The 72089-nt window shown below is 32.7% G+C and overlaps 3 protein-coding genes and 1 long non-coding RNA gene across 9 annotated transcripts in view; 2 read left to right on the top strand and 2 right to left on the bottom strand.

Moving 5' to 3' along the window:
* The window catches only part of LOC145053125 (serine carboxypeptidase-like 18), a 10940-nt gene extending 1507 nt beyond the window's left edge, over positions 1 to 9433 (top strand). For 2 of the 3 annotated variants that reach the window (XM_079001116.1, XM_079001117.1), the window contains exons 4-15: positions 405 to 481; positions 597 to 719; positions 888 to 990; positions 1085 to 1122; positions 1255 to 1356; positions 1440 to 1526; positions 1629 to 1784; positions 2170 to 2241; positions 2317 to 2468; positions 8496 to 8609; positions 8711 to 8765; positions 9209 to 9433. In XM_079001116.1, coding sequence (XP_078857242.1) covers positions 405 to 481; positions 597 to 719; positions 888 to 990; positions 1085 to 1122; positions 1255 to 1356; positions 1440 to 1526; positions 1629 to 1784; positions 2170 to 2241; positions 2317 to 2468; positions 8496 to 8609; positions 8711 to 8765; positions 9209 to 9292 — 1163 coding nt within the window. In that variant the 3' untranslated portion in view covers positions 9293 to 9433. Of the gene's footprint in view, positions 1 to 404; positions 482 to 596; positions 720 to 887; positions 991 to 1084; positions 1123 to 1254; positions 1357 to 1439; positions 1527 to 1628; positions 1785 to 2169; positions 2242 to 2316; positions 2469 to 4767; positions 5224 to 8495; positions 8610 to 8710; positions 8766 to 9208 lie in introns of those variants that run through there. The other variant, XM_079001118.1, reaches the window with a different exon arrangement.
* A 19076-nt stretch (positions 9434 to 28509) lies between these two features.
* Positions 28510 to 44247, top strand: LOC145053124 (serine carboxypeptidase-like 10). Of its 3 annotated transcripts, none has more exons than XM_079001114.1 (15): positions 28510 to 28645; positions 28991 to 29161; positions 29575 to 29720; positions 30239 to 30315; positions 30430 to 30552; positions 30708 to 30810; positions 30948 to 30985; positions 31085 to 31186; positions 31266 to 31352; positions 31455 to 31601; positions 42690 to 42761; positions 42834 to 42982; positions 43410 to 43523; positions 43621 to 43675; positions 44070 to 44247. In XM_079001114.1, exons 1-15 carry the CDS (start codon positions 28527 to 28529, stop codon positions 44151 to 44153), a joined length of 1587 nt encoding a protein of 528 aa, XP_078857240.1. In that variant the 5' UTR covers positions 28510 to 28526; the 3' UTR covers positions 44154 to 44247. The 3 variants fall into 3 exon arrangements, with proteins under 3 accessions (XP_078857240.1, XP_078857239.1, XP_078857241.1); XM_079001113.1 differs by having other exon boundaries at positions 28988 to 29161; XM_079001115.1 differs by lacking the exon at positions 43410 to 43523 and having other exon boundaries at positions 28988 to 29161.
* Positions 44248 to 49319: 5072 nt separating this feature from the next.
* Positions 49320 to 51613, bottom strand: LOC145053123 (uncharacterized). Of its 2 annotated transcripts, XR_013684354.1 has the most exons (4): positions 51336 to 51611; positions 50601 to 51098; positions 50031 to 50469; positions 49320 to 49513 (listed from the first exon to the last, which is right to left on the bottom strand). It is a non-coding gene; the product is annotated as an uncharacterized LOC145053123 (long non-coding RNA). The 2 variants fall into 2 exon arrangements; XR_013684353.1 differs by having other exon boundaries at positions 50031 to 51098; positions 51336 to 51613.
* An 18595-nt stretch (positions 51614 to 70208) lies between these two features.
* LOC145053122 (uncharacterized) overlaps positions 70209 to 72089 on the bottom strand; it is a 4306-nt gene continuing 2425 nt past the window's right edge. Inside the window, exons 5-10 of the mRNA XM_079001112.1 lie at positions 71773 to 71895; positions 71308 to 71670; positions 71125 to 71235; positions 70885 to 70983; positions 70556 to 70813; positions 70209 to 70453 (exon numbers count right to left, since the gene is read on the bottom strand). Coding sequence (XP_078857238.1) covers positions 70325 to 70453; positions 70556 to 70813; positions 70885 to 70983; positions 71125 to 71235; positions 71308 to 71670; positions 71773 to 71895 — 1083 coding nt within the window. The 3' untranslated portion in view covers positions 70209 to 70324. The remainder of the gene's footprint in view (positions 70454 to 70555; positions 70814 to 70884; positions 70984 to 71124; positions 71236 to 71307; positions 71671 to 71772; positions 71896 to 72089) is intronic.

The raw sequence follows: 72089 nt of genomic DNA, 5'->3' as shown, positions 1-72089 counted from the left end.
ATGAAAACTCCACCGGTTCCAACCAAATGTGTTTTCTAAAATTTTCATTGAAAACTGAAAATGAAAACTTAACTCTACTTTCTGAAAACATTTTCTTAGAAAATGAAAACAGTTTTCCACAACCAAACGCACCCTTAATTGTCTCTTTTGTTTCTTATGTGTAATGGGAGATAAAGAGAGAAAAGAAAACCGTATAAATTGATAATCACCGTCCTTCATATGCATGTCCATAAGTATAAAATAGTTTCCAAGATTTTATCTAAAAGTTCAGGGAAATTGGTGAATCATTGTAACCTTTTGTTGACCTAATATGTCAAAATCATAAATGATTAAGACAATACATGTGTATTTCCATCATAAATTTATAAAGACTTTACTAAACCTGTTGCTGATATTCTACACAGGCCCATTCACTATAAACTATGCAAATTCCACTTTGGAGAAGCCAATGCTCGAGATAAACCCTCACAGTTGGACAAAGGTGTCCTTTTACTTGTTGATTTTCATTTTAAATTTTCCAATCTGTTTAGTGTTAAGAAGCTAATAAGTCCATGTTTCTTGATAATATATATAATGAAATAAGTGTTACATTTTAGGCAGCCAGCATAATATTTCTTGATCAACCTGCTGGGTCTGGATTCTCCTATGCAAAAACTCCTGAAGCTTATATAACAAATGATACATTATCAACATTGCAGACTTACCAATTTCTTAGAAAGGTAAAGTGGTTATATATACTCCTGATGAAATTAAAGGTTTATTTTTACATATTTTAAAGCATATTCACATGTTTAATTCGTGTCCTTGAAAACAGATTGCAATCTATCTGTTTTAGATACAAACTAAGATCATTAAAGCTTGTTTTCTATGTCTATTCAAATTAACAGTGGCTTGTGGATCATCCTACATTTCTCAACAATCCTTTGTATCTTGGTTCTGATTCCTACAATGGTATAGTGCTTCCAATGATTGTTCAGGAAATATATAACGGTATATTTAAATCTTACAAATTTACAATCATCTTGTTTAGTCTGCTAATCTTCTTTTGACTAAATAAAGTCTTTCTTGTTTCCCTCTTTTGTAGGTAATGAAGTTGGAGAAGGGCCACATATTAACATCAAAGTACAAATTGATCAATTGAAGTTATTGTTTTAATTTTTTATTTACAATTCTAAAATGAACAATGTTTGTGCATGAGTTTGATTTGGAAAAGATTTACCTAATGTTTCTTTTATTATGTTTTCAAACTTATAGGGGTACCTGCTTGGTAATCCTCTAACAGACACAAGTGGTGACTATAATTCAAGAATCCCATTTGCTCATCGTATGGGACTCTTATCAGATGCAATCTACAAGGCAAAAAAAAAACTACACTTGAGTTGTCGACTAATACAAAATTGCAATATGCCTAGGAATTAATTAAGTTTATATTTTTGCAGTCAACTGAAGAAAATTGCTATGGAGAGCACTTGAATGTAGATCCCAACAATAGTCTCTGCATACATGATCTTCAAGTAGTAGATAAGGTGCTTGACTTAGACTTCAACTTGGATTACTAGCTAATAATGGCTACTTCATAATCTGTATATATTCTGTTTAATTGTCGCTTTCTTATTTTCGATCTGCAGTGCCTTGAAAGAATCCGCAAGCCGCACATTTTAGAGCCTTTTTGTGACACTTTCAACGCCTTAAAATCTGATCTCTTCAGAAGGGTCTTAAGATCTCTTGAGAAAACCCCTAATGATATGTGGTCGTTACCTCAACTTCAGATACAAGGCTGTCGTGTATTACTCACTATCTTAAGTTCTAATTTTACCCTGTAGTAAATTAAGGTGTCATTGAGTTATCAGGCACTTCAATTCTGAAAAACATAATAGTTATTGTGACATACTAAAATTAAAATATCTTACAGAGTTATCCTGACAAATAGTACATTTTCAGTTTGTTTAGGAAAAAGCTCATGTTACACTAACAAGTCAAATATGTGTGAGTGATCTAAACAAATCGTGATTTAAATGGCGTTTTTTAGATTTAGGAGAAAATGTTTTTTCTTAGAATGAGAGCCAAATATGCATTTTTTTCAGGTATTATGGCTTTACATATGAGATATTTACAAGTATCAATGGTTCACTCTTTATAATTTTTATCTTTTATCTATACATGTGACAGGCAGACAACTATTTGTATTCTTATACATGGGCTAATAGTAGAAACGTGCGAAAAGCTCTTCACATTCATGAGGTTTGTATTTCACAACGAGTTCTATTATTTCATGTTCATCTCGATTATGTAGGATAACATTCTCATGACCACCAGGAGTTTAATGAAATCGAGTGGGTGCGATGCAATTATTCCTTACAATTTGATTTTGGTAAGGAAGTCTTATCATACACGCACAATGTCCTAAGTACGATCACCTATCATCAACACTTTGCTAATCATAAAAATTGCCGAGCTCTTGTATACAGGTGTTACCCTTCATCCATCTCTTTCTCCCAAAATATTATATCAATTCTATTTTTCCTTAAACTAGATTCCCCTTGACCACAAAGGGTGTACATAGTACAGTTGGGTCCCTGGTGATACACTTACAAAAAGGTCTATGGTTTGAGTCTGTTAGACATAATATTCTCCTTTACGCCTTGTTCTCGAGTTCTACTTAAGGAGGGAAATGGGAGGATATGGAGGGAAAGTGAGGGGTATCGAAGGAAAATCGTGTTCCCGAGTTTCATTAATGGAAGGAAAGTGAAGGGAGGGGAAGGATTTTGGAGTCATATTTTCCTTCCAAATTGGGCGGATTTGGGAAGAAAGTGAGGGGAAGGAAAATTTCAAGTTTTATTTTCTTTTTCCTCCTAACTCGGGAACACGAAAACATAAATTTTTCCTCTCATTTCTTTTCATTTCCTTCGAACTTGGGAACACGGTATAATGAATATTTTCCTTCCCCTCCTTTCTTTCGGTCAAAATTTTCCTTCCCTTTCCTTTGATGAATTTACAAAAAAACTGGGGAACAAGGCGTTAGTATATTGTTTTATATATTTTCTATGATCTTTATCTTTATAAGCTCACTTATGTATACCTAGCCCAGTTATGTACATGTATCGAGTATATATACGATTTAATGAAAGGCATTGACTTTTATGGGAAAACATAATTTGTAATATGGTATCAGGCCTTTCTACGTGCCAACCCTAGCCGATCCCTTATCACAGAGTATCTCTTCTTCTTCTTCTTCTTCTTCTTCTTCTTCTTCTTCTTCTTCTTCTTCTTCTTCTTCTGGTCCTCTGTGCTTCTCTATTCCATGCCTCCTAAAAAAGTCTCTTCTATCCCCCCCTCTTGTCCCACCGACAAGATATATAGAATTACCAACATAAAATCTTATGTGCCTCTCATTCTTTACATTTATCGACTCAACTATGACGCTTTGAAGGAACTTTTTCAGACTCACTGTCGTGGCTATGAGGTGTTCGATCACCTTGAACCTCCTGACCCTATACCCGACGACCCATCATGGCCTCAAGAAGATAATGTGGTTAAACAATGGTTGTATGCCACTCTATCCCAGCCTGTTCTTCAATCGATCATCAAACCAGGTTGTACTGCTGCCGCCGACACATGGGGTGCCCTACAGGATCTCTTTCACGAAAATAAGGAATTTCAAGCAATTGAATTGGAGGATGAACTTTGAAATATCACTCTTGGCAACTCCACCATTCTTGAATACCGTACCAAGATCAAGGCCATTGCCGATCTCCTTTCTAATATCGGATCTCTTGTGCCCCCGGGATCTCTCGTCATGTATGCTCTCAATTGGATGCCTTCTACTTATGTTCACATCATCCTTACGATCCGGTATTCCCTCATTTTTCGAGATGCGTTCTATGCTATCTCTTGAGGAACGCTCCATGTTAAAAGAACAAAAACGTGGTCTTCAAACATCTAACTGCGAAACTTCCTCTTCCCCTACCGTTCTTGCTACCGAGCACCAATCCCCATCCACAAACTCCTCCAATAACATATCTCGTAGCAGCAATGGCTCCCGCAACGGTGGTAGAAAGAATCGTGGCAGTGGAAGAGGAGGTCGCAATGGTAGAGGGGGTCGTGGTCGCTCATCTGGTCCTAAAGGCGGCATTGGTAATTTTTTTGGGGCTGGGGATCATTGATTCCTTGGCCTGTCTACTACCCACTTCAACGTGGCTTGCTTCCGACTCCACGATCTTCGGCCCACTGGCCAGCAGCCCAATGGACTAATCAATCGAGCTCTCATGCGCCTTCCACTCAACCTCCTTGGAATCAGCCTTCTCAGGCCCAGCAACAAGCTCTATTCTATAATGGACAACCCACTACCAATTTTTCTGGCTGGCCCAATTCTGCCTATGCTTCATCGGATCAAGCTACCCTTTTACCACATGCTTTCTCCACTATGAATCTTCATGATCCGGGAACCGCGGACCGGTACATGGACATCGGTGCCACCGCTCACCTTAACGCCGACCCAGGTATTCCCAAGTCCTTTAGCAATAAATGTAATAATTCTAATTTCTCAGTTTTAGTCGGTAATGGATCTAGCATTCCCATCACACAAACGGGTAACACAACTCTTGGTTATAATCCGTTTCGAACGCTTCATTTAAAAAATGTTCTTATTACCCCCCCCCCCCCCCTCCCCCCCCCCCCCAAATTATCAAAAATCTTGTTTCTGTGCGTAAGTTCACTCGTGATAATAAATGTTCTATTGAGTTTGATGAATTTGATTTTTCTGTGAAGGACTTTTTAACGAAACAAATTCTTCTACGATGCGATAGCACCGGTAATCTCTATCCTGTTACAAGTCCAATTCCCCAAGCTATTGTTAGTGTCAAGTCTTCCACATGTCATCAACATCTCGATCATCCCGTCAAACAAGTGTTCAAGCATTTAGTATCAAATAAAGTCATTTCTTGTAATAAAAAAGATTCTCATTTACTTTGGCATGCTTGTCAACTTGGCAAGCATGTCCGTTTGTCTTTTTCTTTGTCTAAAACTAAAGCTTTATTTCCCTTACAAGTTGTTCATTCTGATGTTTGGACTTCCTTGTTGGAAAGTCATAGTGGTATTAAATATTATGTCATTTTTCTAGATCAATTTTCTCATTTTTTGTGGGTGTATCCCCTATGTAACAAATCTGATGTTTTCTCCAAGTTTGTCATATTTCGTGCTTATATCAAAAATCAATTTCACACAGATATCCAAACTTTTCACTGTGACAATGGAAAAGAATTTGACAACTCCCAGTTTCATAATCTTTGCACCACTCATGGCATTCATATGCGTTTCTCTTGCCCGTACACTTCTCAACAAAACGGTAAATCTGAACGCATGCTTCGGACCATAAATAAAACCATTCACACACTTCTTTTTCAAGCTCACTTACCTCCCACCTATTGGGTTGAAGCTCTCCATATGGCTACTCACCTCCTAAATATTCTTCCCTCCACCACCTTTAAGAATGACTCCCCATACTACAAACTCTTTCAAAAATATCCCACTTATACTCACCTTCGTGTCTTCGGGTGTCTTTGCTATCATCACCTTAACAATACCAACAAGTTTCAACCTTGTTCTATTCCTTGTATTTTTCTTGGTTACCCCTCGATTCATAAAGGATATCGCTGCCTTAATCTTGAAACAAACCAAATCATCATTTCCCGTCACGTAACTTTTGACGAAACCGTATTTCCCTTTGGTTCAATGACTCCAAATGATTCTCCTAACTATGATTTCTTACATATTGAGGAGACACGCAACATGTTTAATCACCCTTCTCATAGAGCTCAACCCCTCAATTCTCAACCCACACCCTCTCATTACACTGGCCCTCATTCTTTTGGTCCAGATCCTGCCACTCAACAACCCAACTCGACTGTTGTTACTCCTGTTTCTTTTCTTCTACTACTGGTACCTCTTCTTCGGATGTGTCTGGTCCTCCTCGTGTGCCGGTTCACCCTATCACTACAAGCACTCATCCTATGGTCACTCGTAAACGCCACGGTATTGTCAAACCCATTGATAAACTTAATCTTCATGTCGAGTCATCTTCCTCCCCTGTCCTACGTTCTTATTCTGTAGCGTTTCAAGATCCTAACTGGTTAAATGCTATGAAAGAAGAATCTAATGCATTTATTTCTAACGGGACTTGGGAGCTTGTGACTCGGCCCCCCGATGCTAATGTGGTTAATTGTATTTGGTTGTTTAAACATAAACATAATGCAGATATGTCTCTAGCTCGCTATAAGGCGCGTCTCGTGGAAAATAGTCGTAGTCAACAACCCGGTATTAACTGTGATGCGACTTTTAGTCCGGTTGTTAAACCGGCTACAATACGCACCGTTCTCAGCTTGGCAATTTCTCATCATTGGCCGGTTCATCAGCTAGATGTGAAGAATGCTTTTCTTCACAGGAATCTTCAGGAGACTGTCTACATGCATCAGCCCCCGGGTTTCGAGACTTGTCCGCTCCTACTCATGTTTTTCTATTAAAGAAGTCCTTATATGGACTGAAACAGGAACCCCGTGCTTGGTACCACCGTTTCGCTCAGTTCATCACCGGTCGTGGTTTTACTAACAGTAGATCCGATACTTCTCATTTTTATTTACAGACAGGGTAACCAGATCGCGTATTTGCTCCTTTATGTGGATGATATTGTCTTAACTGCCTCATCCGCTGCTCTTCTTCTACAAATCATTGATTCTCTTCGTTCAGAATTCTCAATGACTGATTTGGGTCCTCTAAACTATTTTCTGGGTGTTGCTGTTACACGTGACAGACATGGCATGTTTCTATCTCAACAGAAGTATGCCACGTAGATTCTTGATTGTGTCGGTATGCGTCATTTCAAACCCGCATGAACCCCAGCAGAATCCTCTGCCAAGTTTGATGGTACGGGTCCTCTTGTCTTTGATCCCACTTTATACCGCAGTCTCGATGGTGCACTTCAGTATATGACCTTTACCAGACCAGACATTACTTATGTTGTTCAGCAGGTCTGTCTCTATATGCATGATCCTCGGGAGCCTCATTTCACGGCTCTTAAGCGTATTCTCCGGTATCTAGATGTGACTTTGGATCATCGTCTCCAACTATACATATCTCCGTCGCATGGTCTTATTGCCTACTCTAATGCTGATTGGGTTGGCTGTCCTTCTACTCGTCACTCTACTTCTAGATATTGTGTGTTTTTAGGTCAGAATCTTCTTTCATGGTCATCTAAAAGACAGGGTACGATCTCTCGTTCTAGTGTTGAAGCAGAGTATCGGAGTGTTGCAAATTCTGTTGCTGAGACATGTTGGTTACGCAACCTGCTATGTGAGCTCCTTTATCCTCCTCTATCTACCACCCTGGTATACTGTGATAACGTTAGTGTGGTTTACTTGTCCTCCAACCCAGTTCAACATCAACGCACCAAACATATAGAGATTGATATCCATTTTGTTCGTGACCAGGTTGCTTTAGGACAGATATGTGTCCTTCATGTCCTCTCGTCTTCTCAGTATGCTGACATTTTTACTAAAGGTCTGCCATCCACATTGTTTCTTGATTTTAGATCTAATCTGAACGTCCGTTCTTGATGTCCCATTCAGACTACGGGGGGATGTTAGACGTAATATTCTCCTTTAGTATATTGTTTTATATATTTTCTATGGTCTTTATGTTTATAAGCCCACTTATGTATACCTACCCAATTATGTACATGTATCGAGCATAGTTGTCAATAGCGACCATAGCGGTCGCTATAGCAAATAGCATGGCGAGGCGGTCATCAACCGCTATGGACTAAATAGCGACAGAAAGCGGGGTTTTTAGCGATAGGGTTATTTTTTTTATTATTTTTTTAAAAAAAAGCTGGAATAAACGTATTAGGGTTAACGGCTTGACGCTAACTAAAATCAAGTCTCGTTTGCCACTTCGCTTCCCACCTCTACGCTCTGGACTTGCTCTGCCTTCGAATCCATGTCTAAAAAACTAATATAGTTAAGTTATTTAGCTAGTTTAATGGTTTGTTTGCTTATTTATTGGTTATAATAGCTATAATAGTTAAATAATAAATATTTTTTAATATTTTTATACCTATCGCTAAATACGAAATAGCGGTCGCTATTTACCGCTATTCGCTACATAGCTTATAGGTGGCCGACGCTATTTGCCGCTATTCGCTATCGATAACTATGGTATCGAGTATATATACGATTTAATGAAAGGCATTGACTTTTATGGGAAAACATAATTTGTAATAGAGTCTAACAACCACAGTGTAGGTGTTTCAATTCTAATGTGGATTGAGCTTCTTGTTGGCACGGGACCCATATGCCAGCCACCTATAGTAGGCTCTTGTTTACCTGATTTACATCTCACATGATGTTATTGCATAGTGGTGTGGGTGGGCTCAAGATTGTTGTCAACATTAATTAATATGTAGAGAAATTTTCAAGCGCATAAACATCCTTTACATTTTACAGTGGAGATCATGACATGGTTGTTCCATATCTGGGTACATTGAACTGGATTGAGTTGTTAAATCTGTTGGTTGTGAGTGATTGGAGACCTTGGTTTGTTGATGAACAAGTAGCCGGGTGAGTTGTATTTTCAATATTTGACTTGCTATCATCAAAAAATGCTAAAAATAGTAATACTTTCGATTTCAATACTATGTTGCTCTCTTATTTTCTTGCAGATATACCATGAAATACTCGAACCACAACTACACGTTAACCTTTGCTACTGTAAAGGTGAGAAATCTTCCTCTGAAAATCATCTCACTCCATGCTCCTCTTGTCTCATGAAAATGACAATGTTCGACTTTGTAAAGAGTTTTACTATTTGTCAAATACAACAAAATATCTACAAATTTTTTTATTTTTCTGCAACCCTAAGCTAAGCTGGCCCACACTGTCACATCCAATAAGCATAATGTGAGATGCAAATAAATTAAACAATCCCTTGTTTGGTGGTTACTGCGACCGCTAAACCTTGAACCCTAATCCATTTCTACAAGTATACTACCCTGAAACTTGAAACTTACTGAGCAATAGTAATTTAGTCTATTTGCAATATTGATGATATAATTGTAAACCTTCTGAAATAAAAAAAGAAATTTTGCAAATTTATTGAGGCAAAAGAAGCATTTCTTGTTATGAACATGATGGTGTTGACCTGTTTGTGTTGTTACCAGGGAGGAGGTCACACAGCTCCAGAGTATAAACCTAAAGAATGTCTAAGCATGTTTATGAGGTGGCTTGCTGACGACCCTTTGTAACTCACAATGGTAGAGTTTAATGTGTGTTTCTTATGTTGTATACATCGGTTTGTATGTTTGTAATTTCTAGAAGTCAAATTCCATAGATATTGTAACGTGTTTATTAAAATTTGTTTTATCATACAACCATTTTTTCTAAAACAGTTGAAGATACTTGCAAAGTTGATGAGAGACTTTACATATATAGTCCTGCTATGACAACACTTCCTGCATTGGTTAATAAATTGATTTGTGATTTTTTTAGAATAAATTTTAAGCACATTGTTTTAATTTGATTTCAAGAATATTAGGTTAGTTTGGTGTTTCGAGGATATTAATCAGCAGACTATTTGAAGATTGAAACTTATGTGATTTGAACCTAAAACTCATCCTATTTCAGAGTGTTTAAATACCAAATGATCATCAATTCATCGTTAGGCCACCAAGCCACCTTGATGGTGGTTAAAAATGACACTCATTTGAAGCCCAAAACTGGCCCAAAGGGTGTTCAAAAGTTTGTCTTTGAATAAGGCCCACTTAAATCTTAGGATCCATTATTTTAAAAAATTTTATTTTTATGTTCATTGTTTGGCCTAGACTGGTTAAGGAACGTCGGTCGATGTAACAAGCGAGACCGGCCCACTTAAATCTTAGTGTCCATTTTTTTATGTTCATTGTTTGGCCTATATAGGTTAAGGAATGTCAATCGGTCGATGTAACATGTAACAGGTGAGACCGTAAAAAAGGAAACGATGCAAAGTGTTAGTGGCCAAGCACGAATCACTGAATCATAAATATGATGAGCCGGAATTGTCATACCCCGACAGCGGAAATGTTGGGGTTGCGACGTTATGATTGGATCACAGTCAACCACATATATATTGAACACTTAACATACTTGAATTAATATATTACAGACTTTTAAGTTTGGAAATGAAATTACAACATCATAATAATTCGTACACGTAGCGATAATATAAAACATGCCAAGTCTATCACAAAAGAGAGGAAATATAATTTCTTGGGACCGATATCTTACCTTTGGTTCTTAGTTATATGAGAATACATATTTTTAAAATAGGTCAACAAAAATTTGTTGGTGAATTCTACATGTGTTGGCTCCGTTAGTTTTATAAAAGTAAATTTTATAAAACTTAGAATGCTTGTAGAGAAAAGTTTGTGCAAGTATATAACCAAAGTTGTTATTATATGATTTATGTGAAACTCGTACTTCTAATATGATACAAGTACTCATGTTAATTTATTTATAATGAATAAGTAAAAATCAACATACTTTCGTAATATGGGATCTTAAGTGTTTACTTTATATAAATAAACTCTAACAATTTGTTTAATATTCTATATGTGAATCTTTATACTACATACAACCTTATCTTAGCCTGTATTAGCATTTTTGTATCCAAGATTATGTGGAGTTATAACCGAGCTATAAGACTTGAATCTACCTCTGTGAAGCACAATAAATAGGGCGGTGCTTGTTGTCCCAACGACGCGTTATTAACGTCCTGATAAAAAGAATAAGATAAAAATAAGAAGTTATCGTCTCTTTTGTTTCATCAAACGAAGGTTGTAGCTAGCAACCACAGTATAACGAAGGTTCTATATATATATATATATATATATATATATATATATATATATATATATATATATATATATAGAGTTAGGTTAAAATGTTTTTAACAAATATTGTGTGTCTAAATGCACAAATGAGAATTCAAGAAATAATAAATAATTAAATAAATCAATAAAGGGTATTTTGGACCTTTTGTACTTTTAATTAAGGAAATCATTTAATTGAAATCCTACAATTATGGAAATAAAGTAAATATATTTGACCTAATAACCTTATACAACATATCACATATGCCTCCTCCAACGACGATCGTCTGCATCGAACGACCAATCTGTTTCAACCTAGGGCTTGTGTTCCTCTTTGCATCCTTTCTCCAATCGAAATAGCTCCTCCCCCTCCACAATCTTTACCTGCTAGCTTCCATTTTTTATGAATCGTTTCAATCAAATCAGGACTTTAGTGACATCAGGTAGGAACGATTTGGTAGCAAGGATCGACAGAAGGAAAAGAAAGGTTGGAGGATAGATTGTTCAGAAAAGAGGTGGCGGTGTTGCATCCATGGCCAACAGGTGATCTTCTTCTTCATCTTATTTTGATTTGAATCCATGTAAATTTGGATGTTTGGGTTTTCCTGAAAAAATTTATGATAATGGATGGGATATAACTCATGGTTGTTTGGGGTTGTTTCTTGAATTCAAGAAACTAAATTGGTAAGACTATCATTATTTTTTTTTGAAGAAACTGAAGAAGCACACCACGTGTTTGATAAAATGCATAGTTGATATTCTCTTAGTTTTGGCCAACTCAGGAGTGTGTGTGTGTGTGTGTTTCAACTGATCAAAATTTTCTTTTTTCCACCATTAACATATGCGGTTAACAGTGTCTGTCTCCTTTGCAGCTACTTGTTTCAATGGGTCACAGTTTCGTCCATTGATACCCTTGTTAGAAGCCATGCCAAAGGAACTTAGTGCTAGCCTGCATGACATGCTTAATCTGATCACAGGTAATTTCTTGAAACAACATTCTGTCATGGCCTCCATGTGTTCGATGAAATGCCTCAATGAAAAAATAGTTAAAAATCTTTAATGTTTTTACGTCAATTTGTTCCTTATTCTTTTCAGAACTATATAACTCAATTTATATTGGGTTGGATGCTATTTTCATAACAATAGGTTGATGCTAGTTCCTTATTCTGTCAGAATTTGCAGTTAAATACATTGAGCATATCGAGAAGAAACACAGGGAACCCGAAGAATGTTAGTTCCTTATTCTGTCACAATAGGTTGATGCTAGTTCCTTATTTTGTTTGTTGGGTATATTCTTGATAATACAAATTCTTAAAGAATATTCTTGCAGAATAGTTTATTTTGTAAGAATATTATTTGTTGTATTCTGATAGAATTGTAGTTAATTATTTCTATGTTTAATGTGCAGGTTTTACAAGTGTATCACTACAAATTATTTGGCAATGAATTTCTGGTAGAAATGGCTTCAAGAATGGCTTGAAGACCTGATGGGAAAGGGTTGAAGAATGAATTATAGAATGATCACACTCATTTTTTAAGAATGTTGTTATTTTTTAAGAATTATACTTGTTATTCTTTCAGAATGTTTGTTATTATTCAATGAATCACAATCATACAATGTAATTTTTTTGATATATTATTAGTTCAAGAATCGATTTTGTGTATTCTTTCAGAATGTATTTACTAGTTTTTGTTTGGCATTCTGCCATTCTGCTAGAATAAAATCGAACAATACATTTACTAGTTAATGGTTGACATTCTATCATTCTGACAGAATAAAATCGGATTTTTAAATTTGAATTAATTTAAAATATTCATATTTTTAAAAAATAAAGGAATTAATCATCCCTAAAAATCCGAAAATTTCCTTTTTTAATATAGGTTAATTGACTAAAATGCCCTTATGCTGAAATTTGTGTGATTATATGGTACATGTTATCCTTTTCTACTACCATAGACCCTCAAATCATGACATTTGATTATATTCCATCCGTGGTCCAGATCTGTGCATTCTGACACACAATAGTTAGTAAAAACAAAATAACCTAACCCTATATATATATATATATATATATATATATATATATATACACACTTTCTTCACTCACATTCGATTCATATTTATTACAGATAATTCACTAAGTTGGTGTTCTTAGTTTGATGAATGAGAAACTTTCATAACAATCTTAAGTTTTAGTTACATTTCTACAGTTCTTTATGTTCGGAAACTTGTTTTTAAAGGTTCATTTACCCTTAATGTAAATAAAAACTATTTCCTACCAAAATTTTGACAGCATACCAGCTATATATGACTATAACCAAATCATTTCTAATCATTTAAACCATTAGACATTTGATGTGACCATTTCATGAACAACTTATTTCAACGATATTTTTATGTCCCTAAAATATGCAAATTCGAACAATATCATAAAGGGTTCCTTTTCTTACAACAAGTCTTTATTTATGTATTTTGACACTTATAAACTTTTACAAGATTATATGAAATGTTTGATCTAAAATCGTAAATTTTTATGACATATTTGATGTTTTTTTCATGCAACACTTTTATATATATATATATATATATATATATATATATATATATATATATATATATATATATATATATATATATATATATATATAAGAGTATTAATTGAAATAAAGGTTTGCATGCACAACATAAACTTATCATTACATGTATATATGTATAAATATGACATAAAGTATATATATATATATATATATATATATATATATATATATATATATATATATATATATATATATATATATATATATATAAGGATATAGATCCGGTAACATAAACTTATCATTACATGTATATATGTATAAATATGACATAAAGTATATATATATATATATATATATATATATATATATATATATATATATAGGATATAGATCCGGTAACATAAACTTATCATTACATGTATATATGTATAAATATGACATAAAGTATATATATATATATATATATATATATATATATATATATATATATATATATATATATATATATATAGGATATAGATCCGGTAAGAAATATTTTTTGGTAGGAAGGTAAGAAGTTTTTTTCTACATATTTTTTTGACGAACAAAAAAAATGAATCACTAGATGATTCATTTGTAAGATGATTCACAAGAAAAAATTCCCAAAAAAACATCTTTATGATTCATTTTTAAGTAAATTAAGAAAAAATTTCACTTTTGTGACAATTTTAGTGAATAACAACAAAATCATTGTATAAATGAATCATCGAGATGTTTTTTTGAGAATTTTTTCTTATGAATCATCTTAAAAATGAATCATCTAATGATTCATTTTGTTTGTTCGCGAAAAAAATATGTAGAAAAAAAACTTCTTACCTTCCTATTAAAAATTTCCTTCTTATTTGATCTTGACTCTCTCTCTCTCTCTCTCTCTATATATATATATATATATATATATATATATATATATATATATATAAACTTAAATAGTCATATTTTGAGTTTATATCGACTTTTATGTGTATTCTACCCTGAAAATGTTTTAAAACGATAAAAAGGGGTCGTAGACATCACCCTTGTCACGTGAGTTGATTTCTTTTCTAGTTTGGGATGTTTCTGGTTCCGCCACCTTGCGATTGCAGTGATTTTTGGAAGGTCTTAACACACACACACACACACACACATATATATATATATATATATATATATATATATATATATATATTAATGAGCTGAATATCCTTAAGTTTTACTTTCATAATCTTGTTGGTTATTTTTATATTAAGGTGAATAAAAACTTCAAGTAATTACCTTTCTTTTAGTCCCAAGGTCGATTTCCAAAAAGGGTAGTTAGACACAAGCTTTTTAAGAAGGAATGAGATGTGTTTCTCGGTTTTATTGCCACTCGAAAATAGATCCTTAAGGGACTGTTTTGATCATGATTGTCACACCCCGACCGACCACGGAAACGCCAGGGTTGCGATGTTTACAATTGGAACCACAGTCAACCACATATATCGAACATTCATAAATTGATATATTACAAACTTTGGTTTTGTAAACATTATTACAATATAGTAATTATTGAAATATGAAACAATAAGATAAACCAAATTCATAACAAGAGAAAAGAAATATAATTCCTTGGGACCGATGTTTTACCTCTGGCTTCTTAGTTACTTGAGAATACACATTTTAAAAATACATCAACAAAATTTGTTGGTGAAATCCACAGTTTTTTTACTCTATAAATTTTATAAAAAATAAGTTTCATAAAACCTAGAAAAATTTGCAAAAAAATGTTTGTATCAAAAATATTATCGATATAATCCGTGTGAGTTGTATACTTGTAAACCGATACAAGTATACCTCAGTAATAATCGACATATTTTAGCGATGTGTAATATAAAGTGTTTATTTTGTATAAATAAACACAAACTAATTGATCAATGTTCTACAAGCAAAGCCTTATACTACATACAACCTTGGCGAAGTTTGTATTAGTATTTATGTATCCGGGATTTTGTGGAGTAAATAATTGAGCTATGACTTGTTCAAACCTCTGTGAAGAACAATACGGTGCTTGTTGTCCCAACGACGCTTCATCAACGCCTTGATAAAAGAAATAAGATAAAAACAAGAAGTTATCATCCGATTTGTCTCGTCACACGAAGGTTGTAGCTAACAACCATACGGACGGGGGCGTCAACCCATATAGATCTATACACAACATTCTTCGCTCACAATTGATTAACGGTTATTACAGAGGATTTCACTAAGTTGATATTCTTGGTTTTGATGAATGAGAAAACCCCCACAAAAATCCCAATTTTAGTTACCGTTCTACTATTTTCGATGTTTGGATACATAGTGTCATAAAATTTGCTAACTTTAAATGTAAGTAAATTTGTTTTTCTCATGAAAATATACTAACTTGATTAAAGGGTTAATGTACATATTATTATCAACAAATAATGCTTTCCTTTACCGTTCATTATCATATATAAATAACGATTGTAAATTTCTAGTTATTTATATCCTAACCATGAAAATATTACTTTATAAATCATTTCATATAGATTTTTGACATGGAATTTATTTATAACATGGTCATGATATTTTTAAGAATATAACTGCAAGTGTATATTGTCAATATAAGATGAAACATAGACTTTAAATAACATGGATGCACATAAACTCCAATAAGTGTAAATATCATATTTTGTTGTGTGTATTCCCCCCCCCCCCCCCCCCCCCCCCCTCTATATGATTTAAAATAGTTTAAATGAGGCTGTAGATACTCACTTTTGTCGCGTGACGGTATTTTAGTTCGAGGAAGTCGGGATGTTTCCGGTTCCACTGAGGCTTGAGATTTGAATGCTTTTAGGAAGTATGTGGCTTGAAGATCACAACAATTATACAAAAAAAAGTAGTTTGGCTATTGTTTTGAATACTTATTTTAGTGCAGCAAAATAACTAACTTTTAGAGGTACTTTAGGGTAAGAATGTTAAGCAAAAGGAATGTGAAAAAGGGGCTGGAATTGTGGATGGAAATGGAGGGATAACACCCTCTTTTTGGCTTCTGTTTTGTTGTTTCGTAAGGTGAGGAAAAGTGCAGAATTTTGGCTAAGTTTTAATGGTTGTTTAAGTGTAATATAGAGAATATTTGGCTGCACTTGTAAGGGAGAAATGAAGGAGAATGATTGACATTTATAGGGGAAAAAAGGAGGCTGAGAAGATTGCTAAATTTCTACTAGATTGGATAGGATAAAAAATTTATATAATTTTTTTTACCTTGCAATTTGCAAGTTCCACCATCCCACTTGCTAGTTCTAGTTGTCTTTCAAATGATTTAGTTAGAAAAATAAATAAATAAAAGGATTGTTAGGGAGGGGGAGGGTAACAAATGGAAGGGGAAGAAAAAGAAAAGATTTAAATATTGAATCAGGGGATTTCTTTCTTCTAGCTTATAGCCATCCTAGCCTATTTTAAATTTTTATTTCCTTATCTCTTTAGATGTACACGAATCATGCTCATGTAACTTCTTCATGTTTGTCATCTTTATTTACTCATTCTTTTATTTATTTATTTTATTTCATTTTTATTGCATGACAACTTGCATAAATAGCAATAGTGATTATATGTATTTATTATTTAAATGCTTATACTAGTTTGTATGTTTAATGGACGTTAAAACAATTTTCATTACCCCCTTGTATAAGACCACATAATATTTTTATAAAATAATAGTAAGGTTTATGGTCTAAAGCACAATTATGTGTGTCTAAGTGTTTCGTAGAGATGTTATTTGTTTTCCGTCGTGTTTGTTCATGAACGACTTAATTTAATTAAATTTCAATTTCGTATATAAGTCTGTTGATGGCATCACTTGTAACCATTGTAAGTAAGTTTACAAGATCAACATTTTCCGTTATCTGGAGTCGTGTAAATGTAATAATGTTAACGCCCGTAGATCCGGACTAGTCAATTAGAGACGATAAATATCAAAAATGAACTTTTGATGGAAGATTATTTAGAAGTATTAATCTTAACTAAGTTGTAGTATGTGTCACAAGGTTTCCGTGCATATAGAGAACGCCGAAATCCGAGTTATAACGAAGAAGTTATGACCTGTCGAAGTTTCGCGACAGAACCGGCACGACACAGCGCGACGTAAATAGTGAATTTACGTTAGAGCGATATTTAGCCTTAGCAAACTAAACGAAAGTCGTAGAGTTCATTAAACCATGATCGTGCATAAAAAGAACGTCCAAATCTGACTTCGTATGAGGAAGTTATGATTTTTCTAAGTTTCAGCTTAGTAGTATGCAGCCCGAATACTCGATTTGAGATCGAGCGGTGTTTAGCCGAAACATTCTAAATGAGAATCGAAGATCTCGTTAATAGTAGTAAAACGATAAAAAGATACACGAAAACGGATGTCGGATGAAAAAGTTATGAATTTATAACGGAGTTTTCCTGTCCCGGCCTACTAAAAATAAATAATACAAACAAAGTCAAAATTAGCCGACAGAGTCTAAATGAAAGTTGTAGAGCGTAGTCTCACCTACGCGGGGATATAAAGAACATCAAAAACGGAGTTCGTATGAGGAAGATATGAATTTTTGAAGTTTATTAAATATTTTCGATATTTAATTTAAATATAAAATAATCGATATTATCCATGGGGGGAGTCAGCTAGCTGATCCACATTACGCTCAGCGTAATATAGAATTACGCCCAACGTAATTCGTTGTTCCAGCCACCTATAAAAGGAATTTGATTGCAACCGAGTTCTTTGCTCATTTCTCCCCTTTTTCTCGCGTTTTTGCATCGTTTTTCGTGCAAGAATTATCTCGAAGCCCCGGTATCATTCCCGAGCCCCAAAGAAAGTCTCGAGGCCCTGAAGATCCCGAGAAGTGCGATTCCCGAGCCGAAGCTCTGCCCGCGAGGAGTCCGGTTTTTGTGAAGATCTTCCAGATCTACCGAAGAATACTACTTCTACAAGTTGTAGTGCTATCCGATCATCTTCTAATCAAATACGTGCTATGAAATACGTGCTATGTTTATAATATAAACTTGTTTATATGTGTGAGTGTATACTCCTTTTCATAAACACGATAATAATACAAGTATTGTTTGAATGTATTAAGTATATGTTTGGGTGAGTGTGTGGTTACTTTCTTCTAACACATAAGTATGAAGTATTTACTATGAAATACGTGTTATGTGTTTATATATTGTTGTTTATTTAAGATATTGGTGGAATGGATGAACTATATAGGTTTTAATGAGTTAAACTATATATGTAATTTATATCTACAAATATGTTGGGTAGGACATGGGTAGATGAGATCCGTGAGTATGGATCAGATCAAGAGGTTAGTTTTAGATCCGTGAGTATGAATCAGATCAAGAGATTAGTTTTAGATCTGGGAGTATGGATCAGGTAAAGAGATAAAACTTGTTATTAGTCCGGGAGTATGGATTAAGACTAAGTTAATTGTCCCTAGTCCGGGAGTATGGATTGGGCACAGTTATTGATCCGGGAGTATGGATCAGATCAGGATTAGGGTATAGTTAATTGTCCTTATTCCGGGAGTATGGATTGGGTACAATTATTGATCCGGGAGTATGGATCAGATCAGGAGGTTAGTTTTAGATCTGTGAGTATGGATCAGGTAGTTTTAGATCTGTGAGTATGGATCAGGGGAAAAGGTTAGTTTTAGATCCGTGAGTATGGATCAGGTGAAAAAGGTTAATTTTAGATCCGTGAGTATGGATCCGGTGAAGAGGATAGTTTTAGATCCGTGAGTAGGTATCAGTTAAAGAGGAAAATTTTAGATACGAGAGTTTAGATCGTGTCGTTGTGAGGATCGATGGGGTGGGATAAGAGTTGCCTTTATATGGTGAAATTGTACAAGTTTGAATGTTCTATATTTATAAATATATGATATAACATTGTGGGATGAAAACCCTATATGCTCACCAGGCTCCCAAGCCTGACCCACTCAGTTTTCTTTGTATCACAGGTATCGATATGAATACATATTTCACAGAGAGATTTAAACGAGATATAAATCATTAGTGTAATTGAATGTAAGTTCTGTTTATGCTTATATGTCTGTATCGGAACATGACATCCCGAGGTTTTATTATTAAATGAAAATACATTCTCTTTGAGAAATGTTTTGATAAGTTATTATCATATCTTGTTTTGGGAACAAATTCCGCAACCGTTTTCTTTAAAAGATTACTCTGATTTTATAAGACAAAGCATAAAGAAATCGGTCTTTTCTGGCCGTGAAAATGGGGATGTCACAAATAATTTGAACAAATGGTTTTTATTCAATTGTTTTCATGGAACCGTTTCTAGTCAAGACAATTTATTATAAAAGAAGATAGACTGTGTTATTAGTTGTAAACTTAGATCTTTAGGAAAATTTCTCAAGTTATTATCTAAATTGCACCAAATTCTCTCCGAGTCCTTGGATAATACACCATTCGTTATTAAATATCAATATATATTATCTTACAAAAGTCTATATTTTTGCCAATTGTTACATTGATCATGGAAGTAAAAATAGAAGGTTTCTTGGTCATTTTAGTTCACTTGATGTAGCCACTGTTTTGGGTGGTTTGGTTCTCAAAATCTCAGAAAGAAAGGGGACGTTTGAATGGTTTTTGTTGAGTCATAAGTAAGTAGAAAGGAGTGGCGATGGAAGTTACTTTCTTGGCTTATGGATCTGTTCAAAACGATGGGAAGTGCAGTTGAACCGAAAGCAAAAAAAAGGAAGAGGGCAGCAACTATGGCTACCTTGGATCCTTTGCTTGAACCCAGAGGGCAAAAGCTCCTCTTTTTCTCCCAATTTCTAGTCGGTTTCGTAGTGAGGGAGGGGTTGGAAAGGTGAATGGGTTTGAGTGAATGATAGAGTCTATCTGATAGTGCTGGAAAGAGATAGAAATAGAGGAATATAGAGGGATATATCGTGAGTTTTTGATAGGAAGGAAAAAGGAAGGAAGCTAGTAAATATTTTTAAAGATCAACTTGTGGTACTTCAAGATTTATCTAAGATTTGCTTTGTACTAATAGTTACTTGTGCATGTGTAGGTTGGATTTAATAAACTAGATTTGAGAGAGTATGAGAGAAAGTCAACTAATGAGATTGTAGGATGTAGTTTTAGGATTAGTTTGTTGCTAGTTATGCCCATGTGCCTCATTATATTCTCATATATTTGGTGGTACTCTTAGCATCTATAGTTGTTTTATGCATGTGTATGTATTGATGGATGAAATTTGGGTGAAGGTATGAGGCTATAGAAAATAACTAGTAATTTTTCAAATGGTTATTTAGGAAACATTATAATATACTTGACATTTTATTCTCACATGTTTTCATTTGCACAAAACTCCTTTATTTTTAATATTTTTCATGTATATACATATATGTATATAAGTAGTTAGATTTCTATCAATATATATATAATTTTTATTTATACAACATAACTAACTTATATTATATTATTTTTTATAGTACATATATAAAAGAAATGTCTAAATTTATTGTTAAGTTGTCATAAACGTTTTATAATATTGTTATTATTTTCCGTCGTCTTAGTTCATAAATAGTTCGATTGGATTTTTCATAATGTCGTATATAAGTTCGTTTATGGAATCAAACGTAATAATTCCAAATAGAATCACGGAATCACATTTCTCCGATGTTCGAGGCGGTGTTGACGAACGATTAGAATTTTGCGTTCAACTGTTCTTTATTTGATGATTTTCGCGAAACTGTTTCCAATTCAAAATAACACGGACATGAATAGAATATATAATCACACTTCTTGTTTTCATAAAGCTTTTCTATTATTCAAATGAACATGATTAATTTCTTAAACAATTTTTGATAATATACTTCAATTGCTTATAAACAATATATGACATTGTACAATAGTTCCTATTTTTGCCGATTGTTACAGGAATCAAAAATTTTTAGGAAAAGGAAAATGATGTTCCTTCATTCTAGCGTATACTTATTACGAATTAATGATGCTTAGAAGCAACGGTCTTTTTACTTCGTATTTTCTAAAAATCAAAATTTTTGAAGAAAGAAATCAAAAGCTTTGATACTCGAAAATCAGAAGGATATCAAAGCTTTGAGTTCATACTTCTTCATTCTTACTTTTCTCTTCACAATTATTCAAAGTATTAAATTACAATCAAATCAGAAACCTTGAATCTTGAAACCTTCAAAGATCTTAAGGAAATTGAAACTAGGGCGAGGTTTGGAAAATCAAAATCTGTCTCAGAGAAAATTAAAAGGTATTATATATATATATATATATATATATATATATATATATATATATATATGCACACACACACGAAACATTTGTGATATTGTTTAGAGTTTCTGTGGTGTAATTTATCATTCTTTTTTTTTTTTTCTAGAATTCAAATTATTTTTTATAGGCTGTAATTCAGAAATCAGAATTCAAAAATCAGAAGGTATTCTTTGTCCTCAAAATTTGCTTATAAGACGTAAAACAGTGTTGTTTTCTTTCATTCTTTTTTATTCATATTTTCTTGAATCCAGAACAAGTTTCACGTTAAGAAGTTTCGGAATTAAATTTCTTTGGAGTGTGGATGTATGTCTCCAAATAAAAGGATAGTTGTTTTAAGTAGAAATATTTTTTCGTGTATTATTTTTAATGAAAATTTAATTTATGTATTTTGCACTATAAAATGAAAATTATAATTGTTTTTGGTTATTTTTTTTAGATTCTTTAAGTTTTAGGGTCTTTTTTTTGTTAAATTGGACAGAGCCTCCGAAATCTTGCAGTCGGTCCCGCCCAATAGAGATTAAATTGTTACCACTTTTGACAACTAAGAAGTTTTAGGACGGGTTTTTATTATATTACATGACTGAAAATTGTTGTTTATTTATTTAAATTTTAGAACATAAATGAAATAAAACGAAAGTATTCTCTGATACTCAGATTTTTAGTTCAATTACTTTTTTCTCGTGTGACTTTTGTTTGATGAAAGATTCATTATATGACCATATGACCAACTAGCTATATATATATATATATATATATATATATATATATATATATATATATATATATATATATATATATATATATATATATATATATATATATATATATATATATGGGTCAGATCGGTTGAGAAATCAAAGATTCCCGACAACCCGAGAATTAAAAGTGAAGCTTTAGATCAAAATTAATTTATTAAGGACATGATCATCATCTAACCAATCTCATTTAATGTTTAATTTTTTTGTGTTATATGCAATATTAATAGAAATGTCTAAAAATTTACATAATAAATCAAATTTTTGAATTTTTTTTGTAAATAGTATTTTTGATTTTTTATAAAAAAATGTAGATTTTTTAATTTTTTTTATCGAAAACATGAATTTTTTTTAAAAAAAATTGAAAAAAAATATTTTTTTTTAAAAAACACTGCAATTTTTTAAAAGCATTTAAAAATCAATATTTAAAAAATACTATAATTTTTAAGCAAAAAAATCAACATTTTAAATACATATATGCATATTTTTTTACAAATGCATATATGCATATTCCATATATTATAATACTTGTAAGGAAATCATAAGAAAACTCATTTTATTTACTAATCTCTAAACACAATAGAATAAGTATTTTATTCGATACAAAAAATATAAAAAACAAAAAAATGCTACAAAATTTCATAGTGTTTTCATGTCTTCGTGTCAATATTTCCATATTTTCTTCAATTTATCATTTTCACCTCTTCAATATTCACCACAATTTCTTCCAAATCTACAAGAAAATTAAAAAAAATTATTGATGTAAAAACACTCACAAAAATACATATGTGATTTATATGTGATTAACATATGAATCACATATGATTCACATATGAATCACATTTAACTATGACATCATATGTGATTCACATGCGAATCAATATGATTTACATATAAATCACATGTGATTCACATGGGGTTCATATGTGAATCATATATGATTTACATGTAAATCACATGTGATTGACATGTTGAATGTTGGGTTAATCTTGATGCAGTTTCAAGTCAGGTTAATTGGGTAATCCAGATGGGTCAAGTTCATTTGGTTCATGGGTCATGTAGGTTTATTATGCATGTTTATTTTTGAATAAAAGGATATGGTAAAGCTATGACCGAGTCTTAGGGAGTGTATTGAGTGGTAGAAGAAGTCACTCCACTTACCAGGTTTTTAGGAAAGAATAGTAGTTTGATTGTTATCTTTTGTAGCTCCCACGTGATGTATGGAAGGCTTATATATAGCCTTTAAGTGATAGCATTAAGAAATAATAAGAGTAACTTTTGCAAATACTTTTTCCTTCTTATATTTCTCTATCTCTCTATTTCGTTTGTGTGCAGATTTATAGCAATAGAGAGGGCCTGATTTCTAACATTTGGTATCAGAGCGGGTTGAAGCTGCAGGTTTGAGAGTCGGTGTAGAGAAAGGAGGAGCAGCCCTTGGCTGTAGGGCTAAGAACGAAAAAGAAGAAGCATGTGAGATCAGCAGATAAAATGGTGAAGGGAGAGAAGAAGCAGAAGAAGAAGAAGATGAAGGGGTTGAGTCAAGTGAAAACCCCAGAAGTTTTGAAGACCAAGAAGTACTCAGTCACAACCAAGAGGAAGGGTCATAACTATTTTGTAGCAGAAAGAAGAAAGACCGCTGCACAGCAGCAAATTAGAAAGAAGAATGAAGAATGAAGAAAGAAGAAAGAAGAAAGACAGAAAGGCAGAAAGAAGAAGGTGGAAAACGAAAGAAGCAAGAAGAAAGAAAGAAACACAGAAAGGAGGATCAAATCAGGGTGTTTTTTTACTGTGGTGTGTTCCGGCTCTGCTGTGGAGTTAATGGCTCACAGTGGTGTTGACAGTCCGGCTGGGATGGTGTAATCCCGAAGATAGCAAGCAGGTGCAGAGGAAGAAAGATGCAGCAGCTGAAGGTTGTTATATGTTAGCAAGATTCAGTCAACAATAAAGCAAGAAAGCAAGTAGCAAGAAGAAATAAGAAAAGAAAGAAGTAGCAAGAAAAAAGAAGCAAGTAGCAAGGTTGATCATGCTTTGTTGATCACAAGAAAAGAAAGATATCAAGCAATAGATTTGTAGCAAGTAGCAAACCAGAAGAAGTTTGTAGCAAGTAGCAGGCAATAGCAAGAAGATAGTTTCAGGTTTGTAGCAAGTAGCAAACAAGAAACATAATGCATGAGGCATCAAGAAGTATACTTCTTGAGCAAGATAGAAGAACTGTGTGTTCTTAAAGCAAATAGCAAGATTGAATCAAAAGATTCAAATAGCAAGAAAAGCAAGATCAAAATTATCAAGATTAAGGGGGTGAATGTTGGGTTAATCTTGATGCAGTTTCAAGTCAGGTTAATTGGGTAATCCAGATGGGTCAAGTTCATTTGGTTCATGGGTCATGTAGGTTTATTATGCATGTTTATTTTTGAATAAAAGGATATGGTAAAGCTATAACCGAGTCTTAGGGAGTGTATTGAGTGGTAGAAGAAGTCACTCCACTTACCAGGTTTTTAGGAAAGAATAGTAGTTTGATTGTTTTCTTTTGTAGCTCCCACGTGATGTATGGAAGGCTTATATATAGCCTTTAGGTGATAGCATGAAGAAATAATAAGAGTAACTTTTGCAGATACTTTTTCCTTCTTATATTTCTCTATCTCTCTATTTCGTTTGTGTGCAGATTTATAGCAGTAGAGAGGGCCTGATTTCTAACAATTGACATGTGAATCACATGCGATTAATATGTGAATCATATGTGATTCACATGTGAATCACATATGATGTCATATGTAAATGTGATTCATATGTGAATCACATGTGAATCACATTTGATTTACATGTGAATCAAATGTGATTCATATGTAAATCGTTTGTGATTTACATGTGAATCGCATATGATGTCATATGTAAATGTGATTCATACGTGAATTACTTTCCAAAAATGACCAAATTGCCCATGTAATGCTAGTTCAACATGAAAATTAACATAAAAAATGACCAAATTACCCTCGACACTGATCCATCTTGCAAATTAACATCAGAAACACATAAATGATCCATAAGAACCAAATTAATATAAAGTAAAAGATTCATGATTTTTACTGCAAACATCACAAATGAGAAACAAAATAATATAAAGAAAACAAACGATAAAATATGCAATAAATAGATACATAAAATTAGGTTGCTACTTGTTGTATGTTATTAATAACATGTTATCCTGCATTAAATATAAGGTCAAAAAGCGATAAATGAATTCAAAAAATTCATGTCACATGGGTATCATCCAGATGATGTGACTTATAATATCATGATTGACTTTTATATTATTAAGAGGTCTTTAAAAGTCTACTTAGGCTCTTATTGCCCTGATGTTGCATTATGGCTATTTACCACAAACACAAACTTTTACATCTTTGTAAAGGTACTTTATTTATCTAATATTTATACAAACTTGTTCATTCATTATCATCACTTGCTGACTAAATAACAAATAAGTGACTGACCATAAAAAACAAATATTACCCAAAGAAGAGATATAAATCTCCTAAAACAGAGAATAACATGCAACATATTTATGAATTTTTTTTCATAGACTACTATCATCAAAACAATATATTTCAGAGAGTTATGAATGAAATGACAGTTGTGCAAATTAATAGCTTATTTTGTTAAGTATGAGTATCATAGTGTTTCACCATCATATCAAATATAACCACCATTCATTATAAATTCAGTGAGTATACGAGATGATTTCATCATCTCAAAAAGAATCATTGATTAAAAATGTATACGGAAATGCAATATAAAGCCACAGATCTCCTCAATTTAGGTTAACGTAATTAGATTTCATTGAATCTTTGTCCTTAAGGCAATAAGTTTATGCAAATTATGGTTTCTCATATTCATATTTGATTTGATTCGACAAAACTTATGTTTATTCAAGGCCATTACAATTTCAAGTCAATGATTTGGTTCCTATTTTCATTTAAACTCAAATTCATAAAAAAAAAACGCATCATCAACATATTTCAACGATCAGATTAATTGTTAACAATTTTAAGAAGTTTGTTCTCATTTTAGAAAATAGGTACTGACAAGTAACATGAATGAAGACGAAATTCAAGCATACATCTGGCGATCTGAAGAAGGAATCAAACTGTTTTTTAATTCACATCTCTGAAAAATACTTTTAGTGGACAGGGGAGAATGAAGACTTACACGTGAACTAGATCAGGATCTATGGAACGATGTCGATCTGTTGATTTATGGATTTGTTGTCAATGATTAGAGACTGACGATTGTGGATTGGAAGTCGTTGTTGGTCGTCTGATTGGAAAATCATCCAGAAATAGAAGCGATAATTTCATAGCCAGCAATGTCCCTTGTCGACAGAGGAAAGACTTGTCATAACAATGGAAATATCGGTTCGTTGAAGGTAGTGAAGGAGATTCGAGCATATATTAGATATATTGATTTGTGGAATGATGCGATTTGTTTATTCACCGATTAGCTATCGATGATTTGAAGATTAGGTATTATGGATTGGAAGACGTCGTAACTCAGAACAAATGCCACCATCACAGCCATCCGAATTTCTCTTTCTTCATCTTCGTTTACCTGTCTGATCAGAAAATCTGCAACGATGACAATTGATGGAGGCAGGAGGAACCGAGGAAGGCGATAAATATGTGAGGCATAGATATTTGGGGGGACATAGAATTTCTGTGCGTGAGAGAGATAACTTTAGATAATCAGTATCTTATTCAAATTATATTTTACCCAGATTACCCTCACATCCTTCAATTTTAAACACAAAAACCCATCAGATTTGAGCGTATTTACATATTATGCCACAAATCATCTAACCCATCCATATAATTGATCCTCCATATATATATATATATATATATATATATATATATATATATATATATATATATATATATATATATATATATATATATATATATATATATATATAAGGTTAGGTTCATGTGAGACGACCTAATTTTGTAAGACTATGAGACGCAATCTAAGCCACTCATTTATTAAATAAAACAAAAACATTTTTAAAATGCAACATAATTGAAAATTTTCGAAATTTTTTTTCCAATATTAGTTTAGGAATATATATTTTCCAACAAAAAAAATAAAAAAAATACCAAAAAAATAAAAAAATAAATACATTTTTTTTACATATTTTAGTAGAATATTTAGAATATTCTATATATCTGGCAAATCTAATAGAATATTCTAAACATTCTAAAACTCATATTACAATATGTATATTGTAATATTCTATTATAATATTTCACGTATTATTAAAAAAAAACGGTAATTTTTTTTTTTTTTTTTAGTTAAATAAAATTCCGAAAATAATAATAAAAAAAAGAATTTTTGGTTTTATTTTGTATTTTAATATTATTTTTAGATTTGATCTCACGGTCTTACAAAATTAGTATGGTTTCAAATTAACCTGAATATATATATATATATATATATATATATATATATATATATATATATATATATATATATATATATATATATATATATATTATCGTGTATGTGTATTAAGGAGGTCATGAGAATGATAACCATTTACAGTAATGATATTAAAATTGAACAACACTCCTACTTAAATCTTTTGTTTAAAAAAACATATCAAATACTAAGACTATGTGACCGTGTTTTTGCACAAATAATTATTTTAAAAGAATAATAAAGGTTTTAAAAAGATTTAATCTTTTAATTAAAAGAGAGATATTTTCGTAAGGGACAAAATGTTCACACTAAACTATGGCGACCATTCAGGTAATTTCATCTAATTTACAATTTTGCTTTTGATCATTGAAATATTTGAAATTTGTGACATATTTCGTATTTATAAAATGGAAATGAATGATAACAATTAAAACGTGGATACCTACGTGGAATCTATTGAAAAATTAACGTGCTATAGGACTCTTTTGTCCACAACTTCTTATATCAACTTTAACGATTAGAGACTATATCCAGAAACTCTTATGGTCGGTTTAACACTAGATTGCACAAGTAACAACACTAGTCAGCCGGAAGTCGTCCGATCATCAGCGGGAACCTGTTTCATTTTGTTCATGGCATACACTTCACTTCCATTCATAAGGTATACAATTTACATTCCCAAGCTTCCACCATAAGATTTTGTTATTAGTTCCTAAGAAAGATAATAGGTGGAAAGTATCATTTATATTAAATGCGACATTATACTGTCCATTTTTGTCCAGAATTCATGATCGAGATTTAAACTTGACGAACATGTCAGCTTTCATAAATAGGGCCCATATTTTGGAAATTGGATCACTGCAATTTCTTCATTTGTGCATGTAATGGGTGGTGGTTGATGACAAATTATTACCAATGTGCTAGTCATGGTTCTAACTTATAAATCTCGTTGTATGGAAATTAACCTGTGTATATAATTTATTTATTTTTACTGTTTGCTTAGAAGCACTATGAAACCACAGTCACTATCTTATCTTCAACAATGGATCCGCTTTAACAACTGGAGCAGTGTCGTGTTTTTATTGCTGCTAGTTTTCTTGGAGGTTACTGAATCACAGTTCTTGGTTAAGACTCTGCCAGGTTTGCCTGGCGATCTTCCTTTCACACTCGAAACTGGGTAAGACCCTGTCCTTTGAAATAAAAATGTGTTGATTTAATTTACTAAGGTTTCATTATATATGACTAAATGCAAGAAATAACATATTTCTAATTTAGTATAAAACTATGCTTTAATTCAATTTTATTAAGTCATTATATTCTGAAAAATCTACACCAATTTAACTTTGTACCTTTAATCATTTTCTTACTAAACATAAATTGTTTTTTTTATGACCTTTTAATAACCGGATAGATTTTTCAAAGTACCATATTATAGGAAAATATGGAAGTAGAATGTTATAATGAACATATTCATTTATGCCGTTGCTATTTCTTGCATTTAACCTTTGTGCATATTGTTATTGTTGTTATTATTATCCTTTATTTAGTATGAAAGATATACTAACTCTTAAGACAACAATATGGTTCAAGTTACATTGGGGTAGGAGAATATGATGAGGTGCAACTATTTTACTATTTCGTTGAGTCAGAAGGAAACCCAAAAGACGACCCTCTCATGCTTTGGCTTACAGGAGGGCCTGGCTGTTCTGGTCTTTCTGGCCTTTTGTATGAAATAGGTACTTCTAAGATCTGAAGTTGTTATATATATATATATATATATATATATATATATATATATATATATATATATATATATATATATATATATATATATATATATATATATATATATATATATATATATATATACTAAAAATATTTATTTTTGAATTTGATATTACTGTGAAGTGTGCGGGTTATTTACATTATTTGCAAACAAAGAGTAAAATTTCCATTCACCATCATTCAAAAGGTTCTTCAGTGCATTTTAAGATGACAATCCCATGATTTAGTCAAAAATGATTTGTCATATGCCTTAGAAGTGATGGAGAACAAATCGGTGTTGTTAATTTTGTTTGTTACTTAATTCATGTGTGTCATGGTAGATTTTATTTAAAAGTTCATGGCAAGTAATGTGTAAGGTTTCACATACTCTCTGTTAACTTAATATGCCAATATCATAAACTAATGCCAAATTATGTGTATTTCCATCATAAATTTAGATAGATTTTATTTAACTTCTTGCTGGTTGTAGGCCCGTTCACTATTAACTATGTAAATTCCACTGTGGAGAACGTAATGCTCGAGATAAACCCTCACAGTTGGACAAAGGTATCCTTTTACTTGTTGATTTCGTTTTAAAATTTCTAATATGTTTGATGTCAACAAGCCAATGAGTACAAGTTTCTTCATGATATAACTAATGAAACAAGTATTACATTTTAGGCTGCCAACATTATATTTCTTGATCAACCTGCCGGGTCTGGATTCTCCTATGCAAAAACTCCCGAAGCTTATATAACAAATGATACATTATCAACAGTGCAGATTTACCATTTTCTAAGGAAGGTAAGGATAAGGTTGTTAATTTCCTGATGAATCTAAAGGATTACTTTTACATATTTAAAGGCATACTCACATGTTCGATTTGTGTCTTTGAAATTTGTTTTAGATACGAACTAAGATCATTAATGTTTGCTTGCTATGTCTATTCAAATTAACAGTGGCTTGTGGACCATCCTACATTTCTCAAAAATCCATTATATATTTGTGCCGATTCCTACTCTGGCCTAGTGGTGCCAATGATTCTTTTGGAAATATATAACGGTATATTCAAATACTTGCTATAAAGATGGTTTCAAAAACACAAGTATATGATTCACTAAATTTTACAGCCATCTTGTTTATTCTGCTAAAGCATTTTTTTGACTAAATAAAGTCTTTCTTGTTTCCCTATTTTGTAGGTAATGAAGTTGGAGAAGGGCCACAGATCAACATCAAAGTACGAATTGATCGATCAATCATTTGAAAAAATGTTGGTGTGCATGACTTGATTTGAAAATGCTTTGCCTGATATATTTATGTATGTTTTCAAACATAGGGGTATGTGATTGGTAATCCTCTAGCAGACACAAATGGTGACTACAATTCAAGAATACCATTTGCTCATCGTATGGCACTTTTATCAGATGCAATCTACAATGTAAATAAATACACTTGAGTTGTCTGCCCGTACATAATTGAATACATCAAGGAATTAAGTAAAGTGCATGTTTTTGCAGTCAACTAAAGAAACTTGTCATGGAGAGTACTTAAATGTGGATCCCAACAATACTCGATGTGTACATGATCTTCAAGTGGTAGATAAGGTGCCAGAGTAGACTTGAACATGGATCGTATACTATCTGTTACCTAATGTTTCGCAATCTTTATATTTCTGGTTAATTAAGCTTTATTATTTCGATTTGCAGTTCCTTGAAGGAATTTGCATGCCCCACATTTTAGAGCCAGTTTGTGACACTTCAAATGCCTTAAAATTTCATCTCTTCAAGACGGACTTAAGATCTCTTGACAAAACTTCTGCGGATGTTCCTCGAGTTCAGAAACAATGGTGTCGTGTATTACTCTATCTAAAAACTTTTAATTTTGTCTCTAATAAATTAAAGGTGATTGAGTTTTGTGACCATCATATTAGACACTTACTTTTAAAATAACACAATAGCTTTAGTGACATATTAAAATCAAAACAACTTACATTTTTATCCTTTCAAAAAGTAATATTTCAATTTTTTTAGGAAAAACTCATTTACATTCAAAACTCGAATATGTTAGAGTGATCAAATTAAAAGAAAGATTTAGTGAATTAAATGGTTCATTTATATTTAGGAGAAAATGTGTTTTTTAGAATGAGACCAATGTTAGAGTTTGACTTGGATATTAATCTCACCTAGAACAAAGTGAAGAAACAGGAATGGCTATTTTCAAAAGGATAAGTGTTTGGAGTAGACCAAGAGTCAATAGGCTCGAAGCCGTACATTAAAAAAATACTTATCCTATGGGCTCAGCCCTATAGTTTTAAGGGTTTACGGCTATAGGTATTTATAGCTAGGGATCCCAGTGTAATCACTTTGAAAACAATCATGAGGAATAAAAGACTTCTCTGATTCCTATGTGTGGATGTAGGTCACATCAATGAAACCATGTTAATACTTTATGTCGTTTTATTGCTTTCTTTGCTTGCTTTCTTCACAACTTGTATCATAGTCTCGGTTGTTCGAGTGGCTAAATATGTTCGAATGAACATGATGTGGAAGATGAGGATGAAGGCTCTTTATTCAATAGGGTTGTGCAGTGACATTGGAAGGAGAGGCAAAATTGCCGAAGGATATGACGGCCGATGCGAAGTAAATGTTTTGGCAAAAGCACATAGTGCAACTGATGAAGTGCTATAGGAGGTTGTGGACCAATCTGATGGGTTTTAGGCATAAGAACAGTCCTATGTGCTCATACAAACCCTAATACTTGGATCTAGGTTTCTCTATTGTACATGCTTTGAATCCAAGACTAATAACCTTAGATCTAACATATTATAAACTGAATTAGGGTTTATAGAATTACCTTTAATTGTTATATAGTAATAACAATTAATTCCTTGCTTGAATAGGCCTTAGAAAGCTTAGTGCCTCAAGTGCTGCACCTCTAATGGAGTCACAAACACCTTATGCAACTTGGATGAAGAGGAGAAGAGAGGGGAGGCACCAAAAACGGCTGGAAACCCTAATGGAAGACTTGTCCACGTTTTTGGGGCATAGGGGCCCTTTATATACATGTAGGCTATTAGGGTTTACAACTAGGAAACCCTAATTTGACTGCTTAGGCCCTAAGCAGCCCATGGACTCCTTAATCATATCACTTGGACGATTTCTAATGGGCTTCCCATAGAATTCGTCCAACCTATATATTATTAGGTGATCCATAGCCCAATTATAATTATCTTATAATTACAACTTCAGTCCCCTAAGTTTAATTAATCTCTTTTAGCCACAAAATTAATTAACAATTAATTCTTGACTAATATTAATTAAACAATATGATTTCTCCTTTAATATATTATTCTCATAATATATTAATAAATCATATTTTAAACCTTTCTCTCCTTAATTCATCCTACATATTGCTATGGTGAAGGCAACCCAAAAGGACCATGCTCATAATCGGGTCAAGTACATACCAAAATAGTTATGGACTTAGACACTAATCCAACAGTCTCCCACTTGGATAAGTCTAATAACTATTTTCCGTATGACTTCAGAACCTGATCAGCAATCGTAGCTTTCAAAAGCCGCTGTCAACTCTGATCTTATCAAATAGCGTGTCCTCTAGATAAGGGATTATATATTCCTCCATTCTCAATATATCGTATAGACAAAAGACATGAGTTTCAATCATTCTCTCTATACTGTTTCCCGACTTCCGATTTATGACGACTGACAACAGACTACAATTGAACACATCAACTTAGTCCCGGCTTGGCCAAGCGCTTAGGTGTCATCATTAAATCATCGAGAGGCCCACAGATATCGCTTTTATCCCACTTTGGGTAAAAGGAATGGATAAACTTCGACTCAAATGCTCGCTTGCATTTATTGATCGAGTCACACACAACAATAAGTTTTATAACACCAAGTTACTGGTGCGTTTACTTATTATCAATGTGCAACCGACCAACAAATAACAACTCACATGTCTCGGTTTCAAGAATATACAATATTATCGTCTCACTAATCACTCGTGATAAAACCATGAAGTGATCCAAGTGAGCGTGGGTTTAATCCAATACTCTAATCTTATCAAAGCACTCATGAACTCTGCAGCAAACTTGTGCTATGTCTAAACACTTCAGACAATCTACAGACAGATTCATGACAGTCTTCATTCATACCTACTCCCAACGTATGACCGACTGTGGATGTTTGAATAACCTAGTTATTATGGAAGTCAAAACATGCAAATTGAAACATAACAATAATACTTAATCCTATATGGCCTCAAACTTGTGAGAGTAAATAAAACACTTCTATTTAACCACCATATTGATTACTCATTATTATCGTTTACTGTTTCAGAAAATCAACTTATTACTCGAATTACAACAATAGTTATCCCATGCATAAAGCATGCACACTATGTTTCCTATGGTCCTTACTTTGTGAAATAGATCAATTGAAAAACCTTTTTTTAATGATGCTAATTTCACAATTCCCAATCCTTATCATTAGTGTAAGAACACAAGGTTCTTTGCTACTATTAGAATATGCTAGATTCTAACATTTTACGCAACGATCCTTTCGTAAAGTCATAGCACAAAAGTCACCAAGACTTGGCTAATGAAATTACAAAGTACTTTCTTAGAAGTTGTTACAAGACAATTCCATAGACGTGAAGTCTCACATTCAAAGTACATTCCTTTGAACATCCTTCTTGCATAAAAGTTTCTAATCTAGACATAGATCCTCAATATCCAACTCCTAATATGGAAACATTTCCACATTTGCCATATGACAACTCATTCTTAATAGAATCTTATCTATTCATAATAATGTCGACATGGTCCATCCAATATCATACTTCCAACTACTCACAAGCGACCAATCCTCAGCGAACTTTGGATCGTCCTTTGATAGTTGTTTAATAATTTTAGTCAAAAACCCATTCTAGTCCTTTTTCCCTCTTAATGCGCTAGACATTTGAAAAATTTTAGAATGATAAATTATTATAGCATTTGCAATCGATCCTATACCCGAAGTGTATGGGACACGATGCATAATGTCTCACATAAAGATATGATACTTTACCAATCTTTTGCCATAATATTTTATGTGTCATGTTCTCACAATTCGAACTATGAAGAGGGATGCCGTAATCATAATCGAATTTTAAGAACATACAATGTATCCTTTGACTGAAAATATTAAAATTTCTCAATCTAAGCTTCAGATTTTGAAACGAAGTATAATATTCTCTCCCTTAATTACAACAAAACAATTTTTCAACCCATGCAACTTTGCAAATTGAATCTTTGTTTTTCTATAATTAATATTGCTAACTTGCAATACTTGCCATAATAATCATACAGGCATAACACTTATGCTCCCACTATCATGATGATTATTATTATATAAGCATAACACTTATGCTCCCACTAGCTTTGACATGTATTCAGAAAACAAATGAACTTCCAGAAAACAATGCCTATTGAATTTCTGAAATTCATATTTCTAATACCAGATACTTCGATAAGCCTTTATCTAGGCTTCTTAACCTTATACACCTTTTTCTTAGATAGCTCATATGTGTGTTTAAACAATTCAGAACTTATGTTACTAAGTTCCAAATGTTGAAACTAATTGCCAAATCTCATAATTCGAACTATGGAAAGGGATGCCGTAACCATAATCGAATTTTGAGAATACAATTTTCACAATCGCTATCTTCTTAAAATCTCTTTTAGTGAAAGCATTTCCTCACAGTCATTTTCATGAAGGAGGGAATCTTATGACACTTAGATTTTATGGTGTATGATTTCCTATCCATGTGAATTTGCCAAAACCAAGGTTTGCGACAAATCCAAACTCATATGGACTGAACTTTCTTAATCTTGATTTCTTGCCTTATGGTAACACGAGTGCCCACCATGTCTTCCAAGTAGTTTAGTAACTTGTCCTTACATATCAATGTACTTTCCATCGACTAAGGATCTAGTATGCATTCAAATGAGAACTCATAGAACTCACATACGCAATTAACTCAATTGGAATGGCACAAAAACAAAATATTGTCAGCACGATAGGTTGTAAACCTCAAGTCGTGTGCTAGTGATGATCGATAAGGTTTATTCTTGATTTGTTCTTGAAACCTTTCAAGACCATTAAGACTCCCACTGACTCCTTGACATATAAGATTCTCTTGTCAAGAAACATTTCTTGACAAAGCAAATATTCAAGAGTTAGTGTAGTTCTTATCAAGACAAAACACTTCACATAATTGGTCCTAGTTGGTCTTTGTCTTATCCAAGACAGCATAACTTACCAATTTCAAATGTGCAAGAATAAGAAAACATTTCCAAATTCCACATTTGATGAGTGTTATAAACCTACTTAAGACTTGTCATTCAATGTCACAATCTTGGAGTATGACTCCAAGACTTGATATTGGAACGAAGTATGATTGGCTCTTTGATTTAACCATTTCTACAATTCTTGATTCCTCTTCTTAGATATGCAAATGCACTAAGACTCACTTAGAGGATCAATTGATATATGGTTCTTAATCATTAAGACTTCATTATAAAACACAATAAAAGGTACTCTCCCTTCTTCTTAGAATGGAGAAACTTTTATCTTTCTGCCTTCTTGATTCTTCTTATTCGTTCTGCTATTGATTGAAACTATTTCAGTTAACTCAGAATTATACTCAATCTTATAAGTATAACCATATTTACTAAACTTTAGTAAATCATGACGAATATCTTTGTCACTCTTGTGGTAGACTTGATCAACGTACGACCTAGTGTACTCGATCTCCTAGTCCTTCAATTGACACTTTGCCAAAGAATTAGTCTAAGTTTCCCAAATGTGAAAGTTTTTTCATTCATCATGCAACACACATTGCATGATTCCAAGTTTCTGTCCAATTGAAACTTGGGCGATGAGAAACTCTCCCTATTTGGTAAACTTTTGACATTTCCACAAATAACACAATTAAGAATCAAATCCATTATTGCTAATAATAAAAACATTCAAACATTAATTCTTTCATACATGCCATTGCAAGGATAAATAAATAAGATAAAGTCAAAATTCATTTTATTGCGGAAAAAAATTTGTCCTTACAATGCAATTCAATTGAAAAACAATGTTATTACATATTTCTTAACAATCTATTCTAACTCCAAGTAGTAGCTCAAGAATCCATTCTTCAAGTAATGTGATCGAAATCCATTTCTTCATGATTAGATTCAGCTCACTTCTTCCCTCAAGCTTCCTTTCTTTTCTTCGATCCTACAAAACATCAAAATGTAATCTTATCACATCATGTATTACGAATCTAGAATAGGAACTCAAAAGAGTTAGATAATGGATTTTACCTGAAGCAGAGCCATACATCTTGACTCTCCCATCTCTTAGATCTTTCAGGTAGTTAGGGCAGCTTCGTCTCCAATGCCCCTTCTCTTGGCAATAAAAGCAAATGGACTCCTTTGGCACAGCACATCGGACAATCATAGGCTTAGTTCTTTCTGGACTTCCAATGTTGCCAGTGTCCATTGAAGTTTGGGAGTTTGATTCACTAGACAAATTTGCTTGACCAGCACGCCAAATCATTGCTGATTCAGCAGCTATAAGCAAATAGGTGAGATCAATTAGGGTCACGTCGTGGTCCATCATATAGTACTCTCTAACGAACTCACTATATGATTTAGGAAGTGACTGAAGAACCCAGTCAACAGCCAACTCGCTTGAAATCTCGACACCCATCATGATTAACCTATCAATGTGTGACTTCATCTCTAAGACGTGTGCACACACAGGTTTCCCATCTTCTTGTTTACTTGCCAAAAGGGCTTGAGTGAGCTTGAACTTTTCAAGCCTTTGAACTTGTGGGTCAGGGAGAATAATTGGAGGAGGTGGAGGAAGTGAAGCACGACTCTCATTTCCTTGATCGTATCTCGGAACGTCATCTTCATTTGGAAAGCTTGTTCCAAAGGATTTGGGAAGACCATTGTAAGATGTAGACATCTACAAAACGGGAGAAAATTCAAGTTAAGTTGATTAGAATTCTTGATGCAACACCCAAATGAAACATCAAGCTAGGATCCAACACAATACTCTACAACCTAGAAGAGGGATGCCGTAATCTAGTTGCAGAATATCTGAAGGTAAGTAAATGACGATTTACCAATTTCCACCATGAAAAACGAAAAGGAAGTTTAAGTTTTAAATGAATTGAAACTCCTAGATCTTTTGAGATTCATTGAACTTTTCAATGGCATGTTTAATCTCGATTATGCCCTACTATTTGTGACTGGGATGCCGAGGATCACAAACAAGGTGTGAATAACCATACGAATCACGTGGTGCGCTCAATGCTACAATCATCTAATCAATGTGCCAGTTAGCCACACACGCTCCATTGATCTATGATAAGCATCGAGTCACCCTTCGCTACCAATATCATCCCCAAATCAGTGTGCCGGTTAACCACACACGCTCCACTAACGTTTGACAGGGGTACGAAGTGTAATTCTATGGATTAGCATATAATTTCACATTTTTCCTAAAGTAACTATGATTTGGGAATTTGAAAAGGCATTTAGTTACTTTGTACTTCATTATACTTATAATGGAAGGTTTCTGTCCTATCCTACCCGTTCGGCTAACGACCCTCCACTAGTCAAGAGTGCGGTGGGTAAGAGTGGATACCCATTCAATCGCCATTTTATAGGCAATTTCCTTAAACACCCCTTATAGACAAGCTTCGTGAATGAGGCCTACTAACGGTAAGACTAACTGTTTACACATACATATATAATATTAGACTTTTAATGTTATATATAGTATAGGGTGTATTTTACACTTTTAAAATACTATGTGGTTTAATTTAGTAAAATTATACTTTTAATTTAATTAAATGTAAACCAAAACTTTATGGGTTTATTAAATCACTTTTAATTATACACTTTAGTTAATTAATGAAACCATAAGGGTGTGATTTGAACTTTTCAAATTACTAGGGTTTTAGAATTTAACATTTCAAAATTAAACTTTTAGTCAAACAATTTAAATTCCAAAACTTGAAGGCAAGTTTTGAAACTTTTCAAAACATAAGCAAGAACATTCTAGATCAAATTACAAATAATAATAATTAACCAATTAATCGGTAATTATCTAAATATGACCTAATTCAACTTCTTGCAAGATAATCTATCAAATAATTCAAATAAATCAAGTTTATCATATAAGGAAATTATTATCTAATTAAATTGACAATTATCTTTTACTTAGGTAAGGATATCTTTTAAATTAAACAATTAATTTAACCTAATCCCTTAAATCCCCTAGAATTCGAAATTATGGGATGGGATATTCAAAATCTTTAATTACCAAATTTAAACATTTAAAAGATAATTACAAGATATGCAATATCCAAATCCCTAAAATCTTGGGATCTTATCTTTGGGGGCAAGGGATTTTCGAAATCCCTAGGGTTTCCTAACCTTAATATCGAAATTTGGAGGCTAGGCAAAAAAAAAATTTAAGAACCCTATCAAAAATCGCCAACTAGGGTTTTGCAACCCTAATTTGCGAAAAACACCATGCCTTAGGGTTTACATGCCATAAACCCTAATTTGTCAAATTCATAAAACATATAAGCATCAAATACAACTGAAACCAATCAAGGCTCTGATACCACTGATGGGTTTTAGGCATAAGAACAGTCCTATGTGCTCATACAAACCCTAATGCTTGGATCTAGGTTTCTCTATTGTACATGCTTTGAATCCAAGACTAATAACCTTAGATCTAACATATTATAAACTGAATTAGGGTTTATAGAATTACCTTTAATTGTTATATAGTAATAACAATTAATTCCTTGCTTGAATAGGCCTTAGAAAGCTTAGTGCCTCAAGTGCTGCACCTCTAATGGAGTCACAAACACCTTATGCAACTTGGATGAAGAGGAGAAGAGAGGGGAGGCACCAAAAACGGCTGGAAACCCTAATGGAAGACTTGTCCACGTTTTTGGGGCATAGGGTCCCTTTATATACATGTAGGCTATTAGGGTTTACAACTAGGAAACCCTAATTTGACTGCTTAGGCCCTAAGCAGCCCATGGACTCCTTAATCATATCACTTGGACGATTTCTAATGGGCTTCCCATAGAATTCGTCCAACCTATATATTATTAGGTGATCCATAGCCCAATTATAATTATCTTATAATTACAACTTCAGTCCCCTAAGTTTAATTAATCTCTTTTAGCCACAAAATTAATTAACAATTAATTCTTGACTAATATTAATTAAACAATATGATTTCTCCTTTAATATATTATTCTCATAATATATTAATAAATCATATTTTAAACCTTTCTCTCCTTAATTCATCCTACATATTGCTATGGTGAAGGCAACCCAAAAGGACCATGCTCATAATCGGGTCAAGTACATACCAAAATAGTTATGGACTTAGACACTAATCCAACACAATCAATTGCTTTTGGGCATTGGGAGAAACTTTGGGACAAGTATTATAATAACTCTCTCACGGATTGGTTGTATCATAAACAACATCTGTATATCATTCGATGAAAGAAAGTACTGATGTAATAGATCATCGGGACAATGTTAGTCATATTATTCTTGATATACAAGGTGGTGATGGTAACTTCAAAAATGAGGATCAAGATCTTTTTTTTTTGTGTTCTATGTCGAAATTATATGAGAATTTCTTGATACCATGTTATATAGTAGAACAAAGATTACTACCTTTGACCGGAAGGATACCTTGTTGTCCAAGGAACTGAAACGTGGGGTTTTTGGTAATGAGGGGGTTTCAGTTCTTTTTTTGTTTGTTGGCAACAGTAAAATACAAAACAGGGAGGGTGGAAACAGGGGAAATTCATGATCTAAGTCTAATGTATCCATGGAATTTAAATGTTATCATGTAAAGATAAGGATACTTCAAAAGGGATTGTCCACAACGCAATGAGACATAAGTGACAGTATAGCTGTATGAATGGTTGGTTTTGCAGACACTTCGATTTTGGACAAATATGTATCTCATCATATGACTTTCTCACTCAATCTATTTTTCTTTCAAGAAACAGACTGGCATAGTAAAGTTTGGTGATGATGGGATATGGAGTATCAAGAACAATGGCATATTAAAGATTAAAATGCATAACGGTATGGTCAAAAACCTAGATTGCTAGTGTATTCCAGATCTTCTGATTAATTTGATTTCTGTTGAATATTTATTCAAACATGTACACAGGTATTATGATGAAGATGATCGGTTAAAATTCACAAAAGTGCACTCATGGTGATGAAAAAGGAAACTATAACATGGGATTACTTTCTGGAAGATAACTTAGTGACATGAAAGGTGGTTGTTTGTTAATATTTGAAAAAGTGTGATGATAGTCAAAATTATGGCATTAACGACGAGTCACATGAGCAAGAAGGGAATTTCAATCTCGGATAAACATGAATTGCTTGGTCGACATAACTGGGAAGATGAAATACTATAAAGCTTGTGTCACGGCAAAGCAACACATGGTGAATTTTAGATCTGGTAAGCATATGACAAATAAATCCTTATGAATATTCATTCAAATTTATATGGAACTTCTCCAATGAATTCTTATGAATATTCATTCAAATTTATATGGAACTTCTCCAAATCAGTATGTACACCTTTAGTGGCACACTTTAAACTTGACCACAACACAATACCAAATACATATGAGAAGAAATGTTACATGAGAAAAGTTCCATATTCCAATGTTGTTGGAAGCCTTATGTATGATATGTTTGTACTAGATTTGATATGGCTTATACACTAAGTAACAAGTTTATGAGTAATTTGGGGAAGACTCCCTGGAAAGCAGTCAATGGATTATGTGATACTTAAAAGGAATGCCTAATATATGTCTAGCTTAGAAAAGGTAGTGATGGTTTTATTGTCTATGTAGACTCATATTGTGGTGGACACTTGATGAATATACAATCATTTACATTCTATATTGTTACCTTGTTTGGGTGTGATATTAGTTGGAAGGAAACATTACAGCTAAGGGTTGCCTTGTTAACAACTGAGGTGTATTACATGTCATTCACCGTAGGGATTACAAAATGCATATGGATACATGGTTACATGGAGTCTTGATGTGAAGTTGGAGAATCATACTTCGTATAGTAACAACCAGCTTTAATCCTGCTTTAGTCCTGGAAAAGAATATATTTTATTCTAATAAAACAAAGAATATTTATGTCATGATGAATTTCATTCATGATGTTCTTGAAGAAGATAGGTTCTCTATTTTGAATATAGCTACTAAAGAGAACCTGAAAAATATGTTAACAAAGGCGCTAGCAACGAATAAGTTCAAGTATTAGTTCTATTTGCAAATATTCTCAAGAGATAAGTCATTTTGAGGCAAACCAGCAGGAAGGAGATGACTATTTGGAATCCTTCATCGTTAAGCAGACTTCAATTCACGGTGAAGATTTTAGAGTCTGGCTTGGATTTTAATGAGTGAAATAAGTAACCCAATCCCAGACAAAGTGAAGAAATCCGAATGGTGATTTCAAAGGGATACATGTTTGGACCTGCTTAGTTATTCTATATTTCTTGTTTATTGGCTTGTCGCAATAGTTTTTTGGGTTTTATGGTTATAAGTATTCATAGATATGGATTCCAATGTAAGCACTTTGAAAATAGCCAAGAGTAATTGAAGAGTTATCTAGATCCTGCTCGTTGTATGTCACATCCACGTTAATTCTTTGTGTCGTTTTATCGCTTTTCTTTTCTTGTTTTTTAACAAGAAAAAGATGCAATTTTTGTTTGGTAGTATGCATTTACATATGAGATATTCACAAGTATCATTCATTTATTCTTTTTATTTTTTTTTACTTGTGGCAGGATGACAACTATGTGTACTCCTCAATATGGGCTAATAGAAGAGATGTGCAAGAGGCTCTTCACATTCGTGAGGTTTGTAGTTCACAACGAGTTCTATTACTTATATTCAACTTGATCATATATGATACTTTTCATGGTCACCAGGAGTTAAATGGAATCGAGTGGGTACGATGCAATGAAACCTTGGTTTTTAGTACTGATACGGAACCAATATCTTACACGCACAATGTCATAAGTACAGTTTCTTATCATCAAAAGCTTATTGATAAACATTGTCGAGCTCTTGTATATAGGTGTTACTCTTCATCCATGTCTTTCTCCTATTATTTTATATCTATTCTTTTTAACCTAAAACTAGAGTCACTTGACCCCGAATGATGCATAAAACTTGGTTCACTAGTGGTATTTATGGAAAAAAAAAGTTAACGATTTGAGTCAAAACAACTTCAATGTGGGGGTTTTAATTCTAATGTAGATTTAACTTCTTGTGGGCACTAGACTCTTTTATGTACCCATGTAATATGTATTATATACCTGACAATATGTCACATACCTAATGGGCCATTATTTACTTGATTTATATCTCACATGATATTTGGTGTAAGCCATGTTGGTGGAACAATAACACTTATATATAAAACTAGAGTTCACTTGTTGTCGACCTTTTTCATGAAGAATGTGGTATTTTGAGAACTTTAATGCAAACCTTTACATTTACAGTGGAGATCATGACATGGTTATTCCATATATGGCTACGATTAACTGGATTGAATCGTTAAATCTATTAATTGTGAATGATTGGAGACCTTTTTTTGTTGATGAACAAGTAGCCGGGTTAGTTGTATTTTCATTGGCTTTTAATCATCTAAGAATGTTAAAAATAGAAGTATTTTGTTTTTAAAAAATATGTTGTTATCTTATTTTGTTACAGATACACCATGAAATACTCAAACAAGAACTACAACTTGACATATGCTACTGTAAAGGTGAGATATCTTCCTCATATCCTCTCCTCACTCACCGCTTCTCTTGCGTCATGAAAATTTCAATGTTTGACTTACTAAAAGAGGTTGACTTTGACAACTACAACAAAATATACAAAAGGATTATTTTCCTAGCAACACTGAGCGTGACCATATCATATCATCAAAAGAGCATAAAATAGTAATCTATTGGTGGTTGGCATAAACACCGAGTGCCCACAAAGAATCACTCCCACACTTGTTAGCTACTGAAACTTCAACCCAATGCAAGTATACTATCCTGAAACCAACTATGCAGTAAAAAACATTATGAACCTATGTTTTGAAAATTTCATGAGGCAAAAGAAAAATAAGTTGATGTGATCTTGATAGTTGACAATTTTTAATGTTGTTAAAGGGAGGAGGCCATACAGCTCCGGAGTATAAACCTAAAGAATGTTTAAGCATGCTTATGAGGTGGCTTGATAATGGCATTCTTTAAGTAACAATCATATAGTTAACGTTTAATTTCTATGTTGTATGCATCCACACTTATTTTGTACTTTCTATAATGAAATTTCAACAAATTTTCTTAATTTGATTATCCTAATTTTGTTCTATATATAATTTCTTTTTCTTTTTCCATTGTAAATTCACCTTTTATTAATAATGAAACTTAGCCTTCTTTGGCTCGAAATTTTCAATTGTAATGAGTTTATTTTAAAAAAAAAATAAATATCTTCCAATTATTCTTATAATATCCACTTGCAATAGTTAATGAGATAGTTGGTTACAACTATTTACATATGGTGCCCTTTAGTTTCGACTAATGATATTTGATTCCTTAAATTTATGATTTACATTAGAAATGTTTGTTTAGGATGTTTGAATACATTATAAATGTTTGTTTAGGATGTTTGAAAGCGTGGTTATATGGGAGACCTAGGATGGGGTCGGTGTTGTTAGCTGCCCATAGATAATTTTGGAATAACTAATATATATATATATATATATATATATATATATATATATATATATATATATATATATATATATATATATATATATATATATATATATATATATATATATATATATATATATATATATATATAAAGAGTAGGGATGAGCAAAAGGACCGAACCGGCCCGAACCGGCCCGGCGGTTCTACCGGTTCCCGGTTCCTACCGGTTATTGCCGTGTCTTCAAATGTTGGAATCGCTCCTTGAAAAATAGCATCATACGGTACCGGTTTTTGCCGGTTCTACTGGTTTTTTCCGGTTCTACCGGTTCCGGTTAAATCGGTTCCGGTTCCTACCGGTTCCCGGTTCCAAAAATCCACAAAAATAACGTCCCGGTCCCGGCCCGACCGGTTCCATCGGGTTCCGGTTCCGGCCGGTTCCCCGGTCCATATGCTCATCCCTAATAAAGAGAGAGAGAGAGAGAGAGAGAGAGAGAGAGAGCTAGGTTCAAATGTTTCTAGCAACTATTGTGTGCATGAATGCACCAATAGGAATTTAGGAAAAAATAAATCATTAAATAAATCATTTCAGGGTATTATAGTATTTATGTCTTAAGCCCCTTTTGGCCTTTTCTACAGATCTATACATTACGGAGTACACTGTACTTTACGGCCTTCTTGATTGCATATTGTATTTGCATTTAAATTCTTTTGTGGTTGATGTGTGTGAAACGAACTAAGTTTTAATCCTACTAACTTAAACACAAAGACAAACACACGAAAGGCAGTGTACCTATCGATTAATAATATAGTTGAAGCAAGTAGGGTATCGAACACAGGGAACGGTAAACAATTAAAATAAATGCTAATATTATCTAAATAAAATAAGTAATATAAAGGGGGTTTTCTCTAGTTTTACAAGACTAGAAACTTAATTAGAATAACCAACACACAAATAAATTAACTAGCAACTAAAACAATTAATTACCAACTAAATTCAATAGTAAAGAGGACTTCTGTTTAGGTTCGACTCATTTGTTCCCATGGAAGATTTCGATGTATCGGATTAATTCTTCATTGGCTACCGATTAAGATAATTAGGTTCACGTTCGCTATTTCTAATTCTTAGAAAACAAATTAACTCAAGCAATGGCCAGTTATCTAAATTAACGGGTTTCCTAGATTATTGATTCGGGTTAAGTAAGACTTGTAATGGTTAATTAAATTGACCCTTCACTTAACCTATTGCTGATGTTCATCAAACAATCTCACACATTAACTTACCTATCTTCTAATTAATTCTAGTTTCACATTCGTTATTCCTAGACATACAACTATGTGGTCACAATAAATCATATGAAATTAATAACTAAGAGATGTTCATACAACTTAATTACTGATTTATTAACAGAAGAATAGTTATTGTCAACACATAAGGTTCTTTAACAAGCTTAACTAAACATAATTACCAATTAAAATTAATCCTACTCAAATAATCAATCCATGTTCACAAAATTGTCTACCCTAACAGAAGAATAAGTTTTTAGCTCATGATTGCAGTAAACATAAACTCAAAAACGAAATCAAAGTATGTAAACATGATTCAAATCAAAAAGTTACTAAGAATAAACCAAAATTGTCTTGATTCTCTTCACAATTGAATGTAGGGTTGATTCTTTAGTCCCTCACGACCTAGCAGCACTTCTAATCGTTTCTCAGCCTCCTAGGGTTTCTCTCCATCCTATGATATCGATCTGAAAGTCCCTTTATATAGATTTTCACAAAACAGAGGCTACTCGGCGAGTCCGTCACTTAAAACCCGTGCACGGCAAGTCAGCGCATCCAGAATCGCGAAACTTCTGACCAACTCGGCGAGTAATCGACCCTACTCGTCGAGTACGTTTCGAATCATCATTTTCTCAAAACACGAAAGTCGTCCGAAATTGTGTCTACTTTTCAGAACATTTTGAATCTCGTCAATCGGAGTTACGGTTCATGAGATATGGCCAAAATACTGACGAGGGGTCAAGCTGTCCAACAACATCCTTCTTTCCTCAAAATCCAAGATCCAAGCCTCCAATTGCTAGTTCCGCTTCATTTTCCACCCGAGCATGTAATTGTTGCTGAAAAATGAAATTATAAACTAATTAAGCACCTTTTGTTCATTAAATGAGACAAAAAAAAAAACATAAAGTATTAAGATAATGCATGAATTTTATAACTAAATATGCCCATATTAGTGGTATTGAACACAATTGTATGATTGGGGAAAATAGAACGAAAGCTATTGGATTTAATGACTTTATTAGTTTTGTATGTTGAATATGAGTTCTTATGTTAGGAGTGAATTCTTGAATATATCACAAACAACCCCACTAGACTCTTTATATTAATATTTGTATACTTAGAATCAACAGAGCTTCTTATACTAGACTAGACTTAGATTAAATATGCTTTGTTTCTACATAGTCAAATCGATGAAAAAAGGACCTATGTTATTATTTCTTACTAATTCCTATTTTTGACATTAAGTTTAATCAAAATGGTATGTAAATTCGTGTGTATGTGCAACACCAATGCAATGAACAATCAAAACATGGCCACTGTTACATTTTTTACAAGTCAATGATGAGCAATTTCTAGAAAATAAATAACTTGATGGTGGAGTTACAACTTTTTATCTTATCACTCAATTGTGAAAGACATTGTAATTTCAATTATTTCCAGGTGATATTTGTATAATAGGTTTTATTGCTTTTTTTTGTAGGTATTCTTTGAGAAACTAGCTTATTGCGTTTTTTGTAATTTCAATCTTTCTTACCGATGTTATTCTCATAAAATGTCATTTTCGTAAGAATTGACCTGTAAATTCTTTCAGAATGAGGGCAATATTCTTTTAGAATAAAGAAGGCTTTAGTTTGAGGAAGGCTACTATTCTTTCAGAATGAAGAAGTTAAATATTCTTCACATGTAATCCTACAAATTGATCAAACCTAGACAACCAAAAAAGGTAGGGAAGCTTTAATTTTATTCTTTTACAATGATTGTTCTCTAAGAATGAACTCGGAATTTTATTCTTTAATTTTTTTCATATCAGAATGCAAACACATGTTCATTCTATGAGAATATAAATATTACACAAAACATGTGTTGCTAGTAATTCTGACAGAATACATTTATACATGCTTTAGAATGTTTATGGATATAGAAGAAAAGACTATGATTTAAGTGCATTATGTAATGTATTCTGTTAGAATTTATTTATATAAATAAATTCTGTTAGAATGTCTTTGAGAATGTTTGTTAACAACAAGTATATTTGTTTAACTGGTAATACTAACGACTAATGTATGTTATTCTTTCAGAATTGCATGGAGAAGGAATTCAATATTGATCATACTAGAGAAATATTTGGAATCGAGTTCAACAACAAGTATATATGTGAAGATCAAGTTGATTATTTGAACTATTGAAGAGGATCAAGTGTATGAGCAGCCCAAGTGTATTTATTCAATAATTGTATATTCAAGAATGCTATTGCTTAAGAATTTTATTCATTTTGATGATATTCTGTTAGAATCTATATAACTATATTAAAATGTATAAGTATATTAGTTTGTAAAAATATGTATGAATTTGTATTTAACTTCGAATGAATATTAAGAATAAAATCATAGACCCAAGTTGGATGTATATGAATAATATCTTATTCTTAAATCAGGTAAATTATCAAATATAAGTGCATTGGAAATGTATTTTGCAAGAATAAAACCAAAAATATATTTACTAGTTTATGGTTGACATTCTGTCATTCTGATATACTAAAATCGGATTTTTTAATTTGAATTAATTTAAATTATTGAAATTTTTAAAAATAAAGGAATTAATTATCCCTTAACTCCCAAAAATTTCCTTTTTTAATATAGGTAAATTGACTAAAATACCCTTATGCTTAACATTGTGTGATTATATGGTGCATGTTACCCTATTGTAATATCATAGTCTCTCAAATCATGACTTTTGATTATATTCCATCCGATGGTCAAGATCTGTGCATTCAGGCACACAATAATTAGTAGAAACAAAATAACCTAAGCATATATATAGGGTTGAGATCGGTTGAGAACTCATATTTTCCCGAGAACCCGAGAACTAAAAGTGGAGCGTTGGATCAAAAGTAATTCATTAAGGACATGATCGTTATCTTACCAATTTTATTTAATGTTTAATTTTTTTGTGTCATTTAATATATTAATATAAATGTCTAAAAATTTACATCATAAATCAAATTTTCAGATTTTTTTAAAATATATTATTTTTCATTTTTTTTAAAATGCAGATTTTTTAATTTTTTTATAGAAAACATGAATATTTGAAAAAAAAATCTTTTAAAAAAAACTACAATTTTTTCAAAAAACTGCAATTAAAAAAAAACATTTTTCTGCAATTTTTCTAATGAAAACTACAGTTTTTTCAAAAAAAAAAGAAAAAAAAAAAACTGCATTTTTAATTAAAAAAACTGCAATTTTTTCAAAAAAAACTTCAAGTTTTTCTAAAAAAGTTACATTTTTTTCAAAAAAAAGTACAATTTTTCAGAAAAAACTGCATTTTTTTTATTAAAAATAGTAAATTTTTAGGTGAATATATACATATTTTTTCAAATGCATATATGTATATTTCTTATACTATAATATTCTTAAGTAAATCACAAAAAATCTCATTTTTTTTAATTAATCTATAAACATAATAGTACAAGTATTTTTTTCGATACAAAATAAAATACAAAAAAATAAAAAATGCTACAAATTTCAAAGCATTTTCGTCTTCGTATCAATATTTCCTTATTTTCTTCAATTTATCATTTTTCAACTCTTCAATATTCACCACAATTTCTTCCAAATCTAAAAGAAAAAAAAATGATTGATGCAAAAACACTCACAAAAGTATATATGTGATTTTTATGTGATTAACATATGAAGCACATGCGATTCTCATATGAATCACATCCGATTCACAGATGAATCACATTTACTTATGACATCATATGTAAATCACATGCGATTCACATATGAATCATATGTGATTCACATGTGAATCATATGTGATTCACATGTAAATCATATGTGATTCATATGTGAATTACATGTAAATTATATGTGAATCGCTAAAAGGAAACAAATTAAAATAAATAATAAAGAATCGCAAGTGGTTCACATGTGAATCACAAGTGATTCACGTGTGAATCACAAGATGAAGCTTAATAGAGAAGCAATTACCACAAATAATATGTGGTTAATTAGCTAATAGATAAAATATAATGTAAATTTTGCTCCTTTGTAGTTTTATTAATCTTTTTTTAATTACAATATCAACAAACATCACATTTGTAGTTCGTGAATCGGAAAATCCATGTCTTACCGGTCATTATCATACAAAATGACAATATCTGCAGTGGAAAGATTGATACCAAGGCCTCCAGCTCTTGTTGATAATAAAAACACAAACTTTTCACTTTCTGGTTTATTAAAAGCGTCAATAGAGGCATCACGATCTTCACCTCCAGTGTTTCCATCAATACGATAGTATAAATATCCACGAAACATCAAGTAATCTTCTAGAATGTCGAGCAGCCTTGTCATCTATAATAGCGTAAGTATACCACAATTTCAATGACTTTATCCTCTATAGTGTACTGTTTATAGTCGACTAAAAATAGCAAACAAACATATCAACTATTAATCAAATGGAAAGGAAAGAAGCTAAAGGAATCTTTGTGCAAAATCAGAACACTTGAACTTCTTTCTTCTGCCCAATTTTGTGAGCACGATCCTGAGCTTGCAAATCCACTTGTGGATTCCTACAAAATTAAATTTATATTCAGTTAAACAAAACTACCAACTATTTTATAAATGTCATAAAATATGATGGAATCATGCATTATTCCATAATTTGATGCAATTGCTGTGCAATCGTGCATTATTCTCAAACATGCAATATGTGCAGCATCAAGATAAGCTCGCGTTTGTAAGTCTGTGAAATATGATGGAATCCCGGTCACAAAGCTTGAAACATGGTTTTCAAGGTTTTTCTCTGCCATTTGCTTTAATTTTGCAAACGACGTTCCCAAAATCTGCATAGGTCTATAAGTGTGTTTCTCATTCAAGTACTGTACGAGAATCAAAACACCGTCATCAGAAGCTTCACTGGTTTCAAAAGGTAGTAACTTAAGATCATCCTGCACTAGTGGATTCTTGTATTCACTTCAGCAGAACCCAAAAACTTTTGCTTCTCACCAAAACTCACCACAACAGGTGTCTTGCGATTTGATTTGTCATTCAATAATACATCAATCCCACGGTTTTTTGCAGCAACGATTACACAGTTTTCATTCCCAATATCAAACCCAACCACACTCATTTCTAAAATTTTAAGTTTCATCACAGTTTATTACGCATTAATCGATTCAATTATGAACAGTGGCTTCACCTAAATCATGTTAACAAAAAAAAATCAGTCCATATAACTCCAAATTAACCACAGTGAAAAAGAGAAATAGAAGTTCAGGTGATAATGTGGAATTGTGTAATTATCAGAACTCGAAACGTAATTCTACAATCGAGATTTCTCAATTAGAACCGTGATGAGTTCTGTAGTCGTATATTTTAGAGGATAAATGGCAAACGCGCTGACGAAGGGTAGCGGCGGAGGAAAAGAGAGACATACCTTGAAGTCAAAATGAAGGCCTAAAGGCAGACGTAGAAATCAATTCGAAGGGATACAGGTGGATCAGATCTCTGTTATCGATGGTTAGCAGAGAGGGGAGGGAGGCTAGAGAATCATCGACGGAGATAATGGCACACCGATGTAGTTCTGATCATCGAAGGAGAGACTGGAGGATCTCTCAATCTCTTGTCGATGCTTTCCCAGGCAGAGGCACCACCACCGTGAACACGAAGCAACAATGATGAAGACTTGCGTGTGTGTGTGAGAGAGAGAGAGAGAGAGAAAGAAAGAGAAGATAAGAATCGGTGTTGAATAATGAAAGAAATGGTTTTCTAAATTAATTAAAACAATTACTAATTATATTTTTCATACCCAATATAACCCTGTGATTTTATTTTAAAAGACTAAGTTACCAATGAAGTTGTTTTTAATTACAATTATGCCATCTTTGATCTAGGTCGTTAAAAATTTTGATCTAATGTTTCACTTTTAGCTCTCGGGTTCTCGGGAACCTATGAGTTCTCAAATGAATCTTCCTCTCTCTCTCTCTCTCTCTCTATATATATATATATATGAGTTCTCAAATGAATCTTCCTCTCTCTCTCTCTCTCTCTCTCTCTCTATATATATATATATATATATATATATATATATATATATATATATATATATCACTGTTGTAAAAATCCCGACTAAGTCCCGATTAATCCTTAGGCGCTACTCGAGTGATTAAAGGGCGCCTATCGATTAATTCTTGCATACATAATGAGTGAAACATTTTGAAAAAGTTTTATCTCAATGGAAACTATTTGAGGCATGATTAGTGTTTTATTAATCATATATTAACCTATTTTGTTATCATATTACTGGTATTTACAAACTTTGATATGATATTACTCCTATTTAATTTTTTAAAACTCAACAAATTACCAGTTAATGGTCCCCGATTAATCTCTAAATAACTGATTAATCTCTTAACCCCAGCCACCGACTAGCTAACGTCGAACGTTTTTTACAACCTTTATATATATATATATATATATATATATATATATATATATATATATATATATATATAGACACACACACACACACACACACTCACACTAGGTAATTCCAAGTGCCGTCCAAAGGATAACCCATTGTCATGATGTGTTACGTGTCAAGAGTAAGGGTATTCTATTCGGGTCTAATATATATTGCATGATGCGTACATGTCAAGAGTAAGGGTATTCTACTCGGGTCTAACACACACACACACACACACACACACACACACATATATATATATATATATATATATATATATATATATATATATATATATTGCATGATGCGTTACATGTCAAGAGTAAGGGTATTCTACTCGGGTCTAACACACACACACACACACACACACACACACACATATATATATATATATATATATATATATATATATATATATATTCACATTCATTGCATAGTAGAATGTTGTTTTTTGGTGCTTTACAAAAGATATATTAGCGTATGAGTAGGCTAGATGTATATATCTATATATACCAATATACATAGCTATTGAAGTGATTACAAAATTTGGCTATGATGGTGAATGACTTCCCTAGCATTCTTCATAAAGCAAGACTTGTCACAGGGACTTATTTCTAATTTGTAAGCACAATATTCTCTAACTGAAACGAACTTTGGGTTATAAGATTTCTTTCCCAATATTGCAAAAGAAAAAGAGAATAATTTACAATTATGTGAAATACAACTAATGTAGTTAAGGAGAATATATCTTACTATTTTCTTCCATGCTTAGCAAATCTTCTGTATTTACAAAACTTTGTGGGGAAATAAGCTTCTTAGCTACGGAAATAATTCTTCCTCATTTGTTCTTGTCAGTTTCACTCTTCTTAACTCTTAAGAATACCTTGATGCCAACCTAGCTAGCTCTGCGAATGGGAACATCAAAGGGCAATGTAAAGGGTCATAACAACCAAAATAGTATTGAACGCTCTTAGATTCATTGTTATGCGTTTTCACCTCAATACTTCTAGTACCATAATCCTCATTATCTTCTCCATTTATCCAGATCGTTGCAACTTGTGAAACCTATGGTTATTTATATACTCGTTGATCCTGACCGCGGATTGTATTAAGAATAATCTTATAATTATCCAAAACAGGAACATCTCTTAAATATCTGAAAAAGCGAGCATAAGGATTTTGATCAAGATATTTAACACATTTTCCAATCAAATCTTCCGACAAACATGGACAAGTGGAAATGAGATTTTCTATTTCATGCTCAGTATTGTGAAAGTACAACGGGAGACTTTTTGAGCTATTATTCTAAGGCACTAAGTCATTTATGAAATGGTATACTTAGCCTTGTACCCTGAATGTGGAAATTCCTTTGTTTCTCTTAGCAAGAGCTTTGTCTACTTTAACACCAAAGGAATTGAAGTAAATGAAAATACATTATTGTATGATCTTACATATGGTCTAAACATTTTTGCTTCCTATGACATTGAACATAAAAGGTCGTGCATACGGTGGTTCATTATTTGATAAAACATTAGAACCATCTGAGCCCGATGTAATTTGTTTTTGAATAAAACTTTATAGCACCACAATAGCAACAATTTGCAACATTAGGAAGTCTATCAGCAACAGAAGGAATAAACTTCAGTAATTCTCTTCCTTTTTTACATTTATGTTTTCCTTTTACACTTTTTGATGTTTCACTTGAAGAACTGGAATGATTTTTAGTGCTATTATTCAACTATTTTAACCTAACGGTCAATGTTTCACGTAAACCGGACATGTTAACATATGGATCTACTTCTTTTACCCTTCCATATTAGAATTGCTCTTCTCCCATACTCTTTCTTATAAAATCTTGTAGCATCATTATTCTCTACATAAACAGAGATAGTAAAATTTAAAGTACTTTGACCATCTTTTTTAGTCACATACGGAGTATATTTTATCACATTTTGTAAATTTTCTCTTATATCCAACCATGGTAAACTTCCAATTAATTATCGATTGAACAATATATTATTCTTAAAAAACAAAGTAAATTCTTCTCACAACAACTGAAACCTTCAAGTAAAAAGTAGGACAATGTTATTAAGGCCCATTGAATTTATAAATAAAAAACTACTCGCCTTTTTTATTTGAAGTACAGGATAGATCGACTGAGTCTTCAATGGCAGGAAGAATGGTTGAGAGAGAAAGAGGAAGAAAGTTGGGAGACATGAAGATGAAATGAAAGATGCAAGTGGTTGGAGCGTATATGGAAAGGTAGAATAAATCTTCCTATTCTAATAAATGAATAGATTTATTTTATCATTATATTAAAATTCTTCATTAATATTATATGTCCTCTATAATCCCAATTGTCAACATATTAATTATCAATTTCAAAGTTTAAATTTGCACCCTCATTACATTAAATTTTAAATTTCAAATTTCAAAATTTTTCATTTAATTATATTAAATTAATAAAATTAGATTTAAAAATAAAAAAAAAATTATATGGATTATAAGGTGATATAACTGCACGTATTTATTTAAATCAACGATTATAATTTTATATATAACTAAAACGAATATCTTTTAAGTAATAATTTATTTAAAATAATTTATTAATATTTTTGATTTTTTAATATGAAAGTTTAATTAATTTTATAACCATGGTTCTCACGAGTTATGAACTAGTGAAAGATATAAATTAAATTTTTGAACAGGCGGTGTTAGAGGACGGTGAAAGAGTCGTATTAGAGAACGTGGCGAGTATATGAGACTACAACGCATCAAGTGATTGATTAATGATCTGGAATTATAAAGTAGATATATATTTATTGATTTAATAAGAAATTATAGAATCCATGAGTTTTTTTCCATTTTTTAGACCCGACAGACGATGCAAATTTGATTTACTTTGATTGATGACCCATTTGATTAAAAATAGGGATAATGACTTAAAAGGGTAACGAACTTTCGACTTTTTTCACATTTAGTCACTAAATTTTTTTTCGTTATCTATTTGTCATTGAACTAGTGAAACTGTTCATATTTTGCCCTCATGACCGGTTGTAAACGGTCATAAGGTAAAAATGTGAACAGTTTCAATAGTTCAGTGACAAATAGATAATGAAAAAAAAATTAGTGACTAAATATGAACAAAGTCGAAAGTTCGTTTCCCTCTGAAAAGTTCAATGACTAAATGTGAACAAACTTCCTCTTGAATTATGTTTTAGCAAATTATTTCTTTTTGTTAAATTCTACCAACATTTGTTGATGAAGAAATCTATGAAATAGAAAAACAAAAACCCCGAAAAATATATTAAAAAAAAACAAAACTGAAATAAAAAAACCAATGGCTCACACACTCTCTCTCTCTCTCTCTCTCTCTCTTTCATGTCACAAGGCTACTTTACCACATGCAAGTGAGTTTACAAAAGTCAAACCATTTACAAAGTCATACATGGATAACTCTGTACCCAACATTCTCCCCCTCAAAGTTAGGAATGGATGACCCACTTCAAATCTTCCAAACTTGAGCAACTTCACGAACCGAGCCTCAAATGTGACACATGTAGAGATGAGCATCAAATCTTCAATTCATCCATGACACATGTGAGACCATACCAACCGAGCATCAAAAGGTAATTAGGAGTTTCTCATTCTCCAAAAAATTACCAAAATTTTCAGCATTTATGCACACTCCAAAAATCTTCAATAACTCCAAACCTATCATTAACCGAAATCACTTCCGAATCTCCAATCGAATCATTTCATAAAATTCAAATACTCGAGGTCACTTCGGTCTTCAAGTCCGCATAATATGAAAAATTCAACTTTCGAATTTCCAAATCTAAATCTCTCCCCTTCTAATAACCGAAAAATGATTATAAAACCAAAAATGGAATGAGAAAACACTCAATTCGGAATTTTTCTATCCAAAACTCCCCCTTAACACATGGCATAAACATTTTGCTTCAATATAGAAAATCCAAAAACTCTTCAATTTTTAGTTTCGTTCACCGACCGCCTTTGACAGAATTTTGAAATTGATAATTTCTACCCAAAATTTTGGATTTTCCGGATTAAAGCAAAATATGTATGTCATGTGTTAAGGGGGAGTTTGGGATAGAAAAATTCTGAATTAAGCACTTTCTCATTCCCTTTTTGGTTTTATTATCATTTTTTTGATTATTAAAAGGGGGGGAGAGATTTAGATATGAAAATTCGAAAGTTGCATTTTTGTAAAACCAAAATCATATTGAAAATTTTGATTTTTTATTTTGGAAAATACCAAACCATTGGTTTTTTATTTTGATTTCGGTTTTTCGTATTTTTTAATATATTTTTTGGGGTTTTTGTTTTTTTTATTTCATAGATTTGTTCATCAACAAATGTTGCTAGAATTTAACAAAAATAAATAATTTGCTAAAACATAGTTCAAAAGGAAGTTTGTTCACATTTAGTCATTGAACTTTTTAGAGGGAAACGAACTTTCGAGTTTGTTCACATTTAGTTACTAAACTTTTTTCATTATCTATTTGTTACTGAACTATTAAAACTGTTCACATTTTACCCTTATGACCGGTAACAACCGGCCATAAGGGTAAAATATGAACAATTTCAATAGTTCAGTGGCAAATAGATAACGAAAAAAAGTTTAGTGACTAAATGTGAACAAAGTCGAAAGTTTGTTACCCTTTCAAGTCATTATCCCTTAAAAGTATATAAAGAAAAAAACTGAACCAAGCGGAACGATAAATGCAAATGGTGGAACGATTAGGGTTAGAAAAAGCAAACAAATTTGTTACAGAATAACCTCGTATCGAGAAGGTTGATATTAAGAAAACATACCTTAAAAAGAAATTAGAGAGAAACATGTTTCAACGAAAAGCAGAAAATGGATTTTCTAGGTGAGGGAATGATGTAGATGCGTAGCGTCAAAACTGCCTTAGATGTTGTACATAAAGCAACTGTAGCAAGACAACTGGTAGATGGATTAGAATTTTTGTTTTTTGGGCAAACAATATGATAAATTCGTTTGTAGAGAAAGAAGAAGACGGTGTGCTTGACAAACAAAGAGGAAGGTTTAGGTATCTGTCTTGTTCTTCAAGGGTAATAGCCAAATAACAAAAGGTTTCCATCTTGTTCTTTAAGTGTAATAGTCGAATACCAGAAGGTTCCTTCCGGGATGGGAAGCAGAGGTCGCCAATTTCTTGTGAGATAAAGGTTAAGATGAGAAGACTGTACTAAAAAATTTGTATGTTAAAGCATCTCCAACCCACTATCATTCTTTATTATTTCCTCCCATTTCTTTCCCCTTTCCTCTCCAACTCTACCTCATTTATTCCCCAATTTTGGGGTAAATGACTAGTATAACACCAAATATGGTGTTATAGTATTCATTTCCCTCAAAATGGGGATGAACTTTGAGTTGTCAGTTTTAATCCCTCATTTTATATATTTATACATTTCTAGTTATTTTATCTACTAATTATTATTTAAATGTAATATTTAACACTTATAATATTGTGTTATATATTAAATTATATTGATTAATTATAAATATAATTTTTTGTTCGTTTATCAAATTCATATTAAAATTTAAATACATATTGAAATTTTAAAACACAATAATGTATGTTACAAAAGCTTATAATTACATATTATAAATATAATCTTATTTATTTAATATTATTGTAATGAAAAAAAATATAGATTATATATTTGTTAAAACCAAATTAATATAATGGATGTATTTGACAATTTAAGAAAGTAAAAGACAATCCCATAGCCCAAAAAAAGATGTATAGTATCGTAGATAGCCCATTGTATGGAGTCCAATGTACCAACCCCAGTAAAATCAGATGACGTGGATATGTTGTAAAAAAACCAAAGGTTTTCTTTATATATATATATATATATATATATATATATATATATATATATATATATATATATATATATAAAGAGAGAGATAGAGGTAGGTTCCGATGAGATTAAAAATAAAATAGAGATTTTGAGATATAACCTCATCAACATATTTCAAGTCTGCCGCTCTAACCCTCTGGCATACCGGCGTGACAGGTCTGTTATAATCATAAATGATTATATAGCGTTGTCCGTCCATTTCTCCTCCCCCGCCATCCCCACCACCACAACCGCCACTGCCACCACAACCACCACCTCTGACACCAACCGACCCCACCACTGTCACATCCGTCACTTATACTACTACCACCTCTGTCACCACCACTGTTTCTGCCATCAACTATGATAATCATATATGAGTACTCAGTGAACAGACATACATGTATAATCATTTATGATTACACATACACTGCTGTTGTCGGTACCTTAGAGCGTTAGAGCGGCAAATGAGAAATGTATGACTTAGGTTGAATCTCGAGATCTCTACAATCAACTATCTCTACCATCATTCTTGCATCCTCTATTAGAGCTTATTCAATACATTGTATATATTGTTTATGGAGTTTTATATGTTTAATTTTGCACTACAAACCGTGTATAAGAATAGTTACCAACTACCTATAGGTCTCCATATTGAAATTTGATACATAAACATATAGTGAAAGCTTGAAAGTGTTCATTAAAAAACCCAATAAACCTCTTTCCATAACCCATCATGAAATACCATGCAATTATACATAAGGTAGGTGTCGGAGGAAGTTATGAAACCTACTAAATGTCTAATAAAAAAACACTTTCAAAATACATAGATGTTGGGGTGAATTACGAAATAAAAAATAATATGAGTTGAAAAGCAATATAAAGAAGCTAATAATGAAAGAAAATTGTGTTTTTTAATCAAAATGAAGTCAATTTTGATGGTTCTATAGATAATATTACATACATGACAACCATATATTCATTTTTCTCATATATATATATATATATATATATATATATATATATATATATATATATATATATATATATATATATATATATATATATAATTCAAATTAGAACCCAAAAAGAGTGAGAACCCTACGAACCATTTTTTTTAAAATGTCTTTATTAAGCGCATTTTGGACAAATCCAACATTTTTATTGTATTAAGCAGACTTTTTCATTCCCTACTTTACAAAACTACTTGTCATATGTCATTGGACCACCATCGAACCGTAGCCCGATCGACGCCGGACTAACATTAAATTCAGTGACATTGTTCTGGTCGTATTAGCATCTTAATAGAACAAACATTGTATCTTCCATTTTTTTGTAATACTTTTTATTTTTCTAGCTAAAATATACAAAATTTTAGTAAAAATAAATATAATTATGTCTTGAAAAAATCAATTTTCTTTTTCTAAATTGTATATTTCTTAAAAAAAATATATCGTGTATATAAAATATTCACAGTTTAATAAACATAATAATTCACTAATACACATTTCAATATTTTGTTGCATACCTTCTTTCATATTTTAATATAAAATGTACCTCTTAATACAGTCCATTTTTAGTTTAATACATAAAATTCACAACATAACATGATACACTCCATTATACACTAATTCACATATTTAAAGAAGTCAAACTCAAACTCTCCCACCACCACCATGACCAACTACCACACATCACCACCAACCATCTGTGCCACCGTCGCAATCATCTTTTCTTCCAAATCAAATTTGTATATAAAATTATTGATTCACAACTGAAATAATATATTCACAATTTAATAAACCCATTAGTTTACTTATTTAGAGTTTAATGCAAAATTATTATAAAAGCTAATACCTTTTACATTTTTATACAACAAAAAACTAAGTATATTCACAAGAAATTAATACAATTCATACATAAAATATTCATAATTTAACACAAATATCACAAGTTAATACATAAAATTCACAACTTCATAAAGTCAAATCATATTTTAAACAAAAAAATTACAGCTTAATATAGTTAATTCAAAGCTTAAAACGCAAAAATCACAGTTTAATATACAAAATTTACAGCTTAATACAATAAACTTACAATTTAATACACAAAATGTATAAATTCAATGTCATACTATCAACTTAAAACTCTTAATACATTCAATTCACAGTTTAATACATAAACTTCACAGGTTAACATAATAAATTCACAGTTTAATACAATAAATTCACAGCTTCATACATGAAATTTACAGCTTAATATAGTCAATTCATAATTTTAACTGAAAATTCACAGCTTAATGCAATCAATTTACAGTTTAAAACACAAAAATCACAGCTTAATACACAAAACTCATAGTTTTAGTAAAGTAACTAATCCAGAATTAAAACTCACCATGTGTCCACTTAAATGATGTGAGAAAACAAACATGTCAAACCTTTTTGGTTGATGGGTCGTCTTGTCAATAATCTCACACAAGTATAATATTAATTTTATTAAGCAAAGATAAGACATAATATAAAATACAAGTAATGTCTTATAATTTTTTGAGAAAGTGTTTTTATATTTTGAAAAAAAAAATCTATTTGTGGTCTTTAATATAAAACATTGATACTTTAACCGATCAATTACCAAATAAATTCACATTATATATAAAAACTAAATTTACGATAAACTAAATAGATTTACATTTATTAACATAAACTAAATAAATTATCAAATAAATTTACATTAGATATGTAAAACTATGGAAGAAAATAAAATAACCAAATGATATGTTTTACTCATTTCTAAAAAACAAAACCTTGGTGCTTAAAAGTTGAAACAGTCGATTGCAATCTGTATCATGTTCATCAATTGAAAAAGGCAAAAATCTAATGCTACTTTCACTAGTACAAAAATGGGTTATGATCACACCAAAAAATTGTGACCATATGCCTATAGTCACTTTTTTTTTCATTGAAAGTGTCACCGAAGGCCGTGCCATTTTAGGCACCATACGGCCACTTTTAAGTTTAGTGGCTATATCATATGAAATAGCATAAAAGTGTGGCTATTGGGTGAAGTTTTTTGTTGTTGTAATCTATCATTTTATCCAATATTGTGACTGTAAACCCTTTGTAGACACACCTTCTAGTTATTTTAGTGACAATCTTTCATGGAATGGTCACATGAAATTATTCACTGTGGCATATTGATAATATGTCACACCCCGAAACCGATGGCGGAAACGTTCCGGGGCGGAGGACGTCATGTAATATCACAACCAATGTACATAGTAAGCATAGTAAACACAAAACAATACATTACATAGGATCATTATATTTGTTTGAAAGTAAAGTAATACATGTTTTATAGATACATTAGTCTAAAAAAAAGTAAGACGAGACTTTCATACGCTTCGTCTTCTACAAAAGAACGCAGGATACCTGTCTAAGGAGAACCTAAGAATACAAGCAGTTTAAAAATCAGCATAAAGCTGGTGAGTTCATAAGCTGTTTGTTTATGTAAAAAGATAATTTTTCCTTTGGTTTTCTGAAAAGTTGTTATCTAAGAAAATCCCATATTTTCTTATAAAGACAGTTTAGTTAAACTTCTGAATTCCATTCGGTACAACAGTAGATAGTTTAATACGTAAAACTCTAGATTGAAAACCCCTGGGAACACCATCTAGTACAACAGTAGGTAGTTTAATACATAAAATTCTAGATTGAAAACCCCTGGGAACACCATCCAGTACAACAGTAGGTAGTTTTAATATATAAAACTATAGATTTAAGGAAGATATAAAATCCGTGAACAAAATTTATATTAATACGTATTGTGAGTCGGATAACCATGCTAATATGACATGAGACCTCCTTGACGTTCTTCAGGCGTCGGACGATATCCATAATTTGTCACCCCAGGCATGCCCGCCTAACTGTAGCTAGCAGTTAAAGTGTGGGATTGTCAGTCTCGAATAGATCTATTCACAAATTCCACGCTCTCCCTCCAGGAGACTCTGGTTATACTTCCGGGGAGGATTTACTGACAACCCGAAGGGTTTAATGAAGACAAATCTCACAAGCTAGTATTAAATTATTCACGGTGTACTCGGTCGTTATCAAACATCATAATCATTTTGAAACATCATAGTAAAGAGATTGATACCAAAAGCTTAATTTCATTATCAAAAAGGAAGTTTACTTATACAATTGTTAGAGCCTTGAATCAAGGAAAGACCAATAATTAAGGAATATAAAAAAGGAAAGACTATATACGATTGACCGTGAATAATGAAAATTAAAAGGTTTCCAATACTCCCCCTCAAGTTGGTGCATGTAAGTTTCGAATGCCCAACTTGACCAGTAATGTTTGTAGTAAACGGGAGCCAAGCGGTTTGGTAAGTAATTCGGCGACCTGTTGCTTAGAATTGATATGGACCGGCACTATTTCTTTGCGTCCAACTCGTTCACGGACAAAATAACAGTCCATTTCAACATGCTCCGTCCTCTCATGGAAGACGGGATTGTTAGCTATATGGTTGGCTGCCTCGTTATCGCATAGCAACGGTGTAGGATCACCCACAGCAGTATCAAGTTCTTCCAACAGCCAACGAACCCATATGATCTCGCTGACCGCGATGGCCATTGCCCGATATTCCACTTCTGCCGAGGAGCAAGACACCACGAATTGTTTCTTCGATTTCCAGGATATTGGAGCTCCCCCTAATAGAAGCACATAACCGGACCTTGATCGTTTACTAAGGGGACATCCAAGCCAATCCGCATCACAATAGGCTACAAGGTTGGTGTCGCTCGTGTTTGGTAAGAGAATGCCTTGGCCAATGGTAGATTTAAGGTATCGCAAAACTCTACTGGCAGCCTCCATGTGGACGCGTCGTGGGTCTCCAACAAATTGGCTTAGAATGCTTACGGAATAAGCTATATCTGGGCGAGTGACTTGTAGGTAAAGTAGGCGTCGTACGAGTCTTCGATATTGGCTTGAGTCTATCTTCTCTTCTTCTTCTTCTCCTTTATCCAGTTTCAGATTTGGTTCCATGGGTAACGAACTGGGGCGGCATCCCGTTAATCCACTGTCTTCAAGGATATCCAACGTGTACTTATGTTGGCTGAGAATTAACCCTTCGGATGTTCTTGCCACTTCGATGCCCAAGAAATATTTCAAGGGGCCAAGGTCGTTTATGCTAAACTTCTCGTCAAGATAAGACTTCGTTCTCTCAATCCATCTCATGTCATTTCCAACTAGTATTACATCATCTACATATATGAGGGCTGCTACATATGCATCACCATTTTTATAAATGAACAAAGAGTGATCAGCCTTAGACTGCTTGTAACCGAGGCTAATAAAGGATCTAGTGAACTTGTAGTACCAATCCCGAGATGCTTGCTTCAACCCGTAGATGGACTTTTTGAGTTTGCATACCCTTGTTTCGTCTTTCTTTGAGAACCCTTGAGGAATTTTCATGTAAGCTTCCTCCCCTAAGTCTCCGTGTAAAAACACGTTATTCACGTCGAGTTGTTGAATCTCCCACCTTCGTTTCACGGCAATGGCTAGAAGTGTTCTTAATGTTACCAATTTTGCGACGGGTGCGAATGTGTCGTGATAGTCCACTCCTTCTATTTGTGTAAAACCTTTTGCGACGAGTCTCGCTTTGTATCTTTCTACCTCCCCATCCGGTTTGAACTTGATTTTGTACACCCACCTTGAGTCGATGGCTTTCTTCCCTTCCGGTAATTGTTCGAGGGTCCACGTCCCGTTTTGTTCAAGAGCATGAATTTACTTTTGCATGGCTTCTTTCCAATTCTCATCTTGAGCTGCTTGATGAAAAGACTTTGGCTCATCATGGGTATTGATGGCGGACAAAAATGCTTTGTGAGTATTAGAAAAATGCTCAAAAGAAACATAATGGGATAAAGGATGTACCGTCGAGGACTCTTGATTGGAGGTAGGCTGCATGTGGTTGATGGATAGGGGAAGCTTTACTTGATAATCACTTAAATGCTTTGGTTGTGCTTTCTGTCGCTTTTGTCTTCCTCCAATAGACTCTTTTTGGTTGATGTGGGGTTCCTCATTAGTGCCCATGTGAACATCATTATTATTTGTGTTACTTTCCATGTTTTGTTCTTCTTACACTATTTCTTCAAGTTGTTCCTCCATACTATGCATTTGGTTTCTTCATCACTTTGCATGGAATCTCCCCCTGTCTCCACATTCTCGACAACTTCATATGCTTCATCATATTGTGGGGTAGGCCTCAAGTACTCAAAAATTTCTTGTTAAAAGTTTTCTATTTTTGAAAAAGGAAAAGAGTCTTCGATAAACTTTACGTCTCGCGTCATCACCATTTTCCCTTTTTCAAGGTCGCAAATTTTCTACCCCTTTTTGTCGGGAGGATAGCCTAAAAATACCCCTGGTTTTCCTCTTGGTTCAAATTTATCTCCATTTGTTTCGGTGTTTTTGTAGTAGGCGAGACATCCGAAAACTCGCATATGATCGTATTCGGGACATCGTTCAAATAGGATTTCATATGGAGTTTTGTCATTTATGACTTTGGAAGGTAATCGGTTAACGATGTAGGTAGCCGTAAGGATACACTCCCCCAAAAGGTTGTCGGAAGGTTCGCTTCAAAACGTAAGGCTCGTGCGATCTCCAAAAGGTGTCTATGTTTTCGTTCGACTACGCCATTTTGTTGCGGGGTACGAGGGCAACTGGTCTCCAAGACAATCCCATGTTCTCTATAGAACTCGTTCATGTTGTTTGAAACAAACTCTCCACCATTGTCGCATCTAATTCTTTTTATACCCTTTTCAAATTGCGTTTTTACCATGTTGTAAAAATCAATTAGGCAAGTACTCGCCTCGTTTTTGTGTTTGAGTAAATATACCCAAACGGCTCTACTATAGTCATCGACAATCGTAAGAAAGTAATTTGCCCCTGTCAACAATGGTTTCCGATATTTTCCCCAAACATCACAGTGGATCAATTCAAAACAATTGGTAGTTTTAATACTACTAATTGGAAAAGGTAATCGAGTGAGTTTGGCCTTATTACATGAATCACAAACTTTGTTCCTAAAACTTGAAGAAACTTCTTTAAGAAAATTAACACGAGATAATTTTATGTTGGATGCATGCCCAAGACGTTTGTGCCATGCATCGATCGTTACCGCCATCGCCTTTCTTTCTTCCTTTATTCCCCTCATCCAATAGAGACCACCATGGCAATCACCCGCTCCAATCAAGTTCCTCGTTTTTAGATCCTGTATAACAAAGAAATCAGGGAAAAAAGTTACTGCACAATAAAGATCTTTCGAGAGTTTTCGAACCGATAAAAGGTTGCACTTAGAATTTGGAACAAAAAGAACTCCTTTAGTGTTGATTCCACCCTTGAAAGTAATCTCTCCTTTCCCTTTTACAGGGATTGATTCCCCATTAGGAATAGTGACAAGCCTTTCATTATTATTTATTAATAACTTGTCAAGGAGGTGACTTTGGTGGGTTATATGGTCGGTGGCACCTATATGCACAACCCAATCATCATCATTGGTATTTATTCTACCTGCCATATTAGCGACAATAGGTTCGTCATGATTTCCCCCAAACAGTTTCAAGAAATTAGCATATTGTTCTTCCGTCATTCCTGGTATCGGGCACGATTTTGTTTCCACCATGGCAGCCTTTGGTTTTGGCTTGTCTCCTTTTCCTTTGGCTGGCCACCATTCGGGGTAACCGATTCTTTTGAAACATCCTTCACGATCGTGCCCTTTCTTTCCACAATGGCTGCAAGACTCGGTGGAAATGGTCCCTTTTTCTGTTTTTATCCATCCCTTTTCTTGTGAGTTACGTGCCGGTTCTCGCCTTCCTTGAAAGCTGGCTTGGAAAGCAGCCACTTCACAGGTCGGGTTCTTGGAAGCGGTAATCATTCGTTGCTTCTCATCCTCCTCCACGGGATGATAGACGGTGCTCAGCTTTGGCGTAGGTTTCATGGCCAATATTTGTGTCTTTATAACACTGAATTGGTCATCAAGCCCCATAAGGAACTCGTAAGTTCTCTCCTTTTCTTTCAGTTCGGTTAGCTTCTTTGCGAGACCACACGAACAACCATTACAGGAACATCGAGGAGTGGGAAGAATTGTCTCCATCTCGTCCCACAAGACATAGAGTCTAGTATAGTAGGCTGACACGGTGGTGTCATCTTGTCGAGTGTTGTTCATTTCCTGTTTTAGTTCGTATGCCTTGGGAGCGCTCTCCTTTCCGAAGCATTCCTTCAAATCTTGCCAAATTTTTGTAGCCGTTTTTGCGTCGTCAGCCAACTTTTGATCACTGCATCGCAACGCATCCAAGGTAGATATTTCTCAGATTCCGTCTCAGGTCTTTTGATCGACCCATCAACGAAACCGGTTTTGTTCTTGGCGAACAAGAAATTCATCATCTCTTGTTCCTAATCGTTGTAGTTCTTGTCGGTCAGCACTTAATTCACGTGCATATGTTTTGGGTAGTCGAAAGCGTGTAGGTAGAGAGGTGAGTTGTGATCGATGATCTCCTTCTCATTCTAGTTGTGGGTTTTGGTTGCATCGTTGTCGGCTATAGAGGTCGATTAGGATTTTCTTTTCTTTAGTTTCTGGATCGAACTCTCTGATACCATAAAGAGATGGATACCAAAAGCTTAATTTCATTATCAAAAAGGAAGTTTACTTATACAATTGTTAGAGCCTTGAATCAAGGAAAGACCAATAATTAAGGAATATAAAAAAGGAAAGACTATATATGATTGACCGTGAATAATGAAAATTAAAAGGTTTCCAATACATACAGTAAAAACAATTGAATACAAAGAAATTATCTGGCATGATGCTCTAAATTTAAACAGAGATAAACTGAATCAAACATAGTTTATCTATTAACCTTGCATGAAATTTGTACTCGTAAAACCAGAAATGAAGATCCCAAATTATTCCCATAATAATTTGATTGTTTTGATTGTCTCTTACACTGTAATTGAATCTACTTAGTTATAGTCAGAAAAACATCCCTTATGCTCCGCATGATACAAAAGGGGTAAAGATATCTAAAAGTTTGCCAGATATTTATAGATTTACATCAGTTTTAAGTTTCGAAAACATTTAGAGTTTGCTTGTATTCCCTCATGAAAACATTGAAAAACTCGGAAAAAGGCGTAGGGGTATGAACTCACCGGTCGAGAAATGTGTCGGCTAGGAAGCTAAGTGTCAATTCAAGGCTTGAAAACACGCGAGGTTCCTATGTAATATGAAGAGATACATAATTTGTATCTAATTAGACCTTGATCTATTAATTAAATAATAATAAATACTTCTAGACACGAAAACACTTCAATTCAAGTGTTTGGAGTGACCAGGGTGGCATCTACGAGGGTATAAGGCCTAGATATGGAGTTTGCTCTTCAAGAGTAAACTCCTAAAGGAGATTACGGCCCATAGACCATATCCCCATCAGTTTACGGACGTAAACTCATGGGTGATGGGTTCTTGGTTGCTAAATGGCCTTATAATACTTGTGGGGTGATGTTAGGATCAAATCTAGGGCATAGGAAGTGATTTAAAAATCAAAGGGACCATTTAATGGAGTTTACGGCTGTAAACTAGGAGTTTACGGCCGTAAAATTTCTCATACCCAATCCTTATGTGTTTTAGTGGTCCAAGATTAATCACATGTGATTCTAACGCATTTTACAAGTCATAGGATGAATTTAAGGCACCATTTGACCCATTTATAGGAGTTTACGGCCCAGGAACCTTTCCTTGGGGGGTTTACGGCCGTGAACTCCTAAGGGAGTGGTTTTTATCAAGTTTAAGGTCCCTAACACATTTGTGGTTGCTTCTAGACTTTATTCCAAGGCTTTGGAGGTGGTTAAGGGGCATTTTAACACCTAAAAAGGGGTTTACGGCCTATGAAGGGTGTTTACGGTCCAAGCATGCTCTTGGGCTGTAAAATCATGTTTACCCCTTAAATGTGAGTTTTTGGTGTTCCAAGTCCAGTCTCGAAAGCCCCTAAGTCATATCTAAGCTCTAAAGGTGGTTTGGAAGGGTTTTGAGGCTCAAAAACCCCATTTGTATGTGTTTGCGGCCTAGGGTTGTTCCTAGGTCGTAAACACTATGTTTATGGTCCTTTTTCATAATTTAAACACGAATTTGAAGGCTAAGGATGTTATACTATGAGCTAGGATTGATTACATACCTAATTGGAGCTTGAAAGGGAGTGATTTTTGGATCAAAAGCATAGATATGTAGAGAGAGAGTAGAGAGAGGTTGAAAAAGCTTCAAATGAAGTTCTTTGAACTTTATATATGGGTCAAGTTTGAGACACGGTGGAATTCTACCCGATACTGACGTTTACCGAGGCTTTTGGTCGTACCCGATTAAGTGTTTGTAACTCGACGTGGTCGTAACTAAAAATTATCCAATTAAATATCGAAAGTGTTTTCACGTGTTTCTAACGTGTTTGGATACTTACGAGGTCATAATAAAAGTCTTAAATTAAATGACCTAATCCAAAATGTTAACGGGAAAATTGAAAGACAAACGGGTTTTACCGACGAGAATGGGTTACAGCGACGGAACAATTTACGGGTTGTCACATAATAATTCGTCACACAAAAAAATGTTCATTATGACTATTGACTATCGTTTAGAGACACAAAATTAAGCGAAACATGATCATATTCAACAAATGGCCACATAAATTTATTTGCAATATGACGTTTTGCTAATAATATGTCACACAAAAAAAATATGACTATTAACAATCTTTTAGACACGCTCATAATAAAATAAATCATGACCATGTTCCCAAAATGGTCACATAAATTTATAATTTCAATGACCAAAAGTATTTTAAAGACACATACTATTTTTTTTAACTATGTTCATTCAATAACTTTCAGCCACATATGTATAATTTATCATGACCATTGTTATGATTCAAACATATAAAAAGTTGTAAGTGTGGCTATTTTATATGTTTTCTACATAGAATATCAATTAAACATGATTGTAATTGATTTATAGACACAAAAGTATATATAACAGTGGCTAATATTCATCTTATGAACATAACAATTTGTTTTAAGTATGACCGGTTATATCATTTAGACATTAAAAAATTGCAGAGTCTGACTATTGTTTTTATTATAGTCACTTATACATACTTAAACCATACTTGTAAATGTCGTATACTTACATAATGTTTTTATAACTATGACTATTATAGAACATACAGTCACATGAATGTAGAAATAAGTGACATATGTTAAGATTTTGACACACATTTATCTACATTGACAATACTATTTAGTTTTTAGTCATGTATATTAATTTGAAGCATGACTATAAAATCATTGTAGATACACAACTAATGTTTATTGTCCTTATTGTTTAGTGTTTAGCCACACAAATTTTTCATAACCATAACATTTGTTATCCTTTAGACACACCTATAGTTTTCAATGTGGCTATTGATCATAATTTAGATATCGCGAACCAATACAAACATAACCATTAGTGTTGTATCAACACTCAAATTCATTGACTGTGACTACATTTACCCTATTGTGATATTACTTATAGTCACATGATTATTAAATAGAGTGACATGTGTATCTTTTCCGAGACACAAAAATTTTCAATGTTGTATTTCTTTTACTTTTAGTCACATATTTTTAATTAAAAGTGACTGTAAAACACTTGTAGACACATATTGAGTTTCTATCATGACTATTGTTAACCCTTTAGTCACACGACACATTTTTTTTTTGTAAAGTAACAATTATATACATTTTAGTGAAAAAAACATAATAAAACATGATGGTAAAATTATTACAGACACATGGAATAAAAAACAATGTTAAATAAATGTAACCATAAATGGACAATGTGAAACGACAAAAAAAGATCAATATTAATAATAATGCAAATGAAAATTCTCATATATAATTTCCCTAGTTAAAAGGTAAAAGTCCTTGTAATCAAAACAAGTTTACTTAAATATGCTAAAGAAAGGAAAAAAGGCATAAACCAAAAACTAGATTTGTTTAGTCTTGTTGAAAGTGCTCATTGTATGCTTGCCAATGCTATATCTCGTTATAAAACTTTTTTTTTGCTTCTTGGAGCTTTTACATTCATCATCTTGAGTTGATCTGATTCGTGGTATCTGTAGCAACATTGAACCAAGCTTGAATAACTAATAATTTAAAAAACTAATTTCCAAAGGAAAAAAATTTAATGCATAAAGTAGTTAATAGAAGAAACAAACCTTTTTGTTACATTTGACAAGGTATTTTGGCCATGCAACAAAAGTTTTATGTGCCTCCTCAACTGTTTTGATATCACCGTTTTGATAAGGTAAAAATGCAGCTCCCTTTATCACTTCATCAATTGATACTTTATAGCAGTTGTCTTGAAATGGAACTCCTTGAATGGCTTGTCTTTCTGAAGAGATGTAAACTGTACCATAAGCAACGTTGCTTCTGTTATCTGGATATTGTAGAATGCACTTCATCATCTTCATTGTCTACAATGATTGCACATATTTAGATAAAAAAGAATAAACACATATTTATATTTGCATTTTAAAATACATACTTGTGGGAGTTTTGGTGAATGAGTATCTTTTGTTTTTGGATGTGAATTTGTAGTCACACTCTTAGATGCAACAATTATTTTGCCGGTTTTTGTCATTACCTAGAAAACAATAATTCAATAATATATGGAAATCAGAAAATACTACAAAAAATATTAAAATCAATGAATTTTTCAAATAATTACTTACAAAGTACTACAAAAAAATATTAAAATCAATGAACTTATCAAATAATTACTTACTCGTGTAACTGGTTCATTTGTCAATGCTTTATCTGTGATAGGTGATTTCTCTATGATAGTATTAGTAACAGGAGTACCATGAGATTCAACATTCTTGTCCACTGAAAAGACCTACAAAATTGAAGGAAAAGGGTCAATTTATGCAAAAAATGCATTTTGCAAAAACAATAACAATTCACTTACTTGTGTTGGAGACTGATTCGGATGAGATGTTAGATTTGGTATCATTGTTCCTTGTGATTCAAGATGAGCTAAAACTAGCTTTAGTGTTTTATCTTGTTCTCTCACCTTTCTTGACAACGCTTTAAGTTCTTCATCTTTTTTCTTAAGCTCAAGTCTCTCATTATGTAGTTCAAACTTTAGGTCCGCAATTTGTTCTTTTGAAGATCCTTTGGTTCTAGAAATATTGAAATATCTACTAGCAGTCACACCTGTGCCAACCCCTTTTAAGAATCCACCAATATCCTTGCCAAAGACTAATGACATGGCATGCATCCCAGGATCAAGCTTCACATCTCCATCTTTAATTTGTTTTTCATGTTTCATCTGTACACAAAAAGATATCAAAATAACATCGTCAATATTTATTTAACAAGTCAAATTTATTATAGTAATCAAATAACCAATGAGAAAGTTTCAATAACTTACTAGTTTTTCTGCCATGAGTTTTACATTAGCATCTTCTATTTCACATGCTTTGTTTTCACGTCCTTTACACCACATTAATGACCGGGGTGGTAATTCATATTTGGCAAGTACTTTATTATTTACCTAGTAATCATAGTTGTCAACTCGTAAAAGTCACGATATATATATATATATATATATATATATATATATATATATATATATATATATATATATATATATATTACTCCTATTTATACTAAACATGAAGGAAACATAGTTAAATACATCCGATGGAAAAACAAAACTTAAAAAAATACCAAGACTTCAAATAATGA

Source organism: Lactuca serriola, chromosome 5 (assembly GCF_051521515.1).
Source record: "Lactuca serriola cultivar US96UC23 chromosome 5, Lser_US96UC23_V15, whole genome shotgun sequence".
In the NCBI taxonomy this organism is placed as follows: Eukaryota; Viridiplantae; Streptophyta; class Magnoliopsida; order Asterales; family Asteraceae; genus Lactuca; species Lactuca serriola.
The sequence above is the reverse complement of the archived record's forward strand: the minus strand, read 5'-3'. Positions and strand labels throughout refer to the sequence as shown.

Coding starts and splice junctions, on each gene's coding strand:
- LOC145053124 (XM_079001113.1), top strand. CDS start 28,527: ATGGTCGGTTTAACACTAGATTGCACAAGTAACAACACTAGTCAGCCG. Junction 29,721..30,238: donor TGGCCTTTTGTATGAAATAG/GTACTTCTAAGA, acceptor TGCTGGTTGTAG/GCCCGTTCACTATTAACTAT. Junction 30,811..30,947: donor TCTTTTGGAAATATATAACG/GTATATTCAAAT, acceptor CCTATTTTGTAG/GTAATGAAGTTGGAGAAGGG.